The sequence below is a fragment of the Lissotriton helveticus genome, unplaced genomic scaffold (assembly GCF_964261635.1).
Source record: "Lissotriton helveticus unplaced genomic scaffold, aLisHel1.1 SCAFFOLD_1491, whole genome shotgun sequence".
NCBI lineage: Eukaryota > Metazoa > Chordata > Amphibia > Caudata > Salamandridae > Lissotriton > Lissotriton helveticus.
This window is the reverse complement of record NW_027611919.1, coordinates 431-72,519: the sequence shown is the minus strand read 5'-3', so window position 1 is coordinate 72,519 and position 72,089 is coordinate 431. Positions and strand designations below refer to the sequence as shown.

Here is a 72,089-nt window from a genome sequence, read left to right as displayed (position 1 = left end):
TTGTTCCACGACCTCCACTGGGCCCTAATCAATGTGCCAATTGTAAAGAAGAAGGTCACTTTAAGAATAATTGCCCAGTTTTATTGCAGCGTGCTGGTGGTACACCTGGGCCACGAGGCCGAGGTGGTTTTCAGTCGACCCCTAGGGGGAGGGGGCGAGGTACAATGTCCCAGGAGCAACGTTCCTTTCCGCCCCAAAATTCCATGAATTGTTTTGATCAGCAAAATACTCAGTCTGCACACTATTATAATGACGATTATTGTATGGAGGATGAGACTCAGTATTTTAATTCTAGCTAGGACAGCCATAGACAAAGTGAGGGAGTCATTTCAGTTCCAGTGGACCAAAATGGGCCTTATGTTACTATGTTGAAGTCGTTGCGCTTGGTGTGTCAGAGCCATTTCTATTGGACACTGGTGCAACGAAGAGTTCTATCATCCACTCCAAATTCCCTGGGGCACCTTTGTCTGGCTTAACAAATGTTTCTGTAGGATTTTCTGGCGCCCCAGTTCGCAACCCAGTTTCTTGTCCTTTGCCCATTTCGATAGGTCCTTATGACTTAGAGGCTCCACTTATTTTGACGACTGGTTGTGGTGAGAATCTGTTGGGTTTGGACTTGTTGAAAAGACTGTATGTGACACTGCATAGTTACCCTTTTGGCGTGCATCTTACTTTAGGTAAGAGATTGATCTCCCCGACATATTTGTCTAGAGACCAACTCCCTTCTGAATTATGTTCCTTGCCCGCTGATCTTTGGGCTACAGGTTCCAATGATGTTGGTCTCTTGCAGATCCCACCCTACACTGTCACCCTCAAGTCTAATGTTAAGCTACCTCGCATTCCCCAGTATAAGATTTCGAGTGATGGTGAGAGAGCACTGTTGGCTATTATTTATGATCTAGTTGAGAAAGATGTGGTTGAAGAGACATGGGGAAATGTATGCAATAGTCCTGTCTTGCCTGTTCTTAAACGTACTGACTCTTCCCAGCCACCTGTTTATCGTTTTGTGATCGATCTTCGGGAGGTCAATAAGATTGTTGTACCACAGTTTCCTGTCGTCCCAGATATCACTGCTTTATTGACGATGATACCTGCTTCGGCTGCCTGGTTTTCGGTCATTGACCTTAAGAACGCTTTCTTTAGCATTCCCATTGCTGAGGAAAGTAGGGATATTTTTGGTTTCTCTTTAGGAGGCCGAAGCTTTCGATTCAAGCGTGCACCTTAAGGCTATTGTGAAAGTCCATCCATTTATAGTCAGGCTTTGAAAACTCAGCTTGACGCTTTTACTTTGCCTCCAGGTGCCACCCTTATTCAATACGTAGATGATCTATTGGTTGCTGCTGATTCTGAAGAAATTTGTAAACAAGTTACTATTTCTCTGTTACGTCACTTGTCTGACTTTCCTCACAAGGTTTCGCCCTCTAAATTACAATATTGTCGCCAAGAGGTTACCTATTTAGGTCATCTCTTGTCGAAGGAGGGACGGCGATTGACCCCGAACAAATCCAAGCAATTGCGCAAATGTCCGTACCATGTACACAGAGAGAGGTGCGTGCCTTTTTGGGCATTACCTCTTATTGCAGACAGTGGATTCCTAATTTTTCTTTATTAGCGAAACCTTTGTTAGCACTTACCCTTAAAGAGACACCCCAACCTCTCCCTTGGACTGAGGAATGCCAGAAAAGTTTTTCTGATTTGCGCACTTCCTTATGTTCTGCTCCTGTGTTGGGTACTCCGGATTACAGTAAACCTTTCACACTTTATGTACATGAGAGAGAAGGTTGAGCGTTGTCAGTCTTGACACAACAATTTGGGGACAAGCAACGTCCATGTGCTTATTTTTCGGCTTCGTTAGATCCCGTGGCTAAAGCATTACCTAGTTGTCTGAGAGCTACAGCAGCAGCATCAGTTTCCATTCGCCAATCTGCTGGATTGGTGCTTACACTTATTGTCATGGTACCACATGCAGTGGATGCTCTCCTAAATAGGACAAAAACTCAGCACCTTACGAGCGCACGCCTATCTGGGTATGAGCTGACGCTCCTGGCTAGTCATGTACACATCAAACAATGTAACACCCTGAATCCGGCTACACTGTTGCCGATTCCAGTAGAGAAAGGCATTCGAGAACAACATGATTGTTTTCTTCGTACGGAGGAAGAGATAAAAGGTAGAATCGATTTGAAGGATACGCCACTGCTGGACCCGGATGGGATCCTATGGGTGGATGGTTCTTGTTTTAAGCTTACCAATGGTGAAACGACTGCAGCCTATGCTGTTACCACCTTGCATACAATTGTAGATACAGCACGCATTAGGAAGAATTCAGCCCAAGCAGCTGAATTGATAGCTCTGACTAGAGCTTGTGTATTGGCTAAAGGAAAAAGAGCGAATGTGTTCACCGGTAGCCAATACGCATTCGGAGTGGCCCATAGTTTTGGCCGCCTCTGGAAGGAAAGAGGATTCTTTAACTCACACGGTACTAAAATACAGCATGGCCAGCTAGTAAATGACCTCTTAGAATCACTTGCCTTGCCCACTCAGATCGCGATTGTGAAATGTAGTGCACATAAGAGGATCACTGATGACGTAGGTGAAGGAAATGCTTTCGCGGATCAGATAGCAAAAGAGACAGCTAGAGATGTGACAAGTCGTATGTATGTTGCTGGACCTGCCAGATGGGTCAGTCAAGGAGGAATGTGTGAGGACACAATAGAAAGTGTGAAAATGATTCAGGAAGAGGCTACAGAGAAAGAATTAAGTAAGTGGAAAGATGGTACGGGAATGTTAGATGTGACGGGGTGTTAGATAGAATTGTCAGAACATCAGCGTTGGCTGCTACCAGATGCCTATGTACTTCCAGTAGTAACTATGGCGCATGGTCCAGCCCACATCAGTGCAAAAGGAATATGCAAGCTTTTGGCTCCGGTATGGCAGAATGCGGGAATCCCTAAATGTGCAGACAATCTAGTTAAGCATTGCATTGTTTGTTTAATGCATAACCCAGGAAGAGGGACACCAACTCCAGCAGGCCATTTTGCTCTCCCAACGTATCCTTTTGAGGTGTTGCAGATAGACTACATTCATATGGAGAGATGCAATAACCTAAAGTATGTCCTTGTGGTGGTGTGTGCCTTTTCTATATGGATAGAGGCCTACCCCCTAAAGGATAATACTGCTTTGTCTACAGCCAAGGTCCTTCTGAAGGAATACTTCCCGAGGTTTGGTTTACCTCGAATTGTCTGGAGTGACAATGGAAGTGAATTCGTGGGCCAAATCATGCAGAAAGTATGTACAGGTCTTGGTATTAAGCAGAAATACCATGCGGCAAATCACCCTCAGTCAGCGGGTTTGGTAGAGTGCTATAATGGCACTCTCAAGCTTAAACTTGCAAAGATACAGGCCAGCACGGGTCTTGCCTGGGCCGATGCGTCACCTTTGGCTCTCTTGTCCACCCGAACAGCTGTTCATTCTCGTGTGGGACTTAGCCCATATGAAATTGTGTTCGGACGCCCGGCTAATGTCTGGGGTGTCCCTAGGCCCAAAAAGTACTCGGATATAGATTATCCAATGTTGGTTGAATATTTGCATGACCTCACCACTAAATTGCGTGTTCTCCATCAGCAGGTACAAGACGCTTTTGCCTCAGGCCTCTTCAGATGCCGGGCACACCATCCAACCTGGGGACTGGGTGTGTCTGAAGAATTTCCAAAGAAAAGAGAATCTGGAGCCCCGCTGGGGACCGCCAAGACAGGTCCTGCTGACGACACGTACAGCCGTGAAGGTTGTTGGGAAAAAGAACTGGATTCATGGTGTGCACTGAAAAAAGGTACCCTTGCCTTTTGACCAGTGGGTCCACGGAGGTTTAGGTGATTTTGAAGGAGAAAGGGTCCCCTGGTTTGTACCTTTTGGCGATGCACACCTAGAATGAACTCGGACTGAGAAGGAAGACGATGATGTTTTGCAAGAAGCTGTACCATCGCATCTCAGAATAGATACAACTGATCCAGAGACACTTTTTCAGGACCAGACTGTGCCGAACAAAAACAAATACAATCTAAGGCCTAGAAAGACAAGAGACATTTGAAAACTTTTCCTTTTTCTGAACTTACATTTCAAATTTTGAATTGCATATATTTTTTTTTCTCTCCTTTCCAGTGTGATACTGGAATCATCCAATTTAAGTTGCAGGGTCGTGGTAGGAGACTTGGTTTATGACCTGAGTAGTGGCAATAGGCCAGCAGGACCTGCAGTGTCATGGGACGGTTAATAACCACAACTAAGTGAGATAGGAAGATTGCCACGAGCAACACTTTAGAGGATGGATTCTGGTGAATCAGAAAATGATAAAAGAGCAGAAATGAAAAAGAAATACTGTAAATTATTGTTTAGTAGATGTGGCGTAGTATTATGTGTTTTGATTTTTCTATGTGTTTTATTAGCTTGTGTGGGTTGGGTTACTCATACTTTGCAACCAATACCTGTACCTACACCCACCTCTCACCCTATATGTTTTCACACTACTGTCTCCCCGCACCAGCTACATACCCTCTCTGAACATGACAGACCAGGAGAATGGAATTCTTTAACAATTCATTCATACAGTTGTTGCATCAGCATCAACTCGTCACTAACACCACCGATTGTTGGGTCTGTGGGCTCATGCCTCACAGCACGGATAAGTGGTTGCCATATTTAGTCTTGCCGTTTTCTTATGATGGATTTCTGGCCATGTTTTCCAACGCATATGAGCACCAACCTCGATACCCTGTTAATTCTGATGTTGGTCACGATCCCTTGATGAAGGGAATAGTAGCCATGACAAGGAATACTGGTGAAGGTGGGAAGATCCCACCTGACGAGAAGCAAGCAGATGATGGTTGGAACTTGACCCGATACAAAAACAGCCTTACAGATAGGGCTGGACGAAAAAGGTCTCCGCCCGTTTGGACTCTACCCCGTCGAGGCCATTACTGTTTGCAAGGGAATGGTCAGAATGCCAAAGCCCAATTAGGAAAGAGCACTTGTACCCATACTTATACTTTTTCATCTCAGACTTCTCCCCTGTTAATACCAGCTCAAGGTACATATTTTGTCTGTCATGATAGAGCCTACACATGGTTGCCGACCAATTTTTCGGGATCGTGTTATGTGGCTTTCCTCCTTCTTCCAACATATACAGCCCCTTCAGGACATCATAAGACTAGGTACGGGAGAGGGGTTATCACTTCAGGAGACCCGGCAGGACAAGAGGGAGGGGACTTTATCAAAGGACTCCTCCCATTTTGGGGCCCTATGGCCAATAGCAGAGACATCAGACACCTTATTCGCGTTGTTAAGGCTACAGTAAACAATACGGTGGGGGCACTGAGTAACCTCACCGCTGAGCTTCAGGCGGACCGTCTCGTAACTTTACAGAACAGAATGGTGTTGGATGTTATTCTTGCAGATAGAAGCGGAGTATGCAAATTGATTGGGTCTAGCTGTTGTATTTACATACCAGACACGCCCCTACAGTATACCAGGCCATCTCCAGATTACACCTAATCTCTAAATCCATTCACTAGGACGAACGGGGTCTGGTCATTAACGGGATGGTTATGGGGACTGCTGTCCATGGGGATGGAAGGTATTGACTTTCATTGGAATAGTTTTGGCTGTCATCTTTTCATGCTGCCTTTGTTTGCAATGTGGTCCCGCAATTTGTGTTCTTTGTGCCACTATGTGTGTTCCCAAACCTATGTCACAGAGGACAGAGAACATGAAGATGATGTTGCAACAACAGCTTGACGACCTCATGATCATCGACATCGACTCAGACTAACGTGAATCGTTGTGTATTGCCTGTGTAATGGCAAAGGAGGGTCTGAGGTTCTGTAAATTCGACTCCATCTTACATTCATCCGCCATTTTGTGTTGCCTTTACACAGGCAGCTCGACAAACAAATTGTCTCTGCCCTTTTGACTGTAACGTGTCGCAAGACCCCCTCCGTCCTTGTCTGAAACAAAGCCCAGACAACGCCCGGCCTAACTAATCCTTGTACCAACTATCTGTTAAGCCTTTAGCATTCTTCTCTTGCCGTATCTTATCTATCGGCCTTTCGCTATTCTCTCCTCTTGTTTTCCTATTTTACAACCTTTCCTTTGAAGCATACAAGACAAGCCTTTTCATTCCAGACTGATTAACTTGAGGGGCCGAATAACACACAAACATGTAAGCAGAGAACATTCCGGTTGCACAACACTTTGTTTTCAAACTCTTCTGACTGGCTGTAACTTTGTGCATCGGGTATATGTTTGTACAACTGCATTTTTACTATAAAAGCTTGTGAGCCACGGAGTAAAGTGGCAGTCTCCTGAGAACATACTTGGTGTACTTCTAGGACAACTGTGCCTAGCTGCAGCTAATAAATTCGGTTTCCTACGACAACAGAGTGTTCCGTGTCTCTGTGCAACAAGACAGGTGACCTCGGAGATTAAGGCGTGCCCTGTGCCGCCAGGCTCATAAGGCCCGGTTCTTCACAGGTCACACTCACCAGCGCCGTGCGGCCTCCATATGAGGCCAAGTGCGAAGGAGGAGCAGCTGGGAGGCGGGAGCGGGGCGGGCAATGGGCAGGGAGTACAAAAGAAAAGGGGCGGGCGCGAGGGAGCAGCGGCGGGGAGCGGGGGGGCACACACAGAGGGCAGGAATACAACAGCAACTACGAAAAATAAAAAAAAATGCAGAAGTCCAGAAAAAAAAGCACAATTCACAAGTCACAAGTGAGGGCAGCAGCAGAAAGAAGGAGAATGTAGCAGCAGGGGGACTCCAAGGTCAGGGGCGAACCTGCAGCGCCGGGCGGTCACAGCGGAGGAGCCGTGCGGCGTGGGGGGTGGCCTGGGGTCAGGTTGTTGTGTTGTCCATTCGGATCAACACTGAAGCTCCTTGAATGAGGGTGCAAAAGGACTTCAGAGCCGGGAATATCGCCAGTAACTCCAAAAGGTTTATGTGCCAAGTTCATTGGTGGGTGTCCCATTTCCCCTTGACTGTGAGGGCTTGAAGATGACCTTCCCAACATTCGAGGGAGGCATCTGTCGTGAGGATGAAACTTGGAGTGTCCACTACAAACAAACTGCAGAAATGTTTGGTATGCGAGTCCACCATACCAATGCTCTTCATATCTGAGACGTGATGTTGATGACATCGTCGAGGTACCCTGAGACTTGTTGCAATTGGTTGTCGAGTTCTCCAGTCGGGGTCCTATTTTGAGGCGACAGTTGGGAATTAGGGGAATACCGGAAGACAGCATCCCCAGAAGCAATTTGAACTGTCGAACAGAAAAATACTTTTATGTGCACAGGAGAGTTGCCAGTTTGGAAATCTGCCGTTGTCTTTCATTGGCGACAAAAGCCCTTGTTTGCTGTGTGTCTATGATGGCCCCCAAGAAGGTCGTCACTTGAGAGGGGGTGAACTGAGACTTCTCCAGAGTGATGGAAAGACACAGAGACAGGCATGATTTAGTGTGTCTGCTTGCGACTGCGAACATCTGTGCCTTTATAAGGCAGTCATCGAGGTAGCGAAATATTTGGACATCAGCTTGACCAAGATATGCTGCCACCGGTGACAAGACCTTAGTGAACATTCGGGTGCAGAGCGAAGGCCAGATGGAAGGACTTGGAATTGGAAATCTCTGCCAGCCACTCTGAAGCGCAGGAAGTTTCTGTGTCTGGGTAGGATAGGGACATGAAAATAGGCATCTTGAAGGTCCAGTGTTGGCTTGTAATCCCCTTGAGGCAGTAATTGAAGCACTTCTAGGAGAGACAACATCCGGAAAGTTTGCTTCTTGAGAATCTTTTTGAGGGAACGAAGGTCCAGAATGGGGTGCCACTTCCCTGATTTTTCCTTGATTTGGAAGAATCTTGACTAGAAGCCTGCACCCCTTTGAAGATTCGGTACACTTTGATCGCTCGTTTCCTTCACATGAGATTGATTTGGCATAAAAGTTCCATCAGACGGGCAGGAGGAGGACCTCCGGGGGGGGATTTTTGAGGGAATTTCACAAATTCCAGAGTGCAGTCTCTGGACACTATGTCCAAACCCCATCGATCTGTAGTTATTACGGACCAATTGGAGAAGAAATGGGAGATCCGCCCTCCAACTTTGGTTGGAGCGGCAGACCCTGATGTAGAGTTCTGGCCCGGGACCAGGGTTCAATTCCCGCCTCGGCGGGTCTTGGGCTCAATTTCCTTGGACCTGATAATTCTCGGCTCGGTGCCTATTCTAATCATGGGTCCCTCGCTGCAACTCTGGGCAATAGCTTGCTTAACCTCCAAACCGGCCCCAACAGCGCTAGGATGCCTGGCTTCACCCTGGGGGCGCCCAGGAGTGGTCACTTCACAGGGAAAGCCAGGAGGGGTTCCCCAGCGGTATGAGTAATAGCGCCAGAAAACCGCTTGGTGACAGTGCGCTCTACAAATACCTTGACATTTACATTTACAGTTGGCAGTTGTCAGTGCTTTTTTGAGGAATTTCTACCTCAGCAGGAGGATTTCCCTGTGTACTGCTTGTAAGAGGTGGTACAAAAGGGGGTGGTAATGGACGGAGCATCTGAATCAATCAAACACTCACACCCAGTCAAAAGATCTGGGTTGAATCCATCACCGTTCTTTAGCCCACTCTGCCACCCCAGTTCAGACATGGCTATATGCAAATCAGTCTGACCCTGTGCCTCATGGGAACAGTCCAGCCCGAACTGCCAAGCCATGTCTTCCCTGGACCGGAAACAAGCTTCCGAGGACCGGTTTCTGGCATTCCAGCCGTCTTCAGCCCGGCTTGCTTGAATCCAGTGGCAAAGTGAGCAAGGGACTCACGTCTGAGCATACCCTGCCACACTTATGGCGGCCAAAAGCGGTACAAAAGGGGGTGGTAATGGACGGAGCATCTGAATCAATCAAACACTCACACCCAGTCAAAAGATCTGGGTTGAATCCATCACCGTTCTTTAGCCCACTCTGCCACCCCAGTTCAGACATGGCTATATGCAAATCAGTCTGACCCTGTGCCTTATGCGAACAGTCCAGCCCGAACTGCCAAGCCATGTCTTCCCTGGATCGGAAACAAGCTTCCGAGGACCGGTTTCTGGCATTCTGGCCGTCTTCAGCCCGGCTTGCTTGAATCCAGTGGCAAAGTGAGCAAGGGACTCACGTCTGAGCATACCCTGCCACACTTATGGCGGCCAAAAGCGGTACAAAAGGGGGTGGTAATGGACGGAGCATCTGAATCAATCAAACACTCACACCCAGTCAAAAGATCTGAGTTGAATCCATCACCGTTCTTTAGCCCACTTTGCTACCCCAGTTCAGACATGGCTATATGCAAATCAGTCTGACCCTGTGCCTCATGGGAACAGTCCAGCCCGAACTGCCAAGCCATGTCTTCCCTGGACCGGAAACAAGCTTCCGATGACTGGTTTCTGGCATTCCAGCCATCTTCAGCCCGGCTTGCTTGAATCCAGTGGCAAAGTGAGCAAGGGACTCACGTCTGAGCATACCCTGCCACACTTATGGCGGCCAAAAGCGGTACAAAAGGGGGTGGTATCGCTTTGTTCGCCCTAAGTGTGGCAGGGTATGCTCAGACGTGAGTCCCTTGCTCACTTGGCCACTGGATTCAAGATAGCCTGGCTGATGAGGATTATGAATCCGAAAACGGTCCCAGGATGCTTGTTTCTGGTCCAGGGAAGACATGGCTTGGCAGTTCGGGCTGGACTGTTCCCAGGAGGCACAGGGTCAGACTGATTTGCATATGGCCATGTCTGAACTGGGGTGGCTGAGTGAGCTAAAGAATGGTGATGGATTAAACCCAGATCAGTTGACTGGGGGTGAGTGTTTGATTTGCTCAAACGCTCCGTCCATCATCCCCTTTTGTATCGCTTTGTTCGCCCTAACTGTGGCAGGGTATGCTCAGACGTGAGTCCCTTGCTCACTTGGCCACTGGATTCAAGATAGCCTGGCTGATGAGGATTATGAATCCGAAACCGGTCCCAGGATGCTTGTTTCCGGTCCAGGGAAGACATGGCTTGGCAGTTCAGGCTGGACTGTTCCCAGGAGGCACAGGGTCAGACTTATTTGCATATGGCCATGTCTGAACTGGGGTGGCTGAGTGAGCTAAAGAATGGTGATGGATTAAACCCAGATCAGTTGACTGGGAGTGAGTGTTTGATTTGCTCAAACGCTCCGTCCATCATCCCCTTTTGTATCGCTTTGTAAGAGGCAGCCTGCGGCTGTCGAAACGACTGCTGTTGCAGGGAGGAGGAGTAACGCGGTTGGCCCGGATAGGGATGGTACTGCTGATATTGGTTGTAACATCTCCGAAAGGAAGAGGAGGAGGCACGACCCCTCGCACCCCCAAAGGGCTGCATTTTAAACTGTACAGTAGACACTACACACTACACACGGACCCGAGAGGCCTGGAATTTAGACTTTGGCATTCCAAAGGATGATCAAGACTGGCAGCGGTCCTGTGAACTAACATGCATGGTTTCTAGTAATGCCCATTTTCAACTGATACATTATAATTTTCTGTGAAGAACCTACTTAACGCCACAAGACCTTTATCGAATGGTCGTGTCTTGCCCAGATATATGCCTGCTTTGCAACACTGTGGGGGCTGATTTCTTACATTAACCATGGCCCTGCGATGCAATACACACCTTCTCGCAACAAGCTGTCGAAGAAATGGTGCATGCCACACAACTAAGTATTGAGCTGACACCCAAATGCTATTTATTAGGCCTCTTTAGATGCCAGAAGGGCGCAAGATAACCTATAAATTTGGTCAGTCGCCTATGGTACTGGCATGACGTAAAAATGCAATCACATGGCTGTCCCAGCATGCCCCAACGATTGCGCTCTGGCATAAAGATGCGCTCAACTGGGCCCTAGCTGAGGAGACACATATGCGCCTTAGCAGAAAGGATGACATATTTGAGGATACACTAAACACTTGCCGTGCTCATACAGATAACTCCTAGCTCCTGCTTCCAGAGTGACAACAGACACAAACTCTGGCTCTGAAACTGATATGGCAGAACACTACGACACTGGGGATGAGCAGGGAGGTGTCTCCACATGATAATTATAAGGTACAGTCCCAATTAGGGGAATGGGACACTTATTGATCACCTGGAGAATGGGAAGGCAGATTAGTGCATGTGTAATTAGTGACTGCTTCTTGATTAACCTACTTACGTAGAACATATTGGTATGATATGTCTCTGTATACTCTGACTGCCAGGTTGTATGTTGACAAAATTAAAATAAAGTTCTAAAAAAACAAAACAAAACAAAGCCATTACATTGTGGGTGGTAGAGGGTAGTGAACCAGTAATTCACGCCACACTCCTTCGACATGTGTTTCAAGTAGCCAGACATGAAGTCGGTACCTCTGTATGACACCACCTCCTTAGGGAAGCCCACCCTGGGAAAGATGCAAACGAGGGCCCTAGCCACTGCAGGGGCAGTGGTAGTCCTGAGGGGAATAGCCTCAGAATACCTGGAGGCATGATCTACTACCAGACCTCACTGAAGGACGTGGAGTCACCACGCCACGGCCCCGGAGTGACGTGGCTCTTCCAGGTGCGTGGGGGTCTACGGGGCTTTTGGAAAGGGGCTAAGTCAGAGAGGGACGGGAGAGGAGGCGGAGGGGTGAAAGGGACCCAGGGAAAAGGAAATAAGATGGAAAAGAAAGACAAGAGCAGAAATCATCAGCTACTCTTTTTCTTTTGGTTGCTCCAACCTCTACCCCCACCCTTCACATTTATGCATAGCTATTATTTATCCCTCACATCCCCCTTGACTAAACCATAAAGCAAAAACACTTACCTGAGTCTTTTCATTTTGTCCGAGGGACGACGGCGGCCGAGGCTCACCTAAGGGACTGAAGTGGAAGACCCTGTGGGAAAGAAGAATACAAAAGAGACAATCAATCATTGTGATTTCCTGTAATACTAATAAAAAGTGCATACCAAGACATTAGTCAATGCAGTGTGCTCCTTCTTGACCGACTCTTCTAGAACGGGGAGCTACATACTTTCCTTACAGGGAATGGGAGACAGACACCCAGACACACACACGGGAAAGCATAGTAGGAAAACGCTATATACAGTTTTTCTATGCTTGCATATGTACATTGTTTTAGAAAGATGGTGGAACTATTTATTCTGTTCAATGTGCTTATTTTGCTGATTACTTTTATCTGCTTCTATTATCATTGCAGTTCGGGCGGGACTGTTCCCATGAGGCACAGGGTCAAGACTGATTTGCATATGGCCAGGTCTAAACTGGGGTGGCATGGTGAGCAAAATAATGATGGATTTACCCAGATCTCTTGACTGGGGGTGAATGTTTTGATAAGTTCTGCATTCCGTCCATCAAGTGTGTGTCTTTTGCTCTATTATCATTGCAGCACATAAATTCTATACAAGAATTAGTTTGGTTGAATTAATAATGAAAATGCTAATGTTATATTATTTTAATTTGAATTCGTACATGAATTACCCCTAAGCAGAAACTACTTTAAGGAGAAATTTAGGATTGGTACGTAGAATCACTCAATCTTTGTGAAGTTGAAAGAAAGGCTCTTGTATAGCTAATACAGAGTGGAGAAGTGTGGCTCAATGGTTAGAGCGGCAGACCCTGATGCAGAGGTCTAGCCCGGGACCAGGGTTCAATTCCCCGCCTCGGCGGGTCTTGGGCTCAAAATTCCACGGACCTGATAATTCTCGCCTCGGTGCCTGTTCCAATCATGGAGTCCCACTCTGCAACTCTGAGCAATAGCTTGCTTAATCTCCACAACGGCCCCCACAACGCTAAAGGATGCCTAGCCTCCACCTTGGGGGTGCCCAGGAGTGGACACCTCACAGGGAAAGCCAGGATGGGTTCCACAGCGGTATTCGTACAAGCGCCTTTTTTTTACAATGCCTGAAGTTCATCAACTCTCCTTAGTGAGGTTATCGTTATGAGGAAAGCAACTTTCCATGATAGGAATTGTAATTGACATTTGTGCATTGGTTCAAAAGGCGGGCCCATTAGCCTTGTAAGGACTATGTTTAAGTTCCACTCTGGAGCAGGGGGAATACTTGGCGGTATAACCCATTTTAATCCTTCCATGAAGGCTTTAATCACTGGTACTCGGAAGAGAGATAGGTGTTGTCTATTTTGCAAGTGTGCAGCTACGACTCCCAGGTGTAAACAAATGGATGTGTAAGTTAATCCTACACTGTCATCCACTCGAAAGGGTGCTCTGTTCTGTATTATTATATGTGTGGTATACGAGGCTCCTTGTCCACCACCACCCCCACCATGTCCACCACCACCACATCCACCACCACAATGTCCACCACATCCACCAATAACACCATGTCCACCACCACCATGTCCATCACCACCACCACGGCCTCCACCACATCCACCACGACCACATCTACGTCCACCACCACGTCCACCCCCACATCCACCACCGCATCCACCACCACCGCGTTCAACACCACTGCGTCCATCACCACCACGTCCACCACCACCACATCCACCACCACCAACTCCACCCCAACCACCACCATCACCATGTCCACCACCACCACCACGTCCACCACCATCACCACGTCCACCACCATGTCCTCCACCACCACATCCACCGACACCCCATCCACCACCCCTTTCACCACCACCACCATGTCCACCACCACCGCATCCATCACCACCACCACATCCACCACCACCACCACCTTGTGCACCACCACCACATCCACCACGTTCACCACCACCATGTCCACCACCACCACCACCACGACACCCACCTCCACCACCACGTCAACCAGCACCACACCCACCACCACCACGTCCACCACCACTACCACCACCACCACATCCACTACCACCACCACGTCCACCACCACATCCACCACTACCACATCCACCACTACCACGTCCACCACCATGTCCACCACCATCACGTCCACCACCACCACGTCCACCACCACCGTGTCCACCACCACCACATCTACCACCACCACGTCCACCACCACCATGTCCACCACCATGTCCACCACATCCACCTCCACAACCACTAACAACACCATGTCCACCACCACGTCCACCACTACATCCACCACCATCACGTCCACCACCATAACATCCACCACCACCACCACGTCCACAACAACCACATCCACCACCACCACCACCACATCCACCACCACCACGTCCACCACCACCATGTCCACCACCACAACGTTCACCACGAGACCACCACCACGTTCACCACGAGGCCACCACCACGTCTACCACCACCACGTCCATCACCACCACACCCACCATGTCCACCACCACGTCCACCACCACGTCCACCCCCACATCCACCACCACCATGCCACCACCACCACGCCCACCACCGCGTCCACCACCACTGTGTCCAACACCACCACGTCCATCACCACCTCGTCAATCACCACCACATCCACCACCACCATGTCCACCACAATGTCCACCACCACCACCCCCACCACCAGCATATCCACCACCACCACGTCCACCACCACCAAGTCTACCACCACCACTATGTCCACCACCACATCCACCACCACCACCATGTCCACCACCACCGCATCCACCACCACCATGTCCACCACCTTAATTTCCTATGCAATGAATAACGTTAAAAGATTTTTCAGTGGCGCATCTGCCGAAAAGTCCTCTTCCTGTTGTAAATTAAGAGGAACTTAACCCCTCACCCAAACAATACATTTACGAAGAAAATGGACTGAATGAGAGCCGTGGCCTGCGGCCTTGGTGCTACAGTAATATTACGAGAAGAGAATGGAGGCAGCACCAGATGTGAAGTAAGACAGAGCCACGTTGTATCAAAAAATTGTGTTTTTCTTTATTTTTTCATTCTTAAGACAGCCAACGCGTTTCGCTCCCCAACCTTGGGAGCTTCGTCAGGGCAAAGATCTGGATTAGTCCTGATACGGCGCAATATTATGGGCACGAAGACTGGTCAAATCCAGCGGCAAGAAGTTCCAGTATCAAGGTTCCCGTATCAGAACAAAAGATGAAAACAGCGTCACGGGCTTTAAGGTAAATCTCATCAAGAATCAAGAAGGTAATGTTTTGTAAAGTCTCCAGTTTCAAATTAATGTACCAGGACAAAGATGAAAATATGCATCTCGGGCTTTAAAATGTGTCACACTGGTAACCAGGGCCGTAATTTCAATAATATTATAGTGTTGGTGAAGAGCGTATGCGCAAACCTTGATAAGCTGCTAACATAAAAGCTCCAAGCTCCGTAGTACAACAGCAACCCGTGGCCGATTCAGTAGACTGAATCGGCCACGGGTTGCTGTTGTACTACGGAGCTTGGAGCTTTTATGTTAGCAGCTTATCAAGGTTATCAAGGTTTGCGCATACGCTCTTCACCAACACTATAATATTATTGAAATTACGGCCCTGGTTACCAGTGTGACACATTTTAAAGCCCGAGATGCATATTTTCATCTTTGTCCTGGTACATTAATTTGAAACTGGAGACTTTACAAAACATTACCTTCTTGATTCTTGATGAGATTTACCTTAAAGCCCGTGACGCTGTTTTCATCTTTTGTTCTGATACGGGAACCTTGATACTGGAACTTCTTGCTGCTGGATTTGACCAGTCTTCGTGCCCATAATATTGCGCCGTATCAGGACTAATCCAGATCTTTGCCCTGACGAAGCTCCCAAGGTTGGGGAGCGAAACGCGTTGGCTGTCTTAAGAATGAAAAAATAAAGAAAAACACAATTTTTTGATACAACGTGGTTCTGTCTTACTTCACATCTGGTGCTGCCTCCATTCTCTTCTCAAAGTCTTCATCTGGTTTTCCAGTGGGACCAAACCACAGCGGGTCCTGGAGGTTGTCAGCACAGAAAAATTGAACACTCTGAGGGACATTGAAATATAGAGGTGCTGGTTGCTCGATCAGCTGTGGAATACTCTTTTTTGGACTACAGTAATATTACACCTGGAGGCCAAGAAACCAAGCGCGTAGAAGCCCTGAGAGCACGGCCGCCACGCCGCAGATGCACGCATTGCGGCGGCCATCTGTGGGTTCTGCCCCGGTAGCTCACGTGGTTTAATGGAACAGGCCATTGGCTTTGAATAGATCCCAGGGGCGGGATACACTTACAGGGGCAGATTTAATCTTCCATGAAAAATCAGTGGGATGCCAGTGGAGCATGGGACAAAGAGGCGCGAGTGGTTTATAGCCGCTGCCAACAGGACCAATGGACATAACTTCTTCAAACAGTATATGTCCATCTTCACCATTGACCCGGAGTCCTCAAGGACAACTGTGGCAATCAAACCACACACACAGGTATCTAGGTAATCCATGTTGTGGGGTGTGAAGGGGGAATTCCATAAATCTAATGCCATTTGAATATAATTAAATTGGGGACTTTACTGTAAGGAAAATAGTACTTCAAGGAAGTAAGCGGGCACTAAGGCATTTATGCCACACACATGTTTATTTGTTGACAGGAAAATACACTATGCAAAATGTTTCAGTAACTGACAGCTTTTGGTTAAACCTGGGCAGAATCATTCAAATTCAAACTTTGTTGACAACAAATTAGAAATGTATTGTTGTGTGTACGGCGCCCTAGGCCATAAGAGCCCACACAAAAACTTCAAATTTAAGTTTTCTAATGTTACTAAAAAGACCATGAGACTGAAGATAACAAGCATTTGCAATGCAACAGGTAGCGCATTTACACGAGTTTAAGCTATTGGGATTGTAAATGACAAAGCATTTTATTTATGTTTTGAAACCCAAAACATAAATAAAAGGCATTGTCATTTACAATGCCAATAGCTCAAACTTGCGTAAATGTGAGACCAATTGCATTGCAAATGCTTGTTCCAGTTTGTTGTGTGTCCTAACACCCATTTGGTAGCAAGTAGCAGGTTTACCCCAACTGCCTGGTATTTAGTAAACATCAAATGAATCGCTAGTGGGCTGCCAACTATCAGGGTCGCACTGAGATATAGAATATTTACGGGCACCAAAATAAAAATGCTCTCCATTAGTGAATAGCTGAAGAAGTGGCATCTATAAGCTAACTGTAATGCACAGCTATCATGCAAAAGGAAAATAATAATAGATTACTGCATTGAATATCTGTGCAATGCAGTAAAAAAAGTACATAGATATGCAAGTCAGATTCAGAGAGCACTATATTCATTCTATATCATGCATTACAATATTTTAGCTTTCTCCCACTGGAAACTTGCTCTGCCCAATGAAAGTCAATGTTAACATGTTCCACCACGTTTCATTAAAACTCTCCCACATAGTTGTACCAAAATACATTTAAGACTTCTTTATTCATGTACATGAGGGTATACGCTGCTCATGTGCGTGCTTATATTACGTGAATGACGGTTCATTACCATTAAAGAGAGGCATTATAGATTTGCAATGTCCCTCTCTGTGACATTACTGCACACTGCCTATGCTAATTAACAAACCCTGACCCTTTGAAACCTATTTTTTGTTTTGTTTAGGGCTCGTGCCCCCTGTACTTTTCATTTTTGTACTTGCGGTTAGCTGTGTTCAGTATCTGTATGGACTTAAATATACAAAAGTGATGTTATTACAATCCTTAAAATAGCAAATGTGTCACAAATTGTGGCTTTCGTAAGGACGGAGGGACAGGAGACTGATTAGTTAAGTGGTGAATAAATACACCAGCCTCGTCACACTCACACTTCCTTGAAGACTTGACAAGCCTGTCTGCTCAACTGCGACCCCTTTTCGAAGAACATGGAAATACACATGTAGCTGGGGTGGTCGCTGGGAGGATCTAGATCAGTGATACTCAAAGTACGGCCCGGGGGCCGCATAAGGCCCTCCAGGTCTTTACATGCGGACCCCCGGGCAGCAGCAGCACTGGGCTGCTGTTTACTCGAGTCAGAACTAACATGAAAAAGAAACGTACGTATACAGCAAACACTTATTTAAAGGTTAATTGCAGTTAGGAAAATGAAGTAACAAGGCCTTTAACTTTAGGAACACCTTCATTCTTAAAGGCAGCCACTAGATATACTTGCTTTGTTTACCCATCCCAGACTTTACACCCCCTCTGGCATCAGGGCGGCCCTCGGTCACACCACAGACCAAACTTTGCGGCCCCCGAGAAAATGTTTGTGAGTATCCATGACCTAGATCAACAAAATGCGGGAGTAGTTAGACAGGAGGACGAAACAGAAGCTTGCATCTCTAAAAGGCTCAAACAGGAACCAATGAAAACAAGCATTGGCATGGCCAATAGGTCGCGCCTTTGGGATGTTATACGTGTTTAGCCATGCAACAGTTGATGTTGTTGCACCAAGGATATTGTGCTGGATAACTAAACGCTTATAAGGTCCCAGAGGCGAGACCTACTGGGGATGCCAGTGCTTGTTTACCTGATGGGCATTGGCTGACTGCTGCCTGGTTACTGAGGCCCTAGTGAGGTGGAGTCATATTTGGGGAGTTTTATCCTCATCAGTGATGCTGTGCACGCCCAGGTGCAATGAGGCGCAGTCGGTGCTGCCTGGTTACTGAGGCCCTAGTGAGGTGGAGTCATATTTGGGGAGTTTTATCCTCATCAGATGATGCTGTGCACGCCCAGGCCCAGGTGCAATGAGGCGCAGTCAGTGCTGGCTGGGAGTGCGTTGCCAATGATTGTTTACCTGATGCGCAGTCGGTGTTGCCTGGTCACTGAGGCCCTAGTGAGGTTGAGTCATATTTGGGGGTGTTTTATCCTCATCAGATGATGCTGTGCAGGCCCAGCCCAGGTGCAATGAGGCGCAGTCGGTGCTGCCTGGTCACTGAGGCCCTAGTGAGGTTGAGTCATATTTGGGGGTGTTTTATCCTCATCAGATGATGCTGTGCACGCCCAGCCCAGGTACAATGAGGCGCAGTCGGTGCTGCCTGGTTACTGAGGCCCTAGTGAGGTTGAGACATATTTGGGGGAGTTTTAGCCTCATCAGATGATGCTGTGCAGGCCCAGGTGCAATGAGGCGCAGTCGGTGCTGCCTGGGAGTGCGTTGCCAATGCTTGTTTACCTGATGGGCATCGGCTGACTGCTGCCTGGTCACTGAGGCCCTAGTGAGGTTGAGTCATATTTGGGGGAGTTTTAGCCTCATCAGTTGATGCTGTGCAGGCCCAGGTGCAATGAGGCGCAGTCGGTGCTGACTGGGAGTGCGTTCTTTCACTTTCGATTGACGGGGCTGCCCCCCTTCACTCTGGTGAAAGACACAAACGGGATTCAAGTCGATCTTCTCATCACAGACTTTTCAGGTGAAACAAATGTCCCCGTTTGCTGAGGCCTTCAAAAGAGCGACCCAACTCCAGCAGTGAGGGCCAATGAGCATTGCTGACACATCGATCAATGCAACAACAACAACAAATGAACCCCGGAGAGCAGGCTCGAGACCCTCCCAGCAGCAGACAGTCTTTGTATCACCTGGGGTGGTTTGGGTGCTGAGGGCCCTGCTGTGGGTCGGGCCTCACCTGGGGTGGTTTGGGTGCTGAGGGCCCTGCTGTGGGTCTGGCCTCACTTGGGGTGGTTTGGGTGCTGAGGGCCCTGCTGGGGTCTGGCCTCACCTGGGGTGGTTTGGGTGCTGTGCTCCCTGCTGTGGGTCGGGCCTCACCTGGGGTGGTTTGGGTGCTGTGCTCCCTGCTGTGGGTCTGACCTCACCTGGGGTGGTTTGGGTGCTGTGCTCCCTGCTGGGGTCTGACCTCACCTGGGGTGGTTTGGGTGCTGTGCTCCCTGCTGTGGGTCGGGCCTCACCTGGGGTGGTTTGGGTGCTGTGCTCCCTGCTGTGGGTCGGGCCTCACCTGGGGTGGTTTGGGTGCTGTGCTCCCTGCTGTGGGTCTGGCCTCACCTGGGGTGGTTTGGGTGCTGTGCTCCCTGCTGTGGGTCTGGCCTCACCTGGGGTGGTTTGGGTGCTGTGCTCCCTGCTGTGGGTCTGGCCTCACCTGGGGTGGTTTGGGTGCTGTGCTCCCTGCTGTGGGTCATGACCTCACCTGGGTGGTTTGGGTGCTGAGGGCCCTGCTGTGGGTCGGGCCTCACCTGGGGTGGTTTGGGTGCTGAGGGCCCTGCTGTGGGTCTGGCCTCACCTGGGGTGGTTTGGGTGCTGTGCTCCCTGCTGGGGTCTGACCTCACCTGGGGTGGTTTGGGTGCTGTGCTCCCTGCTGTGGGTCTGGCCTCACCTGGGGTGGTTTGGGTGCTGTGCTCCCTGCTGTGGGTCATGACCTCACCTGGGTGGTTTGGGTGCTGAGGGCCCTGCTGTGGGTCGGGCCTCACCTGGGTGGTTTGGGTGCTGTGCTCCCTGCTGTGGGTCATGACCTCACCTGGGTGGTTTGGGTGCTGAGGGCCCTGCTGGGGTCAGGCCTCACCTGGGTGGTTTGGGTGCTGTGCTTCCTGCTGACCCAGAGGCCAGGACTGAACCATGAGCGCGGGGTTAAAAGGGGTCTGTTCATGGACAACTGCGCATGCGCTGGGGATAGATACCGCTTCCCACAGTGCAGATTAAAGAGACATTGGATTAACTGCGCATGCGCTGAGGACAGATACTGCCTCCCGCCGGGGAACGCGTGTTAAAGAGGGCCTGATGGATGAACAACTGCGCATGCGCGGAAGACAGATAGCATGTAAGAAAGATTTCTTTCTTTCGTTCACAGCACAGTAAAGGGCGACAGCTCAGCGCCAGCAGAGGTCCGCGCGGGGACACAATGAATGAGAGACAACAGCTGCCACAGCACCCGCGGAGGTGTATTTAAGTGCAAAGCTCCTCGGTTCGGCTCGTCTATGGGGAGGTGGCAGTGTCTTTCCTCTGCGCAGCCGCAGTGAGACAGAGCGTCATCTGTTCAGGGCAGTTCAGTCTGTACCCCGTGCAAGGTCCTAAATCGGCGATAGGAAGTAGTGTCTTCGCCCTGCACATGAGCAACTGTGACGTGCACAGAACACGAGCATTTGACAGATTCCCCATTCTAAGATGGCGCCCCTTCCACGACCGTAGTCCTTCGTTTATTGTTATGTCGGGATACCGGAAGTCACCCAAAACGACGGCCGGGGGTCTTATCCACCGGTTCCTCTGCTGATGCCGCACAGCTTTGGATCCCGCGCACCGCGCTCGGGCTGCGGGTTTGGACACACCGGCTCCTCTGCTGCTTTGGATCCTCTGCTGGACTCTGCGACGGTAGAAAGGTGAGACCGAGATCCTAGGCTTCATGTACTTTGATAGCTTCCGGGTCATCTCGCTCCAAGGACACGGAGGGAGCACGAGTGAGACTTGAGGATGAACGTTTTGATGAATGTTTAATACCAGAGCGGCTCCCTGTGGGTCCCTCGGACTCTCGAGGTGAGATCCAGGCTGACCACAGACCCGAGGCCCCTTCCTCATACAGAGCAGGCGCAGCTCACTGTCAGCGTTTGCATGAAGAGTGAGGCCTTGAGAGACTTCAACAGTGTGTGGCCGGGCTCGGGTAAACACGGCTTTGAAAGGAGGTTTCTTTGAAATATCCATCACTCTGGGACTTGACAGAGATGGATTTTCAGACATTTAAAAATACCCCTTCTTTATTTACAGAAAGTTATACTGGGACGGTAGAGGTGTTTATTTCTCACCTTCATGCTTGGTACACTTGGGGCTCTAAGGTTTGGGACTTATGACCCCTAGACTAGAGCACACGACATGATTGCCATCACTCGGACCCAACCACAGACACGGGTTTTCACACTTGAAAGTACGAACGATTTTGTGCACCAGGGCTATAAGGAGGTCATTTTGCCATTGGAGTTTTATCTGGATTCGCTCTCGCCATCGTATACTGTATCTTACAATGCTTATTTTACATGTATCTTCTCAACAAGGTTAGGGTACTATTGTTTGTATACCCAACATAGACAACCCCCTTAGTTTATATGCGCTGTGGCCGTATTTAATTTTACAAAAAATAATACCAATAACTGAGAAGGATGTAACTTCTCTTTAGACCATGGTTCTGTACCTTTATTTTTTACACAGCCTTGATAAAGTCGCGGGATCACCCCCTGTAGCGACGAAACACGTGTTGGTTGTGGCCGAGAACACCAGAATAAAACGCGAACAAGACATAAGAAAGAAAGAATTGTGTATATTCTGTGACTTTTTTTTAACTTAGAGGGAAACCACATCTTACTTAAATACGTGTGCAGGGGAGTTGATTTTCTCATGGGTGCAGAGGAGGTGAGGCCTGTCCAGGGTTGCAGAGGAGGAGAGGCCTGTCCAGGGGTACAGAGGAGAGGTGAGGCCTGTTCAGGGGTGCAGAGGAGGTGAGGCCTGTCCAGGGGTGCAGAGGAAGTGAGGCCTATCCAGGGGATACAGGGGAGGTGAAGCTTGTACAAAGGGTGCAAAGGAGGTGAGGCATGTCCTTTTCGTGGTGGTTGCAATAAGTTATTACAAAGTCATAATTGGCGAAATACACGGACCACCTAAGTTGAACGTTCTGACAGACTTCAGAAACTGAAGATTTCGGTGATCGGTGAATACCGTCACCACATGTTTTGCTCTGACAAGGTAATGTCGCCATTCTTGGAAGACATCTTTGAAAGCGAGTAGTTCTTTTTCTGAAATAGTATCAGTTGCAATTTTCTAGAGTAATATGCCACCGGATGCAACTGTTCGGTCTCTTTGTGTCTCTCTGAAAGCACCTCTCCGATGGCCTGTTCAGAAGCATCAGTCTCCAGGTAAAACGGTTGAATAGGATGCGCATGCAGCAGAATTGGTGCAGTGGTAAAACTCTTCTTCAAGAACTGGAAAGCATCTTCTGCCTCAGCAGATGATTGAAAAGGTACTCCTTTCCGTAGCAATTTAGTAATTGGTGGTACCTTCAGGGAAAAATCTTGAATGAATCTGCGATAGAAATTTGCAAACCCGATGAAGCTCTGTATTTCTTTCACAGAGGTTGGAGGAGGCCAATTTAAGACCGCCTCAATGTTTTTAACATCCATGGTAAGACCTTCTGGAACAATTACAAATCCCAAGAAATCCACGGGTTTCACTCCAAAAGGGCATTTTTCAAGTTTTATGTAAAGCTTGCTTTCCTTCAGGCTATGCAAAACTCTTTTGACCTGTTGCTGATCTTCTTCTGATGAGGAATAATTGAAAATGTTGTCGATGTAAACAATCGTGCCTTGATCAATGAACTCCTTCAGGACATCATTAATGAAGTACTGGAAGGCTGCAGGAGCGTTGCTCAAACTGTAGGGCATCACTTGGTACTCATATAATCCATACTTTGTTCTGAATGCTGTTTTCCATTCCTCTCCACTTCTCACACAAATTAAATGGCACTCCCCATGTAAATCTAACTTCATGAAGATTTTGGCATCTTTTAGTTGATCTAGAAGAACTGAAATCAGGGGAAGAGGATAACGATTCTTTATTGTAATCTTGTTCAAGGCACGATAATCTATACACATTCTCAGAAAACCGTCACGTTGCGGAATGACAGTGAAGAAACGTCGGACTGTGATGGTCGTATGAACCCGTTTTCTAAGTATTTCTGAATGTAATCTTTAGGTTGACGGTTTTCAGCTTCAGTAAGCGCATACAAGCGCAAGGAAGGTTAGATCCAGGTTCCAAATCAAATTTTGCAGTCATACCAATGATGTGGGGGCAACTTTTTTGATTCCAATTCACTGAAAACTTCAGCAAACTATTGCTATTCTACCAGAAGACTCAGTTTGTACCTCACATACCATCATCTTTTGCTTGCATAATAAAGCTGCTAGATTTCCATCTTGCTCGTTCTGCTTTTCTCCGAAGCAATTCTCCAACCAATAACTTGGTTGTGTTCAGTTAACCAAGGCAAACCCAGGATGATTCCAAACTGCGGAGCATCGATCAAGTTAAATTGAATCTCTTCCTTCTGATGTTCAACAGAGACAAGTTCCACAACTTCTCTGTGACTGGTTATTGGGCCAGAAGATCCATTTGTACCCTGAACAGCCCTAGGCGCCTCACTTCTCTCTTTAGGTAATGCCTCAGACAAATTTTCGAGGCATATTTGAGGTCACAAAAGTTCCCCATAGCACCGGAGTCCAGCATCACGGCCACTCCTGAAATCTTATGGTCCTCGTCAGAATACGGTGTGGAGCGGAAGATTGTAGAATATTGGCCACTTGATGAGAAATTGGAGTTGTATCCTTGTTAGAAACCAGCAGCCCAACTCCTTCTACTAGTGGTGCAGAGTTTTCCTTCTTGAAGGTTTTTGGCTTCTTGGGACATTTCTTTACAAAATGTTCACTGATACCACAATAAAGCCATAGATTATTCTGTCAACGCTTTGCTTTCCCTTCTTTGGAAAGGGGTCCTCTAATAGTTCCAATTTGCATAGGTTTGACTCCATGTTCTTTATCATCAGATTTAACAACCTCTGTGCTGACCCGGTCAAAGCGTGGTACACTGGGCCGAAATTTGCATTGTCTTTCACCCCTTCTTTCCGTTTGTCGATAGTCTATCTCAAAAACGAGATCAATCAAAGCTGAAACTTCTGTAGGTCAGTACATAATATAAGTGGTCCGAGTTCGGAAATGATAGATTTACAAGTTATTCTGTATTACTCCATACAGACAAATGCCACACATTTGTTTTGCTAAACATTATTATATAGTTTTAAGAAATGAGATATGCAACTTTCAAATTCAAATTGCATTTATTTCTGCAATCGATTGTATCTGTGGTTTGTTCAAGATATTGAATCACATATTTTCAACAGTATTCAAAGTAATAGTAAATTCATTACATTTTAGGTGCTCTCAGTGAAAAGGAAGAGGGAGTGCAAGAAGGAGTGAGGGACTGGGTAAATGTGGTGTGGAATTGGCAACATCACGTTAAAATCAAAAACGCCTTTACAAACAAGATATTGTCAAAGTTCCCGAATTGCATCACACATAGGCTAGGTACATTCTTTTCTTTAAATCCTATGGTGTGTTTCAGTTGGCGTAGTCTACGTTTCGACCCCCATGTGTTCTTAAGGGTTATTGATGCCTCATGCTGGGGTCTTCGTCAGGACAAAGGGAAGAGAGCCTATGAAATAATGTGTACGCTAAAATTAGATTACTGTGTGTTACACTGTCGGACATTAAAGAGCGCACCATGGCCCAAGATATGACGGTACAGACGTTGACCGTCATCTGATGTAGGTATCCCCTGCATTTCAGTCTTTAATGTCCGACAGTGTAACACACAGTAATCTAATTTTAGCGTTCACATTATTTCATAGGCTCTCTTCCCTTTGTCCTGACGAAGACCCCAGCATGAGGCATCAATAACCCTTAAGAACACATGGGGGTCGAAACGTAGACTACGCCAACTGAAACACACCATAGGATTTAAAGAAAAGAATGTACCTAGCCTATGTGTGATGCAATTCGTGAACTTTGACAATATCTTGTTTGTAAAGGCGTTTTGATTTTAACGTGATGTTGCCAATTCCACACCACCTTTACCCAGTCCCTCACTCCTTCTTGCACTCCCTCTTCCTTTTCACTGAGAGCACCTAAAATGTAATGAATTTACAATTACTTTGAATACTGTTGAAAATATGTGATTCAATATCTTGAACAAACCACAGATACAATCGATTGCAGAAATAAATGCAATTTGAATTTGAAAGTTGCATATCTCATTTCTTAAAACTGTTTAGTAATGTTTAGCAAAACAAATGTGTGGCATTTGTCTGTATGGAGTAATACAGAATAACTTGTAAATCTATCATTTCCGAACTCGGACCACTTATATTATGTACTGATCTAATGACCCAGGTCTAGGAGTTCTAAGGGCACACCCCTTTACAACTCACACAGAAACTTCTGTAGGGCGATTTGGGATTTGTGACACAGCATCCTTTAAGTCATCTTTCAAACCCCAATAGAACAAGGCTGCCCTTTTGGCCTCTGGCCATTCAGTTTCTACAACAAGTTTGTTAAATTGGGCCAGGTAAGTTACAAGCTCTCGATTCCCTGCCTCAACTCCAGTAATTCATTGTCCGACGATCAAAAATTCACTAAAACTCTTTCTTGAATTCCTCGAAGTTATATAAAATTGGGGAGTCTTGGGTGACCAGGGGCATTGACCACAAAGCTGCGTCTCTATTGAGATACGACAAGATGGAAGCTCTACAAGATTGTGCATCTGGGAAGACAGGGGGCCGACACATGAAGTACAATGAGCACGGAGTTAAGAAATGTGGGCCTTCATTTAAAATTTGATTACCTTATTTTTTTCCCTGACTCCTATCAGCTGTTGTTGAATCTCCTTAAGAATATTTCCTAATTTTTTTTAATTGAACCCTTTAGCCATTCTGCTCAGGTGAGTATTGACGTGGGCACTTCACTCTGTTAAGGGTCATGGTTACTCACAGTGCCACACTCCCAGGAGCAGAACTTTGAGATTTTCCAACTTGGGAGCAGAACTATGAGATTTTCTAATTTCCACCACTGGTTTTCCCACAGCCACCAACTGAAGAGTTTACTAGTGGCCGTGTGAACCCAGCTGGGGAAAAGGGGAATGGAACAGAGAAGAGACTGCCTGACCATCTGGCTCTTCCACTCTACTTCTTCCTTTCTGCCGTACTCCGTTTTATGCCTTTCTTACTCCCTCTCTTTCTTCAAGCAAGAGTGGAAATCGATGTAACAGAAAAGCACACATTACTAAATTTCTTCAATTCCTTCTCCACCTTCTTACTCTCTCTCTCTCTCTATATATATATATATATATATATATATATTTCCTTACCCAGAGAGCCTATGGCTTTTGCTCCTAATCTATTCTTCAATATAAGTATTTTATTAATTGGTAACCTGCATTATAAACAACATTTTCGCACCCTTTAACTCTGTGAGTTTATTTATTCTTTTTCACTCATTCGTTCATTCACTCACTGCCTTACTTTCTTATCTTCTGAATTCTTCTTACTTCTCCCTTAGAAACCTTCTGGAGCCTCCGTCATCAACCAAGCAACGAAGAAATCAGGAACTGAAGTATTCAATGGGTAAGTGTTAATTCTTCTCTTTATATTTCTTTTTTCCAATTCACTTTAAATTGGTTTTTCTCTCTAGTTCTAAATTACCGAACTAACTAACCGATGCACGAAGCGCTCAAACATGCGCCTAAGCCTGGCAAAAAATTGCGCTATTTCTATCTAACTAGACTACAGAAAGAACATCACTAATCTCTAAAAAATCCATTGGTGCCTCGGTTCTAAAATCAACCGGCGCACTTCACAGCTGGTCTAGACTTCGCGTCCGTGTCCAGGAACTCAGGACTAGACCGGCAACTTCCACCGCGGTCCTCCCTGTTGGTAGTATAGGGGAGAATGCCCGGTTCCGCGCTATAATCGCCTGCGACCTTTTGCGAGCGGGTGATCTTTGCAATGCTGGTTCAATGGCAGATACTGCGAGACAAAGATGAGCTTTAATTACTTTTTGATGCACCCTGACACCTGTCCAGGGGGTGCAGAAGAGGCGCGGTCTGTACTGTGCTAAGGAGGAGAGACCTGTCCTGGGCTGGGGGTGCAGTGGAGGTGCGGCCTATCCAGTGTAGAAGTAAACCTCAGCTAGGCCTACCAGTGCAAGGGGTTCGCCCTTCCCTGCACAAAGTCCTCAGACCATAGGAAGAAGTTGGCACAGAAACTGGAAAATAGAAAAGTATAGTTTTTTAACCTCCGGAGGTGGTGGTACGGTCCACACAACACCCTTCAGTATTGTATGGAGTAGCACACCGAACTAAAGCACATGGCCCCTTTTATACACAAAGAGGGGGCTCAAAGAAGGCGGTACAAAACACAAGAATGAGTTTTATGTACATAGGAGGACATTTTAGAAGCTCAATCTGAGTGGGCGGAGTTAACGGTTCTCGAGACCTTCGAAAACACATTCCTATCTGGAACTAATTACTAACAGCTGCAGACTCTACTGGGCATGCGCTAAAACAGGAGATACTAAATATAGCCTGTTGCTGGGCAGATTTCGAGCGCAGTTAACAAGGAAGTAGGACAAAACACACGATGAGCACATGGCAGCATATGACAGACAAAATGGCTGCCGCGAATTCAAAATGGAGTCGACTGAATTGTTACGATAGTTGCCAAATACAGCATGTCTTCTGCTAATGCTTAATCTAATCGCTGTTAAATTACAACAGACAACCCTTTCAGCATTAGCTGAAGACATTCGACTACCTGGGATAGTCTAAATATTCATCCTTTATATAAATTTTCAGCGTTTCAGCTACTTCTTTGTCTAAAATACTTTGTACTTTTATAGCTGCAGTATTTCTCCTAGCTGGTATACAGGCAGTAATGCACATAGAGCATATTATTGGACCACATTGCACACATATACAACATGTAAAGATTATTGCAATTATGATACACAGGACAGTCAATATTTTCCAGCCCCAAGCAGAAACTAGAGTCCAAAACCATCCCGCAAAAGTCCAAGTACCATTTTCTGTATGAATTTCTGAAGCAATCTTATGGAGTTTATTTATCGCATTATACACTGACGGTGTGTGATCAGGGATGAACACACAACAACTACTACCAATGATGCGACATGTACCACCTCGGTCAGCAAGCATAACATCTAGCACCATCCTGTTCTGGAGTGCTACAACCCTAGCAATTTTCAGTTCTTCAGTAATATTTCCAAGTGCTATAGCTGCCTGATTTGTAACAGCTTCCACAATCCTAGTCAATCGTCGCATTTTCCTACTATTTAATGCAGCACCTACAAAAAAGAACAGTCCTAGATTAAAGTCCACATATTGCTGTAAAGTAGTATCTGTTTCATCTAGATCATCTGTACTTAAATGTCCTTTTATACCGATTCATAGTAATATTACTAAACAATTCAAGATCTCGATGATATGATGCAGGTGCTAAAAATACAGGGGGCAATAAAAACAATACATAACATACACCCGACCACCCAGCTGGTAGTCGGTAATACCCATAGCTGCCACATACAAAGTATGTGTTATGTGAAGCTAGGAAAGAACTATCATTTATTCCATCTATATTCAAAACGGTAATGCAGTCACTTATTCCAACAGGAACCTGTCCAACACTTTGTACACATGTTTGCTTTAGTCTTTGTAACAGAAATCACAAAGCTTTCACTTTCGGCAGAGTCTCTTGTGTTGGTGAAGACATATGGCGTTGAAATATTGTTCGGTCGGTATCCCTCCCATTCCCATTTAGTTCCATTAGCTTGAGGATACCCATCTTTGTCTTGATAACACTCTTTATTCATTCAAACGGAAAAGAAGTCCACCTACTATAGTCTTTCTGGTTGCAAACAAGAGAGTGAACCAGGCTCGACAAGAGCCATTATGTGAGAAAGGAAGAGGTATAAAAGGTGTTCCTCCTTTCTTTTGATGAGCAGGCATCATCCCACATACCCAACAATTGGTTGCGTTTGTAGCATTATGAGTATGATGCAGCATCTGAATAAAAGTGTTGAGATAAGATTGACGATGCTTCTGTTCCTGATACGGGAGCGTAAAGAAGTGCTCCTCCGGTATTGGTGTAGTGGTAACAAACAACTCATGAGCAGGAGTTGTCTTCTCAACAGACCAAGTGATTGTCGACATAATCACTAAAGCAGCAATAAACCCAATAGCACAAAAAATCTTCTTTCTCTCCATTTCAATAACAGCACTAGACAATTCTTCCAGAAACTAAAGTAGTCGTCAGAGCTCTTACCCCTGGGTAGCCGTTGATTTCTTCACCAAGGGCCAAGACTGGTGTCACTACTCTAATGCATGGCTGATCCCCCCCCCTGCCACATCGGCTCTCCGTTTCACTGACCCAAGGAATGCTCAGACAACTTTCACAGGTACTGCAAACTCCTTCCTCGGCCTCAAATTATATCTCGGTGCTCCAGGGATTGTCGGATCCGGGAAGAACTCCTTCGATCCGTCAGGTGTCACGGCGTGGCCTTTCTCCGCAGTCAAAACCTCTCGATGGTCGGTCAACACAGCAGGCTCCACCAAGGCAGGAAGTACTCTCCGGCAGCGAGTACTGTGGATCCAGTTCTTCCGATTCGTGACTCGAACCGCTGTCATCGTAGCAAGTAATACTTGCTCTGGTCCGCACCACCTCGGCTCCAGACTGCTCGACCTCTCGAATGACTTCACCATGACGAAGTCAGTCGGAGTTCATGGCCTTCACCTGTAGATCTATCAGGAAGTGCTTCTCAAACCTGTTAATAAATAGAAACCAAGCGATCAGTTAATTGTGCCAAATAGTCATTCATTAAGACACAAGGTACGTCATATACAGAACTTGGGTTAGGAACTCCCGAGATATTCATTGGCCTCCCGAACACAATCTCGTAGGGAGTGAGACCTGTCCGGGAATGCGGCACTGATCTAATAGACAACAATGCCAGTGGCAACGCATCTGGCCAAGTCAAAGAAGTAGAAGTCTGTATTTTCGCTAATTTCAACTTCAGAGTAGCATTGTATCTTTCCACTAATCCTGCTGATTGCGGGTGGAACACCGCATGGAACTTCTGTTTGATCCCTAATCCTTTCAGGACATACTTGATACCATTCCCTATAAAGTGAGGTCCGTTATCACTTCACAAAAGTCTACAAACACCATATCTAGGAAAGAATTCCTTCAAAAGCACCTTTGCCGTAGTAATAGCAGTGTTGTCCTTTGTGGGGTACGCCTCAATCCACTTACTAAAGGCACATACCACCACCAAGACATACTTCAGATTATTGCAGCGTTCAAGCTGAATATAACCCATTTGCAAAAAAAAAGGTGCAGTTGGTGTAGCAAACCCTCCTGCAGGAGTTCGTGTCCCTTTTCCAGGATTAAATTGCAAACAAATCATACATGATTGTACTACTCTCTTAGCTGTGCTAGCAATTTCTGGATGCTCCCAAACTTGCGTAAGCAATTTCACTATTGCTGAAGCTCCAACATGTGCCATCTGAACCATAGGTTGTACAAAAGCTATGGGCAGCTTCCATTTATCCATTTGCTTATTTTGCCAACAACCTTCATCATCCAACTCTCCATTTTTAGACCATTGCTCCCGTTCTTTCTCAGAAGCGGCTCTCTGTAACTTTAATACTTCTTGCCTAGCATTGTGTCACCGCTCAGCTTGCGACTTCACTTCATACATGGAAGTAGTGCTAGGCTGCATCGCAGTCTCACGTGCCACTCGATCTGCAAAGGCATTTCCTTGTCCCACCTTATCTGTAACTTTCTTGTGAGCACTACATTTCACAATAGCTATTCTTTTTGGGTATGTCAACGCAGTCAAAAGGTTATACACTAATTCTCCGTGCATTATCTGCATCCCATGTGATGTCAGAAAGCCTCTTTCCTTCCAGAGCAGGCCAAAATCATGCGCCACTCCAAAAGCATAGCGGTTATCTGTATAAATGTTCACACACAAATCAGTACTAAGCTCACATGCTCGTGTCAAAGCTATTAGTTCCGCTGCTTGAGCTGACTTCTGTGGTATGCGAGCTGTCTCCACTATTGTGTGAAGTGTGGTAATTGGGTATGCGGCTGAAGTTGTACCATCAGGCAACTTCAGACAAGACCCATCAACCCACAGTTCTCCATCTACATCTCGAAGGTGCGTATCTTGTAAATCAATACGACTCTTTGTCTGTTTTTCAGTCAGGAATATACAATCATGTGTTGTGAAATGGCAACAACGTGGCTGGGTTTAGTGTTGCACATCTCTTCAGTGTAATGTGAGGAGCTAACAGCGTCAGCTCTTATCCTGTCAGACGAGCACTAGTTAAATGCTGCGTCTTTGTTTGATTCAAAAGGGCATCAACAGCATGGGGTTCCAGCACCAACAGTTTGTGACAAAACTATGCCTTCACTCTGGCGTATTGACACAGCTATTGCCGCTACTGAGCAAAAAACATCCAGGCAACGCTCGAGCAACAGGATCAAGTACTGCTGAAAAATATGCACACGGTATTGGTGTGTCTAAAATTGCCTGAATACGATCTGATGTGAGTGCACGTCCCTCCTTAGACAAAAGGTGACCTAAATAGGTTACCTTTGGTCTACAATATTGCAATTTCTTTCATGATACTTTATGATGATGTGAAGCAAGGAAGGAAAGCAAAGACAGAGTGCATTTTTCACATTGCTCAGGGGTATCGGCTGCCAACAAGATATCATCGACATATTGTAAGAGCGCCACACCTTCAGGCAGAACAAAAGAATCTAGTTGTCATTTCAATGCTTGGCTGTAAATACTAGCACTCTGGTATAGCCTTGGGGAACTCTACAAAATCTATACGATCGATTATTCAAAGTGAAACCGAACAAATATCGGCTATCAGGATGAATAGGGATCGAAAAGAAAGCGCTCTTCAAGTCTATAACAGAGAACGTACTTGCAGTTGGAGGAACTAGAGTAAGAAGTGTCGTGATGTCAGAAACCACTGGGTATTGTGGTACCACTATCTTATTCACTTCTCGCAAATCAATTATGAATCGATAAATTCTAGTGTCAGTATCTTTTTTCAAAATAGGGAGAATCGGACTGTTGCAGACAGTAAATGGCAACTACCCCAACTTCAATAAGATCCTGTACAATTTGTGTGAGTGCTTCCTCACCCTCCTGTGATATTCTATATTGAGGCAAACGTGGTAACACAGCTCCCTCCTTTACACTAATATGCACCAGTGGAATAACCATCTGTCCCACATCAGTATCTGAAGTAGCCCTCAAAGTTTCAAGGAGGGAAGCTAATGAGTTGTCTTCTTTAACAAGGCAAGCTCTTTCCATTACAGGGTAATTATCATTCAAGAACTCACATCCTCCTTCAGGGGAACATCGTATTGTAGCTCTGAAATACTTGAGCATATCAAGACCCACAATATTATCTGGTGTATTCGGGGAAAAGCAGAAACAGACATGGAGCAATGAATTTATCAACATGAAATGCAAGTGGTTGCGACAATGGGCTAAGGGAAGGTGTTCCATCGAACCCTATCGATGTGATCGTTAAGCCAGACAGGGGAGCCCTTGGAACCAATTGTTTAGACAGAGCGCTACGAGTGACTCCTGTATCACCAGAAACTGATCAGTAGAACCCAAAACATGTGCTGTAACATAAGGACCCCTCTGATCTACTGGAACTTCAACTGATTCCATACCCCATCCTAGGCAATCCTATGCATAAGCAGAATCATGTAAATCAGGCTGCGCATAATCAGACATTTGATATTGATTACGTCTGTCAAAAGTATTGAACCCGTTCTGTATTCATGCATTAGAATCAAATCTAGCGCGATCATTCGTATTTCCCCTAGGCCCTGAATATTCCTCGTGATTTCTCATTTGTCCCCGACCACTTGTACACTGCTGTGAGCGCAATGCTGGACACTCAGCTGCCCAATGCCCAAATTTCCTACAATACGCACATTGATCAACGACCAAATTCGAGCGCAAGAACAACCATAAGAACCACGTCCAACTCGATCGTTATCCCTAGAAGGCGGACCATATACTTGGGCTAACATGACCTTTGTTTTTAACTCCTTAGACTTCTTATCCTCACTACCCTTCGCTTCTAATTCCTGACGCTCGTAATATTGAGCCATCGTCAAGAGAGATGCCGGTGAAGAGGTAGTCCAAGAGCTTTCACTAGCTTTCAAACGACTAGCCACTCCTGGTAATAAATTTGAGACATATTTATCTACCAACCAATGTCGGCCCATATCGTCCATTAGCAACTGCCCACTAAAATCATGAAAGGCTTCCTCAAAGCGCGTAAAGAAATCTGAAACCGATTCATCTACCTTCTGCTTACACGATGCTAGAACAGTCCAATCAATCTTTTTAGGGGGGACAATCGTTTTTAACTTAGGTAATATCGCGGCGGGAAGATCTAATATTAATCGACATTGGGTTTTCGCAGGTTCCCTTTCCTCGTCCTCTTGTTCTATCTCCTTCCATAATGCCCCAAAAAACTGCACGCTCATAATTTTTACGCATAGACCTCCACATATCAGGCGGTAATATGAACTCGAAAAATAAATCAATGTCAGCCAAAGTCGTAGTACAAGAGTTAATAGCACCCTGAAACTTCCTCATAGAAAGCGGCTGGATTTTTCCGCGGGTCAGGTAATGCTGCTTTAAGTGCCATTACCTCTGCCCTATTCCAGGGAGTGTATGCCCAATTATAAATAAAATAGCCTTTAGCATCAGCAGAACTCTTATCATCACTTGTACCCGTTCCTTTAGGAAGAACATATATAGGCGCTGCCTCTCGCATAGGATTCGCGTGCTCTATCATGGTCTTATCTGTTTCAAAGATAGATGATTGCTTTCCGTCAGCCAAAACCGTCCGTGCAGCTGCATCTGCTTTCATTTTCTCCTCTCGCATACAAATCGCATCAGTTCGTACTTTGAACAACCGCCTTATCTCATCAGCCACCTGGGGGAGAGTAAAAAGAGCATCACGCATTTGCTTACAATCGGCTGCTACATCATCAGGTTCTAAAATATCAGAAACTTTCCGAAACATCTCAACAACTTCTCTAGCAAACGACCCAGTAAAATATAACTGTTCCTTTACCTGCCACCCCTCTAAGCTGTCTAAAATGTTAGAAACAGAAACAGTATCACGAAGTGTCAAAAACCACTTTATTCGACTATTGAAAATCATAAATATGATCACGAAGTGCTTGATGAGCGATCTTTCTGAGCTCGGACGCACGATCGACCTACAGCATAGAGCGAGTGACTCGTTTCTTTTGGTCCGAATCGGAATCCTCATCTTCGCCAGACGGAGCGGACGGAATGGCATACAGAGGCGGAAGACGATCTAATAACAAAAAATCATCTTGTGGTTTATTAAGGACAGGATAGGGAGGTTGCCGTACAGCATATTGGCCAGATATCTGTAATCTGCGTTCCTTCTCATGTCTCTCTTCCAATTCTTTCACTTCTTTCTTTCTCAACTCCTGTGCTTTCTCATACACACTCACTCTTCCACTGCTCTTTCTTAATCAACGCTTGCTCACGCCTCTCTCGTTCACGTACTTCTTTCACCCACATTCGTATACATTCAAACATATCTTGTCTGGATTTCCGCTCAAACATACACTGTTCCACGTACTCAATCTTTCGCAAATCAAATGACCCATGCATTAGCCAACGTAACTCTGGATCCGCACGAGTGTTTTTCTTCCATAATGTGTTGTACATTATAGAAGAAAGACCATATTTAATATACATATCCCTATTAGGCGTCCCCTCTGGTGGAGCCGGTTGCGATTCCTCAAGTCTTAACCGGTTATCACTACAAAAGCAGCACATCCTACGAAGTGCGCTAAAAGCAGGCATGCCAAAAATAGTGCAAAATATGCAGTATTATCATCAAAGTAGCACTTAAGGTATCTTTAATACATTGTGCCGTTCAAATCAAAATCGCAATTTGGAGAAAAGTCTCCTCATTACCTGCCTATGTGGTTTGCAACGCATATATCCAATTCCAAATCATACCAATCATGACTAGTCTCCCAAATCAAATTGCCACAGCAAGCGTTCCTAAAACTACCTTGCCACTCCCAGGCTTCCAAAACCCACAGCAAGTACAGCACAACGGTTCTTACCAGGGCTCGAGTCGGGGTACCACGCAGGTGGACGGCGTCCCCCCACTTATTTTACCAGGAGCTCGATTACTGAAGCAAATGGAGCCACACACGCACTCTGGCCTCTCTGGGGCGAGATCGCGGCTCATTCAGAACGCTGCTCACGTGCTGGCTTCTCTGATGCAATCGCATCTGAGGGGTGAGCGAGGGGAGGCAATGAGTCTGATGGTGCAAGCCACCCTTCGTGACCTCACTTCCTGTTGTGACGTCAGCGTCCTCCCACTTATTTTTTTACGGCTTGTGCCCTGGTTCTTACCAATCACAGGGCGTCCAGATTCCAACTGCCAAGTTCTAAATTCGACCAAACGATCACTGCACGGCAATTCAACAGAAGAGATCTCAGTCGAGGACCGTCGCCACCTGGATGGTCAGATCGGAAAGAAAGGAAAAACGCAGTGGGTGCCAAGACTCGGGTATCTTCTGGCATGCGATCGTGTCCGCAGCGAGATTCCAATCCTTCGTCACGACCACTCCTTCGGGCATCCGAGTCGCCGATGAGCCCCACGTGTGGGGCGCCAGTTTGTAGAAGTAAACCTCATCAAGGCCTACCAGTGCAAGGGGTTCGCCCTTCTCTGCACAAAGTCCTCAGACCATAGGAAGAAGTTGGCACAGAAACTGGAAAATAGAAAAGTATAGTTTATTAACCTCCGGAGGTGGTACTACAGTCCACACAACACCCTTCAGTATTGTATGAAGTAGCACACGGAACTAAAGCACATGGCCCCTTTTATACACAAAGCGGGGGCTCAAAGAAGGCGGTACAAAACACAAGAATGAGTTTTATGTGCATATAAGGACATTTTAGAAGCACAATCGACGAGTGGGCGGAGTTAACGGTTCTCAAGACCTTCAAAAACACATTCCTATCTGGAACTAATTACTAACAGCTGCAGACTCTACTGGGCATGCGCTGAAACAGGAGATACTAAATATAGCCTGTTGCTGGGCAGATTTCGAGCACAGTTAACAAGGAAGTAGGACAAAACACACGGTGAGCACATGGCAGCATATGACAGACAAAATGGCTGCCACAAATACAAAATGGAGTCGACTGAATTGTTACGATAGTTGCCAAATACAGCTTGTCTTCTGCTAATGCTTAATCTAATCGCTGTCAAATTACAACACCAGGAGGGGTACAGAGGAAGTGAGGCCTGTCCAGGAGAGGGGGGGGGGGGCAGAGGAGGTGAGGCCTGTCCAGGGGGTGCAGGAGAGGTAAGGCCTGTACTGTGCTGAGGGGGTGAGGTCTATCCAGGGTGTGCAGAGGAGAGGAGGTGAGGTCTATCCAGGGTGTGCAGAGGAGTTGAGGCCTATCCAGGGGGTTGCAGAGGAGATGAGGTGTATATAGGGGTGCAGTTGAAATGAGATCTGTCCAAGGGGTGCAGAGCAGGTGAGGCCTGCCCAGGGGTCTGGTGGCTCAGGTGACTAATGCGTCCATTGCAGGGGTCTGTGTTCAACCTCATATTCACAGGTTCAAATCTCGGCGGGCCCACTCAGCATTTCATACATCGGATGTCGATAACTTGAGTACCATTGAGTTGGGTAACAATGAACATCTGTTTTTCAGCGCCAAGAGACCTATTGGTGAATGTGCGGTTTACAAATACACATGTTATGTTATGTTACAGAGAAAGTGAGGCCTGTCCTGAAGGGGGGGGGGGGTGCAGAACAGGCTGTGGGTAATGCAAAGGAGGTGAGGCCTATCCAGGGGATACAGTGGAGGTGAGGCCTGTCCAAGGGATGCAGAGGAGGTGAGGCCTGTCCAAGCAATGCAGAGGATGTGAGGCCTGTCCAGGGGTTACAGTGGAGGTGAGTCCTGTCCACGGGCTGCAGAGGAGGCGAGGCCTGTCCAGGGAGGTGCAGAGGAGATTAGGCCTGTCCAAGGTGGTGCAGAGGAGGCGAGGCCTGTCCAGGGGTGCAGAGGCAGTGAGGCTTGTCCAGGGGAATGCAGAGGAGGTTAAGCCTGTCCTACGCGGGTAGGAGGAGATGCCTGTCTTGTCTTGGTGGGGTGATGCAAAGGAGGTGAGGCCTGTCCTGTGCTGTTATGAAACCTGCCATGGTGGGGTCGGAGGAGATGCCTGTCCTGGTTTGTCCTCTGGGTATGAGTGTTGTAATTTGACAGCGATCGATGTTAGCATTTAGCTGAAGCCATCTTGTTTCCGGCATTCATCTTATCTGCCATGTGCTTACCATGTGCTCTGTCCGTCTTTACTGTCATTGACCCTTGTACTCTGCTTATGGACTGGCTATATTTAGGCTTTGCTACTCTGCACATGCGCAGAAGAAACTGTACCTGTTCATACACATGTTCTAGTCTGTAACTGTCAGGTTATTTTTACTGGAGTCCGCAAACTGCTAGCTCCTCCTTACTGTTGACTGTGCATATCTGTATGACCATTTATGTATTTGAACTCTCCACTGTGAACTTGTACCGCCTCCTTTTGAGCCCTTGTGTGGGTATAAAAGACCCATGGTCCTTCTACTCTTTGTGCTACTTCATACACTACCAAAGGGTGGTGTTGTGTGAATGTAGTTCCACCTCATGAGGTTAATAAAGCTTTTGTTTTATATTCCAGTTTCCGTGCCAAGTTCTATTCTATTGGTTTGAGGACTTGTGCAAAGCAGGGCAAACCCCTAGCCGTGGTAGGCCTAGCTGAGGCTCAGCACAACATGAGGAGTGTCGACCACCTCAGCCACTGCTCTCACCAGCCAGAGATGCTCCTTTAGAGGCATATAATTTTATTTTAAGAGTTCATTGTCATACCTGGAACCATTTGGTGTGGGTCTCCCTTCCACTTTTGCCTCATGTATTTTTGCTGGTGTTAGATGCTTTGGGCACTGTACCACTGCTGTCCAGTGCCACAGTGCAAGTGCTCCCTATTGTAAATTGATGTATGAATCAGTGGTTCCATGTTTGGCTATTTGGTTTACTTGTCAGACCTTAATCTAGTGCACTGAGTGTGCCCAGGGAGTGTAAATTCAAATGCTGCTGGTGGGCTTGTAGCACTGGTTGTGCCACCCAGAGAAGCAGCCGTGTAAAATGTGCCTAATGTCTGCCATTGCAGAGCCTGCGTGCAGTCTGGCACTGTCATGCTGACTGGGCAAGTGCACCCACTTCTCAGTCCCTAAACCTTCCCTTTTCTTCATATCAGTCACCCTTATGGTAGGCCCAAGAGCAGAGTGCATTGTAAGTTTTGGAGAAGCAAGATAAGTGGTATGTGCTGTGGTCATGATTGTTAAAGTGATACAGTTTTGCATTGCACTGTCTACATTGATAACAGTAAAATAAATTGCGCCAACAGGCTGAACACTCTTTTGAAGTCCAAAAGTGTATTTTGCTTAACTCATAGCAGAAGGCTGCTGAAACTACCAACATATTTTCAGCATCGAAGTTAGCGTACTATATGACCTTAAACAACCACCAAGAAAGCTGATACTTGGGTGAACTGTCTTCTTGTATGAAACATGCAATGAATGTACCAGCAAACGCCATGCATTTACAACTACCAGACTTACGTACAGTCACACTTAGCTAATATACACCCAGATAAAGACGGCAAACTCTGCCCTGAGCAGTCAAAGTGCCCGGCTCTAAGACCTGTAACAAATCTACCTACTGTACACAGATGAAACACTGTACTGGTGGGAGGTTTGAGAGAGCGCAAATTAAGAAAAAATGTAGAAGTGCACCATATTTACAAGCACGTTGTATTAGTCTAGTAAACATTATGTAGGAGTGTCGAATTTATAGAGTGCAAATGTATAAGAGTGTTTAATTAAATTAGAATGCGTATATCTGTGTGAAAACTAATGTAGAGGTTTGTAGAAATGTTAGAATGATGTTGAAATCCCATGTTATGTGGCTGCTGTAGGGAAAATGTAATTCTGCTAAACGTAAAAATGTGTAGGCCACATGGCAGTTCACAGAGAATACAGGTAGCTGATGCATTTCCACATAACATGGATCTTAATGTTATTACAGTTCAAAGTATTATTGATCATAGAACTGAAAAATGTTTTATATAAGTGTTATACTTAATCATTGTGTGTTGTAAGTTAGAATACTGTTTAAACTAAAGAAATTGAAATGTTTGCAGAGTGCAGAGGCCGATTCATGTAATTCTAGTAGGCCTGAATAGATAAAGTCCTTTCGTTTGATCTGCATGTGCTCGTTAGAGAAAGGTCATGTTAAGGACAATTATCATGCAAAAGGAAATTAATAATAGACTACTGCGTAGAATATCTATGCAATGCAGTAAAAAAAAGTACATAGATATGCAAGTCAGATTCAGAGAGCACTATATTCATTCTATATCATGCATTACAATATTTTAGCTTTTTCCCACTGGAAACTTGCTCTGCCCAATAAAAGTCAATGTTAACATGTTCCCCCACGTTTCATTAAAACTCTCCCACATTGTTGTACCAAAATACATTTAAGCCTTCTTTATTTATGTACATGAGGGTATACACTGCTCAAGTGCGTGCTTATATTACGTGAATCACGGTTCATTACCATTAAAGAGAGGCATATTAGACTTGCAATGTCCTCTGAAACCTATTTTTTGTTTTGTTTAGGACTCGTGCCCCCTGTACTTTTCATTTTTGTACTTGCGGTTTGCTGTTTTCAGTATCTGTATGGACTTAAATATACAAAAGTGATGTTATTACAATCCTTAAAATAGCAAATGTGTCACAAATTGTGGCTTACGTGAGGAGGGAGGGACAGGAGATTGATTAGTTAAGTGGTGAATAAATACACCAGTCTCGTCGCACTCACACTTCCTTGAAGACTTGACAAGCCTGTCTGCTCAACTGCGACCCCTTTTCGAAGAACATGGAAATACACATGTAGCTGGGGTGGTCGCCGGGAGGATCTAGATCAGTGATACTCAAAGTACGGCCCAGGGGCCGCATAAAATCCTTCAGGTCTTTACTTGCAGACCCCTGGGCAGCAGCAGCAGCACTGGGCTGCTGTTTACTCGAGTCAGAACTAACATGAACAAGAAACGTACATATACAGCAAACACTTATTTAAAGGTTAATTGCAGTTAGGAAAAGGAAGTGACTAGGCCTTTAACTTTAGGAACACCTTCATTCTTAAAGGCAGCCACTAGATATACATGCTTTGTTTCCCCATCCCAGACTTTACACCCCGCTGGCATCAGTGCGGCCCTCGGTCACACCATAGACCAAACGTTGCGCCCCCCGGGAAAATGTTTGTGAGTACCTGTGATCTAGATCAACAAAATGCGGGAGTAGTTAGACACGAGGACGAAACAGAAGCATGCATCTCTAAAAGACTCAAACAGGAACCAATAAAAACAAGCATTGGCATAGCCAATAGGTCGCGCCTTTGGGACCTTATAAGTGTTTAACCATGCAACAGTTGATGTTGTTGCCCCAAGGATATTGTGCTGGATAACTAAAACGTATAAGGTCCCAGAGGCGAGACCTACTGGCGATGCCAATGCTTGTTTACCTGATGGGCATTGGTTGACCGCTGCCTGGTTACTGAGGGCCTAGTGAGGTTGAGACATATTTGGGGAGTTTTAGCCTCATCAGATGATGCTGTGCAGGCCCAGGCCAGGTGCAATGAGGCGCAGTCGGTGCTGGCTGGGAGTGTGTTCTTTCACTTTCGATTGACGGGGCGGCCCCCCTTCACTCTGGTGAAAGACACAAACGGACCCTCCAGCTCCAGACAGTCTTTGTATCTCTTGACCTCACCTGGGGTTTCATGTGGGTGCTGTGGGCCCTGCTGGGGTCGGGTTAAAAGAGGGCATGTGGATGAACAACTGCGCATGCGCTGGTGACAGGCACGGCTTCCCACAATGCGGGTTAAAGGCGCCTTAGATGAACTGCGCATGCCCTAAGGACAGACACTGCTTCCTGCAGCGGCGCGCGGGTTAAAGAGGGCCTTAGATGAACTGCGCATGCGCTGGGGACAGACACCGCTGTTAAGACAATCGAACTCCAGCAGTCGTTGCAAGAAAGATTTCTTTAATTAGTTCACAGCACAGGCGCAGTAAAGGGCTACACCTGTGACTCATCAGCTGACACCTCAGTGTCAGTACAGGTGGGACGGGGGCCTCGCAGGGACACAAAGAAGCACAAGAAGAACAGTGTCCGCGCGGGGGCCCAATGAATGAGAGACAACAACTGCTTCCCGCCGGTTAGCACGAGGCGCCTCGCGCCGCAGCACAGGGTGAGAGGTATTGAAGTGCAGAGCTCAGTTCGGCTCCTCTATGTGGGGGTGTTTTTCCTCTGCGCAGGCGCAGTGAGACTGAGTGTTCTCTGTTCAGGGCAGTTCAGTCTATCCCGTGCAAGGTCCCAACTCGGCGATAGAGAAGAGTGTCTTAGCTCCGCACATGCGCAGCTGTGGCGCGCGGTCTTGCGCGTGCGCAGCTGTGATGGCTGTTTTGTTCGCGCGTGCTATGTTGACTGGGGGGGGGGGAATAACACACCGGGCCCAACTCCTCACGGGCAGCCGGGCCCCCGGTGCGCCCCCCCTCTCCCAGGCCCTGCAGCCAGGCGTGCAACAACCATTGCCCCCCCCCCCGTCACTGTGTCTATAGTCGAATACACAGTTACCATAAATGACCTCACGGGCACTTTACTTTATAATAAAGACTACGGTAGCAAAGATCACATTATGCTAAGGATTGGATAGACTTTCTACACAAGGACACCATTATGTGACGTTTTCCGATCAATTTTGAAACTAGCCACGAGAATTCACAAGAATATCTCTCATAGTTAATACACATTACGCAATATTGATTTTTATTATAACATGCCTGCACTCCAACGTGCATCTTTTGTACACGCCACCCTTTTAATTATCTAAATAGTATTTTAGAGATTCCATTTATGAGAAGTAGGTGAGGCTACAGAACACGAGCATTTGACAGATTCACCATTCCAAGATGGCGCCCGTTTCCATTGCCGTAGTCCTTCGTTTTTTGTTATGTCGGGATACCGGAAGTCACCCCAAGCGACGGGCCGCGGGTTTGGATACAGCGGCTCCTCTGCTGCTTTGGATCCTCGGCTGGACTCTGCGGCGATAGGAAGGTGAGACCGAGATCACAGGGTTCATGTCGGTTGATAGCTTCCGGGTCATCACGCACGAGGGTCTCGAGGTGAGATCCGCGCTGACCATAGACCCGAGCGCCCTTCCTTCATACAGAGCAGGCGCAGCTCACTGTCAGCGTTTGCATCAAGAGTGAGGCCTTGAGAGACTTCAACAGTGTGTGGCCGGGCTCGGGTAAACACGGCTTTGAAAGGAGGTTTCTTTGAAATATCCATCACTCTGGGACTTATCAGAGATGGATTTTCAGACATTTAAAAATACCCCTTCTTTATTTACAGAAAGTTATACTGGGACGGTAGAGGTGTTTATTTCTCACCTTCATGCTTGGTACACTTGGGGCTCTAAGGTTTGGGACTTATGACCCTAGACTAGAGCACACGACATGATCGCCATCACTCGGACCCAACCACAGACACGGGTTTTCACACTTGAAATTACCAAGGATTTTGTGCACCAGGGCTATAAGGAGGTCATTTTGCCATTGGAGTTTTATCTGGATTCGCTCTCTCCATCGTATACTTATCTTCGAATGCTTTTTTTTACATGTGTCTTCTCAACAAGGTTAGGTTACTATTGTTTGTATACCCAACATAGACAACCCCCTTAGTTTATATGCACTGTGGCCATATTTAATTTACAAAAAATAATACCAATGCCTGAGAAGGATGTGACTTCTATTTAGACCATGGTTCTGTACCTTTATTTTTTACACAGCCTTGAGAAAGTCGCGGGATCACCCCCTGTAGCGACAAAACACGTGTTGGTTGTGGCCGAGAACACCAGAATAAAACGCGAACAAGACATAAGAAAGAAAGAATTGTGTATATTCTGTGACTTTTTTAACTTAGAGGGAAACCACATCTTACTTAAATACGTGTGCAGGGGAGTTGATTTTCTCATGGGTGCAGAGGAGGTGAGGCCTGTCCAGGGTTGCAGAGGAGGAGAGGCCTGTCCAGGGGTACAGAGGAGAGGTGAGGCCTGTTCAGGGGTGCAGAGGAGGTGAGGCCTGTCCAGGGGTGCAGAGGAAGTGAGGCCTATCCAGGGGATACAGGGGAGGTGAAGCTTGTACAAAGGGTGCAAAGGAGGTGAGGCATGTCCTTTTCGTGGTGGTTGCAATAAGTTATTACAAAGTCATAATTGGCGAAATACACGGACCACCTAAGTTGAACGTTCTGACAGACTTCAGAAACTGAAGATTTCGGTGATCGGTGAATACCGTCACCACATGTTTTGCTCTGACAAGGTAATGTCGCCATTCTTGGAAGACATCTTTGAAAGCGAGTAGTTCTTTTTCTGAAATAGTATCAGTTGCAATTTTCTAGAGTAATATGCCACCGGATGCAACTGTTCGGTCTCTTTGTGTCTCTCTGAAAGCACCTCTCCGATGGCCTGTTCAGAAGCATCAGTCTCCAGGTAAAACGGTTGAATAGGATGCGCATGCAGCAGAATTGGTGCAGTGGTAAAACTCTTCTTCAAGAACTGGAAAGCATCTTCTGCCTCAGCAGATGATTGAAAAGGTACTCCTTTCCGTAGCAATTTAGTAATTGGTGGTACCTTCAGGGAAAAATCTCGAATGAATCTGCGATAGAAATTTGCAAACCCGATGAAGCTCTGTATTTCTTTCACAGAGGTTGGAGGAGGCCAATTTAAGACCGCCTCAATGTTTTTAACATCCATGGTAAGACCTTCTGGAACAATTACAAATCCCAAGAAATCCACGGGTTTCACTCCAAAAGGGCATTTTTCAAGTTTTATGTAAAGCTTGCTTTCCTTCAGGCTATGCAAAACTCTTTTGACCTGTTGCTGATCTTCTTCTGATGAGGAATAATTGAAAATGTTGTCGATGTAAACAATCGTGCATTGATCAATGAACTCCTTCAGGACATCATTAATGAAGTACTGGAAGGCTGCAGGAGCGTTGCTCAAACTGTAGGGCATCACTTGGTACTCATATAATCCATACTTTGTTCTGAATGCTGTTTTCCATTCCTCTCCACTTCTCACTCAAATTAAAAGGCACTCCCCATGTAAATCTAACTTCATGAAGATTTTGGCATCTTTTAGTTGATCTAGGAGAACTGAAATCAGGGGAAGAGGATAACGATTCTTTATTGTAATCTTGTTCAAGGCACGATAATCTATACACATTCTCAGAAAACCGTCACGTTGTGGAATGACAGTGAAGAAACGTCGGACTGTGATGGTCGTATGAACCCGTTTTCTAAGTATTTCTGAATGTAATCTTTAGGTTGACGGTTTTCAGCTTCAGTAAGCGCATACAAGCGCAAGGAAGGTTAGATCCAGGTTCCAAATCAAATTTTGCAGTCATACCAATGATGTGGGGGCAACTTTTTTGATTCCAATTCACTGAAAACTTCAGCAAACTATTGCTATTCTACCAGAAGACTCAGTTTGTACCTCACATACCATCATCTTTTGCTTGCATAATAAAGCTGCTAGATTTCCATCTTGCTCGTTCTGCTTTTCTCCGAAGCAATTCTCCAACCAATAACTTGGTTGTGTTCAGTTAACCAAGGCAAACCCAGGATGATTCCAAACTGCGGAGCATCGATCAAGTTAAATTGAATCTCTTCCTTCTGACGTTCAACAGAGACAAGTTCCATAACTTCTCTGTGACTGGTTATTGGGCCAGAAGATCCATTTGTACCCTGAACAGCCCTAGGCGCCTCACTTCTCTCTTTAGGTAATGCCTCAGACAAATTTTCGAGGCATATTTGAGGTCACAAAAGTTCCCCATAGCACCGGAGTCCAGCATCACGGCCACTCCTGAAATCTTATGGTCCTCGTCAGAATACGGTGTGGAGCGGAAGATTGTAGAATATTGGCCACTTGATGAGAAATTGGAGTTGTATCCTTGTTAGAAACCAGCAGCCCAACTCCTTCTACTAGTGGTGCAGAGTTTTCCTTCTTGAAGGTTTTTGGCTTCTTGGGACATTTCTTTACAAAATGTTCACTGATACCACGATAAAGCCATAGATTATTCTGTCAACGCTTTGCTTTCCCTTCTTTGGAAAGGGGTCCTCTAATAGTTCCAATTTGCATAGGTTTGACTCCATGTTCTTTATCATCAGATTTAACAACCTCTGTGCTGACCCGGTCAAAGCGTGGTACACTGGGCCGAAATTTGCATTGTCTTTCACCCCTTAAGAACACATGGGGGTCGAAACGTAGACTACGCCAACTGAAACACACCATAGGATTTAAAGAAAAGAATGTACCTTGCCTATGTGTGATGCAATTCGTGAACTTTGACAATATCTTGTTTGTAAAGGCGTTTTTGATTTTAACGTGATGTTGCCAATTCCACACCACCTTTACCCAGTCCCTCACTCCTTCTTGCACTCCCTCTTCCTTTTCACTGAGAGCACCTAAAATGTAATGAATTTACAATTACTTTGAATACTGTTGAAAATATGTGATTCAATATCTTTAACAAACCACAGATACAATCGATTGCAGAAATAAATGCAATTTGAATTTGAAAGTTGCATATCTCATTTCTTAAAACTGTTTAGTAATGTTTAGCAAAACAAATGTGTGGCATTTGTCTGTATGGAGTAATACAGAATAACTTGTAAATCTATCATTTCCGAACTCGGACCACTTATATTATGTACTGATCTAATGACCCAGGTCTAGGAGTTCTAAGGGCACACCCCTTTACAACTCACACAGAAACTTCTGTAGGGCGATTTGGGATTTGTGACACAGCATCCTTTAAGTCATCTTTCAAACCCCAATAGAACAAGGCTGCCCTTTTGGCCTCTGGCCATTCAGTTTCTACAACAAGTTTGTTAAATTGGGCCAGGTAAGTTACAAGCTCTCGATTCCCTTGCCTCAACTCCAGTAATTCATTGTCCGACGATCAAAAATTCACAAAAACTCTTTCTTGAATTCCTCGAAGTTATATAAAATTGGGGAGTCTTGGGTGACCAGGGGCATTGACCACAAAGCTGCGTCTCTATTGAGATACGACAAGATGGAAGCTCTACAAGATTGTGCATCTGGGAAGACAGTGGGCCGACACATGAAGTACAATGAGCACGGAGTTAAGAAATGTGGGCCTTCATTTAAAATTTGATTACCTTATTTTTTCCCCTGACTCCTATCAGCTGTTGTTGAATCTCCTTAAGAATATTTCCTAATTTTTTTTAATTGAACCCTTTAGCCATTCTGCTCAGGTGAGTATTGACGTGGGCACTTCACTCTGTTAAGGGTCATGGTTACTCACAGTGCCACACTCCCAGGAGCAGAACTATGAGATTTTCCAACTTGGGAGCAGAACTATGAGATTTTCTAATTTCCACCACTGGTTTTCCCACAGCCACCAACTGAAGAGTTTACTAGTGGCCGTGTGAACCCAGCTGGGGAAAAGGGGAATGGAACAGAGAAGAGACTGCCTGACCATCTGGCTCTTCCACTCTACTTCTTCCTTTCTGCCGTACTCCGTTTTATGCCTTTCTTACTCCCTCTCTTTCTTCAAGCAAGAGTGGAAATCGATGTAACAGAAAAGCACACATTACTAAATTTCTTCAATTCCTTCTCCACCTTCTTACTCTCTCTATATATATATATATATATATATATATATATATATTTCCTTACCCAGAGAGCCTATGGCTTTTGCTCCTAATCTATTCTTCAATATAAGTATTTTATTCATTGGTAACCTGCATTATAAACAACATTTTCGCACCCTTTAACTCTGTGAGTTTATTTATTCTTTTTCACTCATTCGTTCATTCACTCACTGCCTTACTTTCTTATCTTCTGAATTCTTCTTACTTCTCCCTTAGAAACCTTCTGGAGCCTCCGTCATCAACCAAGCAACGAAGAAATCAGGAACTGAAGTATTCAATGGGTAAGTGTTAATTCTTCTCTTTATATTTCTTTTTTCCAATTCACTTTAAATTGGTTTTTCTCTCTAGTTCTAAATTACCGAACTAACTAACCGATGCACGAAGCGCTCAAACATGCGCCTAAGCCTGGCAAAAAATTGCGCTATTTCTATCTAACTAGACTACAGAAAGAACATCACTAATCTCTAAAAAATCCATTGGTGCCTCGGTTCTAAAATCAACCGGCGCACTTCACAGCTGGTCTAGACTTCGCGTCCGTGTCCAGGAACTCAGGACTAGACCGGCAACTTCCACCGCGGTCCTCCCTGTTGGTAGTATAGGGGAGAATGCCCGGTTCCGCGCTATAATCGCCTGCGACCTTTTGCGAGCGGGTGATCTTTGCAATGCTGGTTCAATGGCAGATACTGCGAGACAAAGATGAGCTTTAATTACTTTTTGATGCACCCTGACACCTGTCCAGGGGGTGCAGAAGAGGCGCGGTCTGTACTGTGCTAAGGAGGAGAGACCTGTCCTGGGCTGGGGGTGCAGTGGAGGTGCGGCCTATCCAGTGTAGAAGTAAACCTCAGCTAGGCCTACCAGTGCAAGGGGTTCGCCCTTCCCTGCACAAAGTCCTCAGACCATAGGAAGAAGTTGGCACAGAAACTGGAAAATAGAAAAGTATAGTTTTTTAACCTCCGGAGGTGGTGGTACGGTCCACACAACACCCTTCAGTATTGTATGGAGTAGCACACCGAACTAAAGCACATGGCCCCTTTTATACACAAAGAGGGGGCTCAAAGAAGGCGGTACAAAACACAAGAATGAGTTTTATGTACATAGGAGGACATTTTAGAAGCTCAATCTGAGTGGGCGGAGTTAACGGTTCTCGAGACCTTCGAAAACACATTCCTATCTGGAACTAATTACTAACAGCTGCAGACTCTACTGGGCATGCGCTAAAACAGGAGATACTAAATATAGCCTGTTGCTGGGCAGATTTCGAGCGCAGTTAACAAGGAAGTAGGACAAAACACACGATGAGCACATGGCAGCATATGACAGACAAAATGGCTGCCGCGAATACAAAATGGAGTCGACTGAATTGTTACGATAGTTGCCAAATACAGCATGTCTTCTGCTAATGCTTAATCTAATCGCTGTTAAATTACAACAGACGACCCTTTCAGCATTAGCTGAAGACATTCGACTACCTGGGATAGTCTAAATATTCATCCTGTATATCAATTTTCAGCGTTTCAGCTACTTCTTTGTCTAAAATACTTTGTACTTTTATAGCTGCAGTATTTCTCCTAGCTGGTATACAGGCAGTAATGCACATAGAGCATATTATTGGACCACATTGCACACATATACAACATGTAAAGATTATTGCAATTATGATACACAGGACAGTCAATATTTTCCAGCCCCAAGCAGAAACTAGAGTCCAAAACCATCCCGCAAAAGTCCAAGTACCATTTTCTGTATGAATTTCTGAAGCAATCTTATGGAGTTTATTTATCGCATTATACACTGACGGTGTGTGATCAGGGATGAACACACAACAACTACTACCAATGATGCGACATGTACCACCTCGGTCAGCAAGCATAACATCTAGCACCATCCTGTTCTGGAGTGCTACAACCCTAGCAATTTTCAGTTCTTCAGTAATATTTCCAAGTGCTATAGCTGCCTGATTTGTAACAGCTTCCACAATCCTAGTCAATCGTCGCATTTTCCTACTATTTAATGCAGCACCTACAAAAAAGAGCAGTCCTAGATTAAAGTCCTCATATTGCTGTAAAGTAGTATCTGTTTCATCTAGATCATCTGTACTTAAATGTCCTTTTATACCGATTCATAGTAATATTACTAAACAATTCAAGATCTCGATGATATGATGCAGGTGCTAAAAATACAGGGGGCAATAAAAACAATACATAACATACACCCGACCACCCAGCTGGTAGTCGGTAATACCCATAGCTGCCACATACAAAGTATGTGTTATGTGAAGCTAGGAAAGAACTATCATTTATTCCATCTATATTCAAAACGGTAATGCAGTCACTTATTCCAACAGGAACCTGTCCAACACTTTGTACACATGTTTGCTTTAGTCTTTGTAACAGAAATCACAAAGCTTTCACTTTCGGCAGAGTCTCTTGTGTTGGTGAAGACATATGGCGTTGAAATATTGTTCGGTCGGTATCCCTCCCATTCCCATTTAGTTCCATTAGCTTGAGGATACCCATCTTTGTCTTGATAACACTCTTTATTCATTCAAACGGAAAAGAAGTTCACCTACTATAGTCTTTCTGGTTGCAAACAAGAGAGTGAACCAGGCTCGACAAGAGCCATTATGTGAGAAAGGAAGAGGTATAAAAGGTGTTCCTCCTTTCTTTTGATGAGCAGGCATCATCCCACATACCCAACAATTGGTTGCGTTTGTAGCATTATGAGGTATGATGCAGCATCTGAATAAAAGTGTTGAGATAAGATTGACGATGCTTCTGTTCCTGATACGGGAGCGTAAAGAAGTGCTCCTCCGGTATTGGTGTAGTGGTAACAAACAACTCACGAGCAGGAGTTGTCTTCTCAACAGACCAAGTGATTGTCGACATAATCACTAAAGCAGCAATAAACCCAATAGCACAAAAAATCTTCTTTCTCTCCATTTCAATAACAGCACTAGACAATTCTTCCAGAAACTAAAGTAGTCGTCAGAGCTCTTACCCCTGGGTAGCCGTTGATTTCTTCACCAAGGGCCAAGACTGGTGTCACTACTCTAATGCATGGCTGATCCCCCCCCCTTGCCACATCGGCTCTCCGTTTCACTGACCCAAGGAATGCTCAGACAACTTTCACAGGTACTGCAAACTCCTTCCTCGGCCTCAAATTATATCTCGGTGCTCCAGGGATTGTCGGATCCGGGAAGAACTCCTTCGATCCGTCAGGTGTCACGGCGTGGCCTTTCTCCGCAGTCAAAACCTCTCGATGGTCGGTCAACACAGCAGGCTCCACCAAGGCAGGAAGTACTCTCCGGCAGCGAGTACTGTGGATCCAGTTCTTCCGATTCGTGACTCGAACCGCTGTCATCGTAGCAAGTAATACTTGCTCTGGTCCGCACCACCTCGGCTCCAGACTGCTCGACCTCTCGAATGACTTCACCATGACGAAGTCAGTCGGAGTTCATGGCCTTCACCTGTAGATCTATCAGGAAGTGCTTCTCAAACCTGTTAATAAATAGAAACCAAGCGATCAGTTAATTGTGCCAAATAGTCATTCATTAAGACACAAGGTACGTCATATACAGAACTTGGGTTAGGAACTCCCGAGATATTCATTGGCCTCCCGAACACAATCTCGTAGGGAGTGAGACCTGTCCGGGAATGCGGCACTGATCTAATAGACAACAATGCCAGTGGCAACGCATCTGGCCAAGTCAAAGAAGTAGAAGTCTGTATTTTCGCTAATTTCAACTTCAGAGTAGCATTGTATCTTTCCACTAATCCTGCTGATTGTGGGTGGAACACCGCATGGAACTTCTGTTTGATCCCTAATCCTTTCAGGACATACTTGATAACATTCCCTATAAAGTGAGGTCCGTTATCACTTCACAAAAGTCTACAAACACCATATCTAGGAAAGAATTCCTTCAAAAGCACCTTTGCCGTAGTAATAGCAGTGTTGTCCTTTGTGGGGTACGCCTCAATCCACTTACTAAAGGCACATACCACCACCAAGACATACTTCCGATTATTGCAGCGTTCAAGCTGAATATAACCCATTTGCAAAAAAAAAGGTGCAGTTGGTGTAGCAAACCCTCCTGCAGGAGTTCGTGTCCCTTTTCCAGGATTAAATTGCAAACAAATCATACATGATTGTACTACTCTCTTAGCTGTGCTAGCAATTTCTGGATGCTCCCAAACTTGCGTAAGCAATTTCACTATTGCTGAAGCTCCAACATGTGCCATCTGAACCATAGGTTGTACAAAAGCTATGGGCAGCTTCCATTTATCCATTTGCTTATTTTGCCAACAACCTTCATCATCCAACTCTCCATTTTTAGACCATTGCTCCCGTTCTTTCTCAGAAGCGGCTCTCTGTAACTTTAATACTTCTTGCCTAGCATTGTGTCACCGCTCAGCTTGCGACTTCACTTCATACATGGAAGTAGTGCTAGGCTGCATCGCAGTCTCACGTGCCACTCGATCTGCAAAGGCATTTCCTTGTCCCACCTTATCTGTAACTTTCTTGTGAGCACTACATTTCACAATAGCTATTCTTTTTGGGTATGTCAACGCAGTCAAAAGGTTATACACTAATTCTCCGTGCATTATCTGCATCCCATGTGATGTCAGAAAGCCTCTTTCCTTCCAGAGCAGGCCAAAATCATGCGCCACTCCAAAAGCATAGCGGTTATCTGTATAAATGTTCACACACAAATCAGTACTAAGCTCACATGCTCGTGTCAAAGCTATTAGTTCCGCTGCTTGAGCTGACTTCTGTGGTATGCGAGCTGTCTCCACTATTGTGTGAAGTGTGGTAATTGGGTATGCGGCTGAAGTTGTACCATCAGGCAACTTCAGACAAGACCCATCAACCCACAGTTCTCCATCTACATCTCGAAGGTGCGTATCTTGTAAATCAATACGACTCTTTGTCTGTTTTTCAGTCAGGAATATACAATCATGTGTTGTGAAATGGCAACAACGTGGCTGGGTTTAGTGTTGCACATCTCTTCAGTGTAATGTGAGGAGCTAACAGCGTCAGCTCTTATCCTGTCAGACGAGCACTAGTTAAATGCTGCGTCTTTGTTTGATTCAAAAGGGCATCAACAGCATGGGGTTCCAGCACCAACAGTTTGTGACAAAACTATGCCTTCACTCTGGCGTATTGACACAGCTATTGCCGCTACTGAGCAAAAAACATCCAGGCAACGCTCGAGCAACAGGATCAAGTACTGCTGAAAAATATGCACACGGTATTGGTGTGTCTAAAATTGCCTGAATACGATCTGATGTGAGTGCACGTCCCTCCTTAGACAAAAGGTGACCTAAATAGGTTACCTTTGGTCTACAATATTGCAATTTCTTTCATGATACTTTATGATGATGTGAAGCAAGGAAGGAAAGCAAAGACAGAGTGCATTTTTCACATTGCTCAGGGGTATCGGCTGCCAACAAGATATCATCGACATATTGTAAGAGCGCCACACCTTCAGGCAGAACAAAAGAATCTAGTTGTCATTTCAATGCTTGGCTGTAAATACTAGCACTCTGGTATAGCCTTGGGGAACTCTACAAAATCTATACGATCGATTATTCAAAGTGAAACCGAACAAATATACGATCGATTATTCAAAGTGAAACTGAACAAATATCGGCTATCAGGATGAATAGGGATCGAAAAGAAAGCGCTCTTCAAGTCTATAACAGAGAACGTACTTGCAGTTGGAGGAACTAGAGTAAGAAGTGTCGTGATGTCAGAAACCACTGGGTATTGTGGTACCACTATCTTATTCACTTCTCGCAAATCAATTATGAATCGATAAATTCTAGTGTCAGTATCTTTTTTCAAAATAGGGAGAATCGGACTGTTGCAGACAGTAAATGGCAACTACCCCAACTTCAATAAGATCCTGTACAATTTGTGTGAGTGCTTCCTCACCCTCCTGTGAAATTCTATATTGAGGCAAACGTGGTAACACAGCTCCCTCCTTTACACTAATATGCACCAGTGGAATAACCATCTGTCCCACATCAGTATCTGAAGTAGCCCTCAAAGTTTCAAGGAGGGAAGCTAATGAGTTGTCTTCTTTAACAAGGCAAGCTCTTTCCATTACAGGGTAATTATCATTCAAGAACTCACATCCTCCTTCAGGGGAACATCGTATTGTAGCTCTGAAATACTTGAGCATATCAAGACCCACAATATTATCTGGTGTATTCGGGGAAAAGCAGAAACAGACATGGAGCAATGAATTTATCAACATGAAATGCAAGTGGTTGCGACAATGGGCTAAGGGAAGGTGTTCCATCGAACCCTATCGATGTGATCGTTAAGCCAGACAGGGGAGCCCTTGGAACCAATTGTTTAGACAGAGCGCTACGAGTGACTCCTGTATCACCAGAAACTGATCAGTAGAACCCAAAACATGTGCTGTAACATAAGGACCCCTCTGATCTACTGGAACTTCAACTGATTCCATACCCCATCCTAGGCAATCCTATGCATAAGCAGAATCATGTAAATCAGGCTGCGCATAATCAGACATTTGATATTGATTACGTCTGTCAAAAGTATTGAACCCGTTCTGTATTCATGCATTAGAATCAAATCTAGCGCGATCATTCGTATTTCCCCTAGGCCCTGAATATTCCTCGTGATTTCTCATTTGTCCCCGACCACTTGTACACTGCTGTGAGCGCAATGCTGGACACTCAGCTGCCCAATGCCCAAATTTCCTACAATACGCACATTGATCAACGACCAAATTCGAGCGCAAGAACAACCATAAGAACCACGTCCAACTCGATCGTTATCCCTAGAAGGCGGACCATATACTTGGGCTAACATGACCTTTGTTTTTAACTCCTTAGACTTCTTATCCTCACTACCCTTCGCTTCTAATTCCTGACGCTCGTAATATTGAGCCATCGTCAAGAGAGATGCCGGTGAAGAGGTAGTCCAAGAGCTTTCACTAGCTTTCAAACGACTAGCCACTCCTGGTAATAAATTTGAGACATATTTATCTACCAACCAATGTCGGCCCATATCGTCCATTAGCAACTGCCCACTAAAATCATGAAAGGCTTCCTCAAAGCGCGTAAAGAAATCTGAAACCGATTCATCTACCTTCTGCTTACACGATGCTAGAACAGTCCAATCAATCTTTTTAGGGGGGACAATCGTTTTTAACTTAGGTAATATCGCGGCGGGAAGATCTAATATTAATCGACATTGGGTTTTCGCAGGTTCCCTTTCCTCGTCCTCTTGTTCTATCTCCTTCCATAATGCCCCAAAAAACTGCACGCTCATAATTTTTACGCATAGACCTCCACATATCAGGCGGTAATATGAACTCGAAAAATAAATCAATGTCAGCCAAAGTCGTAGTACAAGAGTTAATGGCACCCTGAAACTTCCTCATAGAAAGCGGCTGGATTTTTCCGCGGGTCAGGTAATGCTGCTTTAAGTGCCATTACCTCTGCCCTATTCCAGGGAGTGTATGCCCAATTATAAATAAAATAGCCTTTAGCATCAGCAGAACTCTTATCATCACTTGTACCCGTTCCTTTAGGAAGAACATATATAGGCGCTGCCTCTCGCATAGGATTCGCGTGCTCTATCATGGTCTTATCTGTTTCAAAGATAGATGATTGCTTTCCGTCAGCCAAAACCGTCCGTGCAGCTGCATCTGCTTTCATTTTCTCCTCTCGCATACAAATCGCATCAGTTCGTACTTTGAACAACCGCCTTATCTCATCAGCCACCTGGGGGAGAGTAAAAAGAGCATCACGCATTTGCTTACAATCGGCTGCTACATCATCAGGTTCTAAAATATCAGAAACTTTCCGAAACATCTCAACAACTTCTCTAGCAAACGACCCAGTAAAATATAACTGTTCCTTTACCTGCCACCCCTCTAAGCTGTCTAAAATGTTAGAAACAGAAACAGTATCACGAAGTGTCAAAAACCACTTTATTCGACTATTGAAAATCATAAATATGATCACGAAGTGCTTGATGAGCGATCTTTCTGAGCTCGGACGCACGATCGACCTACAGCATAGAGCGAGTGACTCGTTTCTTTTGGTCCGAATCGGAATCCTCATCTTCGCCAGACGGAGCGGACGGAATGGCATACAGAGGCGGAAGACGATCTAATAACAAAAAATCATCTTGTGGTTTATTAAGGACAGGATAGGGAGGTTGCCGTACAGCATATTGGCCAGATATCTGTAATCTGCGTTCCTTCTCATGTCTCTCTTCCAATTCTTTCACTTCTTTCTTTCTCAACTCCTGTGCTTTCTCATACACACTCACTCTTTCACTGCTCTTTCTTAATCAACGCTTGCTCACGCCTCTCTCGTTCACGTACTTCTTTCACCCACATTCGTATACATTCAAACATATCTTGTCTGGATTTCCGCTCAAACATACACTGTTCCACGTACTCAATCTTTCGCAAATCAAATGACCCATGCATTAGCCAACGTAACTCTGGATCCGCACGAGTGTTTTTCTTCCATAATGTGTTGTACATTATAGAAGAAAGACCATATTTAATATACATATCCCTATTAGGCGTCCCCTCTGGTGGAGCCGGTTGCGATTCCTCAAGTCTTAACCGGTTATCACTACAAAAGCAGCACATCCTACGAAGTGCGCTAAAAGCAGGCATGCCAAAAATAGTGCAAAATATGCAGTATTATCATCAAAGTAGCACTTAAGGTATCTTTAATACATTGTGCCGTTCAAATCAAAATCGCAATTTGGAGAAAAGTCTCCTCATTACCTGCCTATATGGTTTGCAACGCATATATCCAATTCCAAATCATACCAATCATGACTAGTCTCCCAAATCAAATTGCCACAGCAAGCGTTCCTAAAACTACCTTGCCACTCCCAGGCTTCCAAAACCCACAGCAAGTACAGCACAACGGTTCTTACCAGGGCTCGAGTCGGGGTACCACGCAGGTGGACGGCGTCCCCCCACTTATTTTACCAGGAGCTCGATTACTGAAGCAAATGGAGCCACACACGCACTCTGGCCTCTCTGGGGCGAGATCGCGGCTCATTCAGAACGCTGCTCACGTGCTGGCTTCTCTGATGCAATCGCATCTGAGGGGTGAGCGAGGGGAGGCAATGAGTCTGATGGTGCAAGCCACCCTTCGTGACCTCACTTCCTGTTGTGACGTCAGCGTCCTCCCACTTATTTTTTTACGGCTTGTGCCCTGGTTCTTACCAATCACAGGGCGTCCAGATTCCAACTGCCAAGTTCTAAATTCGACCAAACGATCACTGCACGGCAATTCAACAGAAGAGATCTCAGTCGAGGACCGTCGCCACCTGGATGGTCAGATCGGAAAGAAAGGAAAAACGCAGTGGGTGCCAAGACTCGGGTATCTTCTGGCATGCGATCTTGTCCGCAGCGAGATTCCAATCCTTCGTCACGACCACTCCTTCGGGCATCCGAGTCGCCGATGAGCCCCACGTGTGGGGCGCCAGTTTGTAGAAGTAAACCTCATCAAGGCCTACCAGTGCAAGGGGTTCGCCCTTCTCTGCACAAAGTCCTCAGACCATAGGAAGAAGTTGGCACAGAAACTGGAAAATAGAAAAGTATAGTTTATTAACCTCCGGAGGTGGTACTACAGTCCACACAACACCCTTCAGTATTGTATGAAGTAGCACACGGAACTAAAGCACATGGCCCCTTTTATACACAAAGCGGGGGCTCAAAGAAGGCGGTACAAAACACAAGAATGAGTTTTATGTGCATATAAGGACATTTTAGAAGCACAATCGACGAGTGGGCGGAGTTAACGGTTCTCAAGACCTTCAAAAACACATTCCTATCTGGAACTAATTACTAACAGCTGCAGACTCTACTGGGCATGCGCTGAAACAGGAGATACTAAATATAGCCTGTTGCTGGGCAGATTTCGAGCACAGTTAACAAGGAAGTAGGACAAAACACACGGTGAGCACATGGCAGCATATGACAGACAAAATGGCTGCCACAAATACAAAATGGAGTCGACTGAATTGTTACGATAGTTGCCAAATACAGCTTGTCTTCTGCTAATGCTTAATCTAATCGCTGTCAAATTACAACACCAGGAGGGGTACAGAGGAAGTGAGGCCTGTCCAGGAGAGGGGGGGGGGCAGAGGAGGTGAGGCCTGTCCAGGGGGTGCAGGAGAGGTAAGGCCTGTACTGTGCTGAGGGGGTGAGGTCTATCCAGGGTGTGCAGAGGAGAGGAGGTGAGGTCTATCCAGGGTGTGCAGAGGAGTTGAGGCCTATCCAGGGGGTTGCAGAGGAGATGAGGTGTATATAGGGGTGCAGTTGAAATGAGATCTGTCCAAGGGGTGCAGAGCAGGTGAGGCCTGCCCAGGGGTCTGGTGGCTCAGGTGACTAATGCGTCCATTGCAGGGGTCTGTGTTCAACCTCATATTCACAGGTTCAAATCTCGGCGGGCCCACTCAGCATTTCATACATCGGATGTCGATAACTTGAGTACCATTGAGTTGGGTAACAATGAACATCTGTTTTTCAGCGCCAAGAGACCTATTGGTGAATGTGCGGTTTACAAATACACATGTTATGTTATGTTACAGAGAAAGTGAGGCCTGTCCTGAAGGGGGGGGGGGTGCAGAACAGGCTGTGGGTAATGCAAAGGAGGTGAGGCCTATCCAGGGGATACAGTGGAGGTGAGGCCTGTCCAAGGGATGCAGAGGAGGTGAGGCCTGTCCAAGCAATGCAGAGGATGTGAGGCCTGTCCAGGGGTTACAGTGGAGGTGAGTCCTGTCCACGGGCTGCAGAGGAGGCGAGGCCTGTCCAGGGAGGTGCAGAGGAGATTAGGCCTGTCCAAGGTGGTGCAGAGGAGGCGAGGCCTGTCCAGGGGTGCAGAGGCAGTGAGGCTTGTCCAGGGGAATGCAGAGGAGGTTAAGCCTGTCCTACGCGGGTAGGAGGAGATGCCTGTCTTGTCTTGGTGGGGTGATGCAAAGGAGGTGAGGCCTGTCCTGTGCTGTTATGAAACCTGCCATGGTGGGGTCGGAGGAGATGCCTGTCCTGGTTTGTCCTCTGGGTATGAGTGTTGTAATTTGACAGCGATCGATGTTAGCATTTAGCTGAAGCCATCTTGTTTCCGGCATTCATCTTATCTGCCATGTGCTTACCATGTGCTCTGTCCGTCTTTACTGTCATTGACCCTTGTACTCTGCTTATGGACTGGCTATATTTAGGCTTTGCTACTCTGCACATGCGCAGAAGAAACTGTACCTGTTCATACACATGTTCTAGTCTGTAACTGTCAGGTTATTTTTACTGGAGTCCGCAAACTGCTAGCTCCTCCTTACTGTTGACTGTGCATATCTGTATGACCATTTATGTATGTGAACTCTCCACTGTGAACTTGTACCGCCTCCTTTTGAGCCCTTGTGTGGGTATAAAAGACCCATGGTCCTTCTACTCTTTGTGCTACTTCATACACTACCAAAGGGTGGTGTTGTGTGAATGTAGTTCCACCTCATGAGGTTAATAAAGCTTTTGTTTTATATTCCAGTTTCCGTGCCAAGTTCTATTCTATTGGTTTGAGGACTTGTGCAAAGCAGGGCAAACCCCTAGCCGTGGTAGGCCTAGCTGAGGCTCAGCACAACATGAGGAGTGTCGACCACCTCAGCCACTGCTCTCACCAGCCAGAGATGCTCCTTTAGAGGCATATAATTTTATTTTAAGAGTTCATTGTCATACCTGGAACCATTTGGTGTGGGTCTCCCTTCCACTTTTGCTGTCGCCTCATGTATTTTTGCTGGTGTTAGATGCTTTGGGCACTGTACCACTGCTGTCCAGTGCCACAGTGCAAGTGCTCCCTATTGTAAATTGATGTATGAATCAGTGGTTCCATGTTTGGCTATTTGGTTTACTTGTCAGACCTTAATCTAGTGCACTGAGTGTGCCCAGGGAGTGTAAATTCAAATGCTGCTGGCGGGCTTGTAGCACTGGTTGTGCCACCCAGAGAAGCAGCCGTGTAAAATGTGCCTAATGTCTACCATTGCAGAGCCTGCGTGCAGTCTGGCACTGCCATGCTGACTGGGCAAGTGCACCCACTTCTCAGTCCCTAAACCTTCCCTTTTCTTCATATCAGTCACCCTTATGGTAGGCCCAAGAGCAGAGTGCATTGTAAGTATATGGTAGGACCAGCCTTGATGTGTGTGGCATGTCCTAATAGTGAATTACAGCCATTTTCGTTTGTACACTATTGCATGGCTATCTGTTCTCCGTAGGCCAGAATGGGCTGTTTGTTATTACATTTTATAATCCTAACAGACTCAGAGAACATGGTATAAATTTGAGTTTGGTATGCCTGAACTCAGAATAATAAAATACATCGTTTTGTGAAGTTTATTTTAATATTCTGTGTTTGCAAATACCACTTTTAGAAAGTAGGTGTTTGCTTGTCTAACCATTCAAACCTGCCTCTGCTAGGTTGTGTATTCCTATGTCTGCTTTTGTGAGTGGCAGGGCTAGGGAATTCCATGAGACAGGCTGAGTCACCCAGTGGTGCATAGAGAGATCTGCATCTAGATGGGAGGGAGGAGTTGCACCTGAACCTTGAATAGGGCTGTGCCTGCCTTCCACAATGCAGGCTCCACCCCCTAGGGTGCGGCTGAAGTCTCTGCCCTGCACACTGAAAGAAGAGAAGGAGTCCTGTAAACAAAGTGCTCCAGGACTGTACTTGCCTTCCATAATGCTGGCTCCACCTCCTGTGGGGCGTCTGATATGCCTGCACTGTGAAAGGAAAGGAGAAGTCTGGTTAACAGAGTGCTTCAGAACTGGTTTTGACTGGGCAAAGGCCCCTCTCCCCTCAGAGAACAAAGAATTTTAGGGTATAAATATTGGGACCCTGATCTCATGAAATTAGATCACTTTGGACTACAAGAAGAAACCTTTACTGAGGAGATGAACCTAAAGAAACTGAGGAGAGACTATTCCCAAGCTGAAGTGCTGCTTGGGGGATTGGCCTGCGGTGGTTGCCTTACTGCCAAAGGACGGAGAAAGGAACTTTGTGTACTTTGCTTTCAACTTGTGAAGGATCTCCAAGGTCTTGGAAAATAGCTTGCCTCCTGCTGAAGTCTCATGGACAATAGACTTCACCCCCCCAGCTCCCCAGAGTTCTTTAGGAAGTGCCTGCTGCTGTTTTGGGCCTTCTGAAGAACTGCGTGTCGCAGGGAGCTGGAAGCGCGACTCAACGAGAAGAAGCATGTCGCTGGGCCTGCCGTTGCAACTCCGAAGGAGGGTGTCACCGCTGGAACTGTCGCACTGCACCGCATTAGAGAGAAGCATGCCGCAACGAAGAGGAAGCATGTCGCCGTCGCTGCCCTCACAACTCCGAAGGAGGGTGTCGCCGCTGTAGTTGTCGCACTGAACCGCATCAGGAGAAGAATCTCGCAACGAGGTCGGAGCGTGTCGCCGTCGCTGTGCCTGCCGTCGCAACTCCGAAGGATGGTGTCGCCGCTGGAACTGTCGATTTGTACCGCATTGACCAAGAGCACCTCGCATCCCTGAGAAGCGCTGCCGTCGCATCTTGGATGTCGCCGCTGTAGTTGTCGCATCAAGCGGAAGCTTCACGCATCATGGGAGAAGAGCGTCGCCGCTGGAGCTGTTGCCGTCGTATCATAAGGGTGTCACCGCTACAGTCCACGCATCGAACCGAGGACTTCTCATCCCCGAGAAGTGTGCCGCATCTGGGAGATCTTCACGTCTTTATTTCTTTGTATCTGAACTTTGCCGCATTTCCCATCGCTGCGACATTGCTTGTTGTGGAAGCGCAACGCAACCTAAGGTACATTGACGAATCTAAGAACTGAACTGAACTAAGCTTAAATCTAGTGTTAGATTTGGGGGTCTCTGGTTGGCACAGGTAAGTACTTGTGACAGCAGGGACCCTCTCCTCTAGTCAGGATAAGGGGATTACCCTCTTAAAATAACCTCTGCTCACCCTCTAGGTAGCTTGGCGCGAGCAGACAAGACTTATTTCAGAGGCTTTGCAAGTTAAGCATTTGTGACCACATACAGTAAACCAGAGACAACACTACAAATGGACACCACACTAGTATTATATCAAAAATAGTTATCTTTATATAGAGACATAGCACAAGACCAAATAACGACAAAAATGAGCCACAATACTATTAGCAATAAAGAGTTCTTGTTGAAATGCGTATTTTAGAGTTCTGTGCGCTTCGTACCCTTCGTCCGGCTCTCAAGGTGATGAAAATACCCAGAAAGAGTCTAACAAACGCAGCGGACACTCTTGTCCGATGCGTACCAAAATGCGGTGCAAGTCGTACATAGTACCTTTGCTTTCATTAGTTTGTCACGGACGATGCGGTGAAAAAAAAAACGTACGCGGCGATGTCCTCCTGCCGCGGTGCGAGCCTGTGCTTTCCTGGGGGGGCTGTGCCTTGTGCGGTGCGAACTATTCCGTTGCGACGTACGAGCCGTACTTTGGGAGCTGGGGTCGTACAGTCCTTGAAAGCGGTGCGAGTCGGCGACTGAAAACAGTGTTTCCAGAGGTGGTTTGCGAGGTGGATGAAGTCCAATGGTCCTGGGACTTCGTTCAGGGGGCAAGCTCACTCACAGGCCCTTGGAGATCTTTTGCACAAGTTGGGAAATAAAGTCTTTGTAGTCTTTCTCCTCTCCTTCAGCAGCAAGGCAACCACTGCAGGCCAATCCCCCAAGTCAGAGGCAGTACTCCTCCTTCAGCTTTCCCAGTTCCTTCTCGTCGGGCAGAGGTTTCTTCTTGTCAAAGCAGGATCTAATTTCTTGGGAGCAGGGTCCTAATACTTATACACCTAATTCCTTTGTTCCTCTGGGGGTGAGGGCCCTTTGCCTAGCCTGAACCAGTTCTTGAGCGCTTTGTTGACATGACTCTTGACTTTTCATTCACGGAGCAGGGCAGAGACATCAGACGCTCCACAGGAGGTGGAGTCAGCATTGTGGTGGAAAGGCACAGTCCTATGCAGAGTCCAGGTGCACTCTTCCCACCCATCTGGATGTAAATCTCTCTATTCACCACCGGGCTGCCTCAGCCTCTCTCCTGGAATCCTCCAGCCCTGTCACTCACAGAAGCCAGACAGCAGATACACATCCTAGCAGAGACGGGCTGAAATGGTTAGGCATGCAAGCACCTACTTTCTAAAAGTGGTATTTGCAAACACAGAATATTAAAATAAACTTTACTAAAAGATGTATTTTATTATTCTGAGTTCAGGCATACTAAACTCGAATTTCTACCGTGTTCCCAGAGTATGTTAGGATCATAGAATTTAACAATTCCAACAGCCCATTCTGGCCTATGAGAACAGGTAGCCTTGCAATAGTGAAAAACGAAAATGGCTGTAATTCGGATGCTTGATTCCGTTCTGGGAAGGACATGGCTTTTGTAGTTCGGACTGGACTGTTCCCATGGGGCAACAGGGTCAGAGCTGATTTGCATATCGCCATTGTCTAACCCAGGGTGGTGTGGAGTGCAAAAAAACGATGGATTTGGGCCCAGATCTTTTGACTGGGGGAGTGTGTGACATTGATCCACATTCAGTCCATCACTTGTTGTTTTTGCAATTGCCGCCCTAAGTGCGCTGGGGATGCCCAGACGTGGGTCCCAGGCACTCCACACCACTTGGAGTCAAGCTAGCCGGGCTGAAGAGAGGTGTTACCTCGAAACCGGTCCGGTCCTCGGATGCTTGATTCCGTTCTGGGAAGGACATGGCTTTTGTAGTTCGGACTGGACTGTTCCCATGGGGCAACAGGGTCAGAGCTGATTTGCATATCGCCATTGTCTAATCCAGGGTGGTGTGGAGTGCAAAAAAACGATGGATTTGGGCCCAGATCTTTTGACTGGGGGAGTGTGTGACATTGATCCACATTCAGTCCATCACTTGTTGTTTTTGCAATTGCCGCCCTAAGTGCGCTGGGGATGCCCAGACGTGGGTCCCAGGCACTCCACACCACTTGGAGTCAAGCTAGCCGGGCTGAAGAGAGGTGTTACCTCGAAACCGGTCCGGTCCTCGGATGCTTGATTCCGTTCTGGGAAGGACATGGCTTTTGTAGTTCGGACTGGACTGTTCCCATGGGGCAACAGGGTCAGAGCTGATTTGCATATCGCCATTGTCTAACCCAGGGTGGTGTGGAGTGCAAAAAAACGATGGATTTGGGCCCAGATCTTTTGACTGGGGGAGTGTGTGACATTGATCCACATTCAGTCCATCACTTGTTGTTTTTGCAATTGCCGCCCTAAGTGCGCTGGGGATGCCCAGACGTGGGTCCCAGGCACTCCACACCACTTGGAGTCAAGCTAGCCGGGCTGAAGAGAGGTGTTACCTCGAAACCGGTCCGGTCCTCGGATGCTTGATTCCGTTCTGGGAAGGACATGGCTTTTGTAGTTCGGACTGGACTGTTCCCATGGGGCAACAGGGTCAGAGCTGATTTGCATATCGCCATTGTCTAACCCAGGGTGGTGTGGAGTGCAAAAAAACGATGGATTTGGGCCCAGATCTTTTGACTGGGGGAGTGTGTGACATTGATCCACATTCAGTCCATCACTTGTTGTTTTTGCAATTGCCGCCCTAAGTGCGCTGGGGATGCCCAGACGTGGGTCCCAGGCACTCCACACCACTTGGAGTCAAGCTAGCCGGGCTGAAGAGAGGTGTTACCTCGAAACCGGTCCGGTCCTCGGATGCTTGATTCCGTTCTGGGAAGGACATGGCTTTTGTAGTTCGGACTGGACTGTTCCCATGGGGCAACAGGGTCAGAGCTGATTTGCATATCGCCATTGTCTAACCCAGGGTGGTGTGGAGTGCAAAAAAACGATGGATTTGGGCCCAGATCTTTTGACTGGGGGAGTGTGTGACATTGATCCACATTCAGTCCATCACTTGTTGTTTTTGCAATTGCCGCCCTAAGTGCGCTGGGGATGCCCAGACGTGGGTCCCAGGCACTCCACACCACTTGGAGTCAAGCTAGCCGGGCTGAAGAGAGGTGTTACCTCGAAACCGGTCCGGTCCTCGGATGCTTGATTCCGTTCTGGGAAGGACATGGCTTTTGTAGTTCGGACTGGACTGTTCCCATGGGGCAACAGGGTCAGAGCTGATTTGCATATCGCCATTGTCTAACCCAGGGTGGTGTGGAGTGCAAAAAAACGATGGATTTGGGCCCAGATCTTTTGACTGGGGGAGTGTGTGACATTGATCCACATTCAGTCCATCACTTGTTGTTAGGGCTCGCCTGCTGATGCGCTTCAGCGCATAGCTGGCGAAGCTCTATAGGGGCTTATCCAGTGTTTATCCACTGGCGATTCCACTGGCGATTCCTTCAAGGGCATGTGCTTTTTAGGTCATTGCGCTTGCGCAAGCCCTAAAAAGCGCGTGCACAATGCCACCAGCCGCCTGCCTGCCTGCCTCGCATTACCACATCAAAGGCAGCCCTCCGAGCGCATTTCTCACCCCCTAATTATTCACGGCCGGCCGGCAGGCACATCAAAGGCTGCTGCTGCCGTGACTCGCATTTCTCCTCCCTCCTCCCCTATCACTGCCCAGGCCGGCCGTACTTTCTCTTTACAAGGGCCCCCATTCCTGAATCACTTGAAATCTCTCCACATTATTTGCATTTTGTTAATTAAAAAAATTAACTTCAACACAGCGTTGCACATTTTTCTCGACTTCGGAAGGATGAGTCCCAATCTCATTTGTACAAAGTGTTGTAATGGGATTATTGGAGAGTTAGAGAAACGTGCTCACAAGTTACATTTTTATGCATATCATCTGAGTAAATAAACAATAGCATGGTGCCGTTTGCGTCCTTGACTTGATCTGGTTTTTATTTTTATTTTGCTATTATTCTCACAAAGGCTAAGAAGGTCTGCCTACTTTAGTATTAAGTGCTATACGTCGCATAAGCAACAGCTAACCATTCAATCACCCACGCAACGCCACTCACCCATGCAACGCCACTCACCCACGCAACGCCACTCACCCACGCAACGCCACTCACCCACGCAACGCCACTCACCCACGCAACGCCACTCACCCACGCAACGCCACTCACCCACGCAACACCACTCACACACGCAACGCCACTCACACACGCAACGCCACTCACACACGCAACGCCACTCACACACGCAACGCCACACACGCAACGCCACACACACACGCAACGCCACACACACATGCAACGCCACACACACATGCAACGCCACTCACACATGCAACGCCACTCACACATGCAACGCCACTCACACATGCAACACCACTCAACCACGCAACGCCACTCACACACGCAACGCCACTCAACCACGCAACGCCACTCACCCACGCAACGCCACTCAGCCACGCAACGCCACTCAGCCACGCAACGCCACTCACCCATGCAACGCCACTCAGCCACGCAACGCCACTCAGCCACGCAACGCCACTCAGCCACGCAACGCCACTCAGCCACGCAACGCCACTCACACACGCAACGCCACACACACACGCAACGCCACACACACACGCAACGCCACACACACACGCAACGCCACACACACACGCAACGCCACTCACACATGCAACGCCACTCACACATGCAACGCCACTCACACATGCAACGCCACTCACACATGCAACGCCACTCACACATGCAACGCCACTCACACATGCAACGCCACTCAACCACGCAACGCCACTCACACACGCAACGCCACTCACACACGCAACGCCACTCAACCACGCAACGCCACTCAACCACGCAACGCCACTCAGCCACGCAACGCCACTCACCCACGCAACGCCACTCAGCCACGCAACGCCACTCAGCCACGCAACGCCACTCAGCCACGCAACGCCACTCAGCCACGCAACGCCACTCACACACGCAACGCCACACACACACGCAACGCCACACACACGCAACGCCACACACACACGCAACGCCACACACACACGCAACGCCACTCACACATGCAACGCCACTCACACATGCAACGCCACTCACATGCAACGCCACTCACACATGCAACGCCACTCACACATGCAACGCCACTCACACATGCAACGCCACTCACACATGCAACGCCACTCACACATGCAACGCCACTCACACATGCAACGCCACTCACACACGCAACGCCACTCACACACGCAACGCCACTCACACACGCAACGCCACTCACACACGCAACGCCACTCAGCCACGCAACGCCACTCAGCCATGCAACGCCACTCACACACGCAACGCCACTCACACACGCAACGCCACTCACACACGCAACGCCACTCACACACGCAACGCCACACACACACGCAACGCCACACACACACGCAACGCCACACACACACGCAACGCCACACACACACGCAACGCCACTCACACATGCAACGCCACTCACACATGCAACGCCACTCACACATGCAACGCCACTCACACATGCAACGCCACTCACACACGCAACGCCACTCACACACGCAACGCCACTCAACCACGCAACGCCACTCACCCACGCAACGCCACTCAGCCACGCAACGCCACTCAGCCACGCAACGCCACTCAGCCACGCAACGCCACTCAGCCACGCAACGCCACTCAGCCACGCAACGCCACTCAGCCACGCAACGCCACTCAGCCACGCAACGCCACTCACACACGCAACGCCGCTCATCCACGCAACGCCGCTCATCCACGCAACGCCGCTCACCCACGCAACGCCACTCACCCACGCAACGCCACTCACCCACGCAACGCCACTCACCCACGCAACGCCACTCATCCACGCAACGCCACTCATCCACGCAACGCCACTCATCCATATGCAAAACGAAAAATGTCAAACTCTTCTATTGCGAGACCTATTGCATTTTCAATGCTTGTTTTTGCAATTGCCGCCCTAAGTGCGCTGGGGATGCCCAGACGTGGGTCCCAGGCACTCCACACCACTTGGAGTCAAGCTAGCCGGGCTGAAGAGAGGTGTTACCTCGAAACCGGTCCGGTCCTCGGATGCTTGATTCCGTTCTGGGAAGGACATGGCTTTTGTAGTTCGGACTGGACTGTTCCCATGGGGCAACAGGGTCAGAGCTGATTTGCATATCGCCATTGTCTAACCCAGGGTGGTGTGGAGTGCAAAAAAACGATGGATTTGGGCCCAGATCTTTTGACTGGGGGAGTGTGTGACATTGATCCACATTCAGTCCATCACTTGTTGTTTTTGCAATTGCCGCCCTAAGTGCGCTGGGGATGCCCAGACGTGGGTCCCAGGCACTCCACACCACTTGGAGTCAAGCTAGCCGGGCTGAAGAGAGGTGTTACCTCGAAACCGGTCCGGTCCTCGGATGCTTGATTCCGTTCTGGGAAGGACATGGCTTTTGTAGTTCGGACTGGACTGTTCCCATGGGGCAACAGGGTCAGAGCTGATTTGCATATCGCCATTGTCTAACCCAGGGTGGTGTGGAGTGCAAAAAAACGATGGATTTGGGCCCAGATCTTTTGACTGGGGGAGTGTGTGACATTGATCCACATTCAGTCCATCACTTGTTGTTTTTGCAATTGCCGCCCTAAGTGCGCTGGGGATGCCCAGACGTGGGTCCCAGGCACTCCACACCACTTGGAGTCAAGTTAGCCGGGCTGAAGAGAGGTGTTACCTCGAAACCGGTCCGGTCCTCGGATGCTTGATTCCGTTCTGGGAAGGACATGGCTTTTGTAGTTCGGACTGGACTGTTCCCATGGGGCAACAGGGTCAGAGCTGATTTGCATATCGCCATTGTCTAACCCAGGGTGGTGTGGAGTGCAAAAAAACGATGGATTTGGGCCCAGATCTTTTGACTGGGGGAGTGTGTGACATTGATCCACATTCAGTCCATCACTTGTTGTTTTTGCAATTGCCGCCCTAAGTGCGCTGGGGATGCCCAGACGTGGGTCCCAGGCACTCCACACCACTTGGAGTCAAGCTAGCCGGGCTGAAGAGAGGTGTTACCTCGAAACCGGTCCGGTCCTCGGATGCTTGATTCCGTTCTGGGAAGGACATGGCTTTTGTAGTTCGGACTGGACTGTTCCCATGGGGCAACAGGGTCAGAGCTGATTTGCATATCGCCATTGTCTAACCCAGGGTGGTGTGGAGTGCAAAAAAACGATGGATTTGGGCCCAGATCTTTTGACTGGGGGAGTGTGTGACATTGATCCACATTCAGTCCATCACTTGTTGTTTTTGCAATTGCCGCCCTAAGTGCGCTGGGGATGCCCAGACGTGGGTCCCAGGCACTCCACACCACTTGGAGTCAAGCTAGCCGGGCTGAAGAGAGGTGTTACCTCGAAACCGGTCCGGTCCTCGGATGCTTGATTCCGTTCTGGGAAGGACATGGCTTTTGTAGTTCGGACTGGACTGTTCCCATGGGGCAACAGGGTCAGAGCTGATTTGCATATCGCCATTGTCTAACCCAGGGTGGTGTGGAGTGCAAAAAAACGATGGATTTGGGCCCAGATCTTTTGACTGGGGGAGTGTGTGACATTGATCCACATTCAGTCCATCACTTGTTGTTTTTGCAATTGCCGCCCTAAGTGCGCTGGGGATGCCCAGACGTGGGTCCCAGGCACTCCACACCACTTGGAGTCAAGCTAGCCGGGCTGAAGAGAGGTGTTACCTCGAAACCGGTCCGGTCCTCGGATGCTTGATTCCGTTCTGGGAAGGACATGGCTTTTGTAGTTCGGACTGGACTGTTCCCATGGGGCAACAGGGTCAGAGCTGATTTGCATATCGCCATTGTCTAACCCAGGGTGGTGTGGAGTGCAAAAAAACGATGGATTTGGGCCCAGATCTTTTGACTGGGGGAGTGTGTGACATTGATCCACATTCAGTCCATCACTTGTTGTTTTTGCAATTGCCACCCTAAGTGCGCTGGGGATGCCCAGACGTGGGTCCCAGGCACTCCACACCACTTGGAGTCAAGCTAGCCGGGCTGAAGAGAGGTGTTACCTCGAAACCGGTCCGGTCCTCGGATGCTTGATTCCGTTCTGGGAAGGACATGGCTTTTGTAGTTCGGACTGGACTGTTCCCATGGGGCAACAGGGTCAGAGCTGATTTGCATATCGCCATTGTCTAACCCAGGGTGGTGTGGAGTGCAAAAAAACGATGGATTTGGGCCCAGATCTTTTGACTGGGGGAGTGTGTGACATTGATCCACATTCAGTCCATCACTTGTTGTTTTTGCAATTGCCGCCCTAAGTGCGCTGGGGATGCCCAGACGTGGGTCCCAGGCACTCCACACCACTTGGAGTCAAGCTAGCCGGGCTGAAGAGAGGTGTTACCTCGAAACCGGTCCGGTCCTCGGATGCTTGATTCCGTTCTGGGAAGGACATGGCTTTTGTAGTTCGGACTGGACTGTTCCCATGGGGCAACAGGGTCAGAGCTGATTTGCATATCGCCATTGTCTAACCCAGGGTGGTGTGGAGTGCAAAAAAACGATGGATTTGGGCCCAGATCTTTTGACTGGGGGAGTGTGTGACATTGATCCACATTCAGTCCATCACTTGTTGTTTTTGCAATTGCCGCCCTAAGTGCGCTGGGGATGCCCAGACGTGGGTCCCAGGCACTCCACACCACTTGGAGTCAAGCTAGCCGGGCTGAAGAGAGGTGTTACCTCGAAACCGGTCCGGTCCTCGGATGCTTGATTCCGTTCTGGGAAGGACATGGCTTTTGTAGTTCGGACTGGACTGTTCCCATGGGGCAACAGGGTCAGAGCTGATTTGCATATCGCCATTGTCTAACCCAGGGTGGTGTGGAGTGCAAAAAAACGATGGATTTGGGCCCAGATCTTTTGACTGGGGGAGTGTGTGACATTGATCCACATTCAGTCCATCACTTGTTGTTTTTGCAATTGCCGCCCTAAGTGCGCTGGGGATGCCCAGACGTGGGTCCCAGGCACTCCACACCACTTGGAGTCAAGCTAGCCGGGCTGAAGAGAGGTGTTACCTCGAAACCGGTCCGGTCCTCGGATGCTTGATTCCGTTCTGGGAAGGACATGGCTTTTGTAGTTCGGACTGGACTGTTCCCATGGGGCAACAGGGTCAGAGCTGATTTGCATATCGCCATTGTCTAACCCAGGGTGGTGTGGAGTGCAAAAAAACGATGGATTTGGGCCCAGATCTTTTGACTGGGGGAGTGTGTGACATTGATCCACATTCAGTCCATCACTTGTTGTTTTTGCAATTGCCGCCCTAAGTGCGCTGGGGATGCCCAGACGTGGGTCCCAGGCACTCCACACCACTTGGAGTCAAGCTAGCCGGGCTGAAGAGAGGTGTTACCTCGAAACCGGTCCGGTCCTCGGATGCTTGATTCCGTTCTGGGAAGGACATGGCTTTTGTAGTTCGGACTGGACTGTTCCCATGGGGCAACAGGGTCAGAGCTGATTTGCATATCGCCATTGTCTAACCCAGGGTGGTGTGGAGTGCAAAAAAACGATGGATTTGGGCCCAGATCTTTTGACTGGGGGAGTGTGTGACATTGATCCACATTCAGTCCATCACTTGTTGTTTTTGCAATTGCCGCCCTAAGTGCGCTGGGGATGCCCAGACGTGGGTCCCAGGCACTCCACACCACTTGGAGTCAAGCTAGCCGGGCTGAAGAGAGGTGTTACCTCGAAACCGGTCCGGTCCTCGGATGCTTGATTCCGTTCTGGGAAGGACATGGCTTTTGTAGTTCGGACTGGACTGTTCCCATGGGGCAACAGGGTCAGAGCTGATTTGCATATCGCCATTGTCTAACCCAGGGTGGTGTGGAGTGCAAAAAAACGATGGATTTGGGCCCAGATCTTTTGACTGGGGGAGTGTGTGACATTGATCCACATTCAGTCCATCACTTGTTGTTTTTGCAATTGCCGCCCTAAGTGCGCTGGGGATGCCCAGACGTGGGTCCCAGGCACTCCACACCACTTGGAGTCAAGCTAGCCGGGCTGAAGAGAGGTGTTACCTCGAAACCGGTCCGGTCCTCGGATGCTTGATTCCGTTCTGGGAAGGACATGGCTTTTGTAGTTCGGACTGGACTGTTCCCATGGGGCAACAGGGTCAGAGCTGATTTGCATATCGCCATTGTCTAACCCAGGGTGGTGTGGAGTGCAAAAAAACGATGGATTTGGGCCCAGATCTTTTGACTGGGGGAGTGTGTGACATTGATCCACATTCAGTCCATCACTTGTTGTTTTTGCAATTGCCGCCCTAAGTGCGCTGGGGATGCCCAGACGTGGGTCCCAGGCACTCCACACCACTTGGAGTCAAGCTAGCCGGGCTGAAGAGAGGTGTTACCTCGAAACCGGTCCGGTCCTCGGATGCTTGATTCCGTTCTGGGAAGGACATGGCTTTTGTAGTTCGGACTGGACTGTTCCCATGGGGCATATAGGGTCAGAGCTGATTTGCATATCGCCATTGTCTAACCCAGGGTGGTGTGGAGTGCAAAAAAACGATGGATTTGGGCCCAGATCTTTTGACTGGGGGAGTGTGTGACATTGATCCACATTCAGTCCATCACTTGTTGTTTTTGCAATTGCCGCCCTAAGTGCGCTGGGGATGCCCAGACGTGGGTCCCAGGCACTCCACACCACTTGGAGTCAAGCTAGCCGGGCTGAAGA

The 72,089-nt window shown here is 47.1% G+C and overlaps 1 long non-coding RNA gene across 1 annotated transcript; it reads left to right on the top strand.

Moving 5' to 3' along the window:
* The first annotated feature begins 21,104 nt into the window (after positions 1 to 21,104).
* On the top strand, positions 21,105 to 47,731 carry LOC144807248 (uncharacterized). The gene is made up of 3 exons (XR_013606144.1): positions 21,105 to 21,267; positions 27,034 to 27,098; positions 47,667 to 47,731. It is a non-coding gene; the product is annotated as an uncharacterized LOC144807248 (long non-coding RNA).
* Positions 47,732 to 72,089: the final 24,358 nt, after the last annotated feature.